The sequence below is a fragment of the Podarcis muralis genome, chromosome 4 (assembly GCF_964188315.1).
Source record: "Podarcis muralis chromosome 4, rPodMur119.hap1.1, whole genome shotgun sequence".
Lineage (NCBI taxonomy): Eukaryota > Metazoa > Chordata > Lepidosauria > Squamata > Lacertidae > Podarcis > Podarcis muralis.
The window spans coordinates 91,471,208-91,543,296 of NC_135658.1; positions in this window are offsets into that span (position 1 = coordinate 91,471,208).

Consider the following 72,089-nt stretch of genomic DNA (forward strand, 5'->3'; position numbering starts at 1 on the left):
AACCACATCGATGCAGATATCTTCTAAAGGTTGTATAGCTACTTGTCACCTAGGCTCAGGGGGTCACATAACTCCAACATTTTGGAGATGAAAACAGGAATGTCCTAAGGAAAAGCTCAACGTTCTGGGTTCAGATCAGAAACCGGGTTGGCTTCTGTAAATCTGGGACTGTCCCTGGAAACTAGGGACACTTGGAGGGTCTGTAAGTGCATTAACTGGGCCCAAGTCTCTTTGGTACTGCTTAGAATAACAGTATGTAGTTGCAACAGCATGGCAGCACTTTTTCCCCTGGCGCCGTTGCGCCTGCCCTCACTTAAATATAGTGCACCCACCTCACAGAACAGCCATTCCACGGATTCCTACAAACTACCCCAGTTTAACTTGTGGGGGACTTGTGTGAGGGAAAACTTAATAATTTGGAGTCTCAGGCAGGATTTGATCAAATAAACAAGAATGATGTTATTAAATAAAGGAAGGTTATGACACAAAGTGGGTAAAACATAAGATACTTCAGATTATAATGTTATTTCACTTCAGTTCTTTCTCAGTTGTTGCCGCTTAATACTTTGGTTCTTAAACAAGGTGGTACTTCCTGTCAGTTACACACCCTTAGACCAGCGGCGTAGCGTGGGTTGTCAGCACCCGGGGCAAGGCAAGTAATTTGCGCTCCCTAACCCGTGGATTTGCGCCCCCTAACCTGTGGATTTGTGCCCCCTAACCCATGGATTTGCCCTAACCCCAGATGTTGCGCCCGGTGCGGCCGGCCCCCCCCCCTGCACCCCTCATGCTACGCCACTGCCTTAGACAACCCTACTCCTGAGGTACTCCAAGTAACAGACCCAAGGGATCTCCACACCCCTCTTAACTGGTTTGGGAGTCTTCTCTTTTTGTAGAAGAATCTCTCCCCTCCTGACTGGAATGAGTCCTAAGTAGACAGTATTCTCACAGCTTCTACTTCTCCTGGCTCAGCCTCAGCCTCCCAGTTAATTCCTGGCCTATTACTCTCACAGGACACCACACACTGCCCTTCACACTAAGCTCAGAGACTCCTTTCTCTAGCTTGTGACATATTCTTCAGAGTGGATGTTTCTACCCAGAACCAACTCTCTCTCCTCTTATTCCCTATCTCCCTTCCTGTCTCCCAACCTATTCTCCCAACATCTATCCCATCCTAAACAACTGTTTCTCCAAATCCTCTCCTTTTCAACTCCCCCTCCTGAAACCCCAGCCAATCATAAGCTGCTGTTCATTAACCATTTGCTGGCAGGGAAAAAGAAAAAGAAAGCACTTGTAGTCCCAACCTGCCCAGCAAAAGCAAACTTTTCTGTCACAGTAGTCTACTTTCCTTTGGACCACATCAACGAGGCCAAGAGGGGGTCTTGACATCTGAACAGTAGCCCAGGGTCTCCATACACACTGCCCAGGCTTGTGGCCTGGGGAGGTTATCAATGCTGATAACGTAGTGGTTTGACTTCACCTCTAGAGGTGCAGTTGATTGTCTCCTCAAGACAGACATGCAAGCAACGTGTTTGCCTTCAAGCACACTCTGAAGCACACATTACAAGTCCCTCATTGGGACAAGGAATGGATACATTAGACTTTTCCCAGTTTCAGCTCTTCTACAGATGCTCATTCATCAGTTTCTTCTATCCCCTTTTGGTTGTACAGTGGTACCTCAGGTTAAGTACCGTATTTTTTGCTCTATAAGACTCACTTTTTCCCTCCTAAAAAGTAAGGGGAAATGTGTGTGCTTCTTATGGAGTGAATGCAGGCTGCACAGCTATCCCAGAAGCCAGAACAGCAGAGGGATCGCTGCTTTTGCTGTGCAGCGATCTCTCTTGCTGTTCTGGCTTCTGGGATTCAGAATATTTTTTTCCTTGTTTTCCTCCTCCAAAAACTAGGTGCGTCTTATGGTCTGGTGCGTCTTATAGAGCGAAAAATACGGTACTTAATTCGTTCCGGAGGTTCGTACTTAACCTGAAACTGTTCTTAACCTGAAGCACCACTTTAGCTAATGGGGCCTCCTGCTGCTGCCGCATTGCCACCACATGATTTCTGTTCTCATCCTGAAGCAAAGTTCTTAACCCGAGGTAATATTTCTGGGTTAGCGGAGTCTGTAACCTGAAGCGTATGTAACCTGAAGCGTATGTAACCCGAGGTACCACTGTAATTTTCTTTAAAATAATTGGATAGATTTCTCATTCAAATATGTAATTAGATAAGTAACTATAAACATAATTTCAAGATACATATTTATCCATGTAGTTTCTTGAAATTTGTATTCCTTCTAAACACATTTTGATTTTTTTTATTTGATTTTTTGGAGTTGAAAACAGCATCGCAACATTTGGAGAAGGCACAGTCTGATAGATAGTTATGGCTCACACGTTTTAGTCCAAAAAGTGCAGAGCAAGATTGGGTCAGAAATGCACACAGATCAATTTTCTAAAGCATCCATAGCGAATCCTCAGAGGAGATAGCTTACAACTGTGTTATTCATAGCAAGGTGTAATGCAAACAGTGCATTCTTTTAGGCTTTAAAAACAATCCTGTTAGCTCCAATAGTTATTCTTCTGGGATATTTGTGAGATGTAGTAGATAAACAAGGCAACAGGGAACTAGTGCCTAATGTAATTATAACTGCAGTAGCAGAAGTTGTTAACCAACAGAGAAAAACAGATTTCCCTTTAATCAATGAATAGGGAAAGAAAGAGCCTCAATTCTCTGGTTTGCCGGAAGCGGCTTAGTCTTGCTGGCCACATGACCTGGAAGCTGTACTCGGCCAATAAAACGAGATGAGCACCGCAACCCCAGAGTCGTCCACGACTGGACCTAACGGTCAGGGGTCCCTTTACCTTTACCTTTCTTTTTCAAGTAAACAGAATTAATTTATTCACTATTTAGGTAAAGGTAAAGGTACCCCTGCCCGTACGGGCCAGTCTTGACAGACTCTGGGGTTGTGCGCCCATCTCACTCAAGAGGCCGGGGGCCAGCGCTGTCCGCAGACACTTCCGGGTCACGTGGCCAGCGTGACAAAGCTGCATCTGGCGAGCCAGCACAGCACACGGAAGGCCGTTTACCTTCCCACTGGTAAGCGGTCCCTATTTATCTACTTGCACCCAGGAGTGCTTTCGAACTGCTAGGTTGGCAGGCGCTGGGACCGAGCAACGGGAGCGCACCCCGCCGCGGGGATTCGAACCGCCGACCTTTCGATCAGCAAGCCCTAGGCGCTGAGGCTTTTACCCACAGCGCCACCTGCGTCCCATATTCACTATTTAGAAATCATCAAAACTCAAAAATATATATAATTTTAGTTAAATTGTTGAGTGTTACTATGTGTCTTTTTTTTTTTTTTTGCTTTCATTCTTTTTCACATGTTACAAATAATCCTTCTTATTTTTCCTTTGCTTTTCTTCACCCAACTGTAAGCCATTTATATTACCCCAAAGTAGCTACATCAAACGTATGATGGGTTTCAGTTAAGTCAGAATTCTTCAAAACACTCGCTCCTTCAAAACCAACACATACGCTGGGTTTGCTTGTTCCACCGCTGAGCCATGTGTATTATTATCTGGCACATCTGATTTATCTCCAGGTTGCTTTTCATGCTTGGATATTTGCAGACTGGGTTTAGTGATCATGCTGTATATATCAGGAGATCATTTTCTCCGCCGTGAACAACAGACCTAGCAAATCTGGTTTCTGCAGTACAGGATTCCTTGGGAAAGAAAGAATAAGTTCAACCCAAACATAATTCAAGAGCTAACCGTTATCTTTGGCTAAACTTTATTCCTTAAGTCATAAAGAACAGTTGTTAACCTGCTTGCCATGGGCATTCATTTTGTTCTGTTTAATGTTTTCATTTATTTTTGCAAGGAAACCATTATTATCAGTGAAGACGACAGGTCAGACTAAAAGACAGCCGCACTCTGCAGTTTAATTCTCATCGTTAAAATGAAAAGTCAGCTATACAGGGCATCACAAATGAGGTACCAATAAAGACATTCTGCCAAACAACATCCTTTTAACTGTCACACATCCTAAAGAAACGTAATCGTTCACATTCCTTTGTAGTAAGTGTGGGAGTCTATTAATACCTCATTTTTCATAGCTATTTCTCCGTGGAACCAAGGACCATAAGTATAACTGAACATTTCAGAAAGGAAAAACCAACCATATTGGCAATATTACAGTACCTTGCACAACTTCTAATGGAGGAACCAGCGTCCAACCAAAAGGTGGAGCAGCTCTAGCTGGGGCTGCAAATGCCACTGCTCTATCATGTTTGTCGCAAGCAAAGCCATAGTTCATAGAATCATAGAACCATAGAATCATAGAATCATAGAGTTGGAATAGACCACAAGGGCCATTGAGTCCAACCCCCTGCCAAGCAGGAAACACCATCAGAGCACTCCTGACATATGGTTGTCAAGCCTCTGCTTAAAGACCTCCAAAGACGGAGACTCCACCACACTCCTTGGCAGCAAATTCCACTGTCGAACAGCTCTTGCTGTCAGGAAGTTCTTCCTAATGTTTAGGTGGAATCTTCTTTCTTGTAGTTTGGATCCCTTGCTCCATGTCCGCTTCTCTGGAGCAGCAGAAAACAACCTTTCTCCCTCCTCTATATGACATCCTTTTATATATTTGAACATGGCTATCATATCACCCCTTAACCTCCTCTTCTCCAGGCTAAACATGCCCAGCTCCCTTAGCCGTTCCTCATAAGGCATCGTTTCCAGGCCTTTGACCATTTTGGTTGCCCTCCTCTGGACACGTTCCAGTTTGTCAGTGTCCTTCTTGAACTGTGGTGCCCAGAACTGGACACAGTACTCCAGGTGAGGTCTGACCAGAGCAGAATACAGTGGCACTATTACTTCCCTTGATCTAGATGCTATACTCCTATTGATGCAGCCCAGAATTGCATTGGCTTTTTTAGCTGCCGCGTCACACTGTTGGCTCATGTCAAGTTTGTGGTCAACCAAACTTGTTCATAATAGCCAATCTATGGCAAGCTCATAATAGCCAATCTATTTGGAACCTGAGATGTGAGACCACCCCAAAGGGCTTCTCCCTGGGAGTAAAATATAAATTAGTTTATTTATAAAAGTACTTCTGTACCACCATATCATAAAATATTAGAGCAGCTTACCATGCTAAACTGCAAAACGCTGTTTTATTAATGCAAATAGAAATACAGATCAACATTGAGGAGACTGGCTAATGTAAAAAATAAATAAATGCATTGCTGTCTTCCTACTGAATCTCTGCTAGAGATTCACAGTATGGAACATTCCACCGTATGGAACTGGCAAGACTAAATGCATACCCTCCAACATTCCTCAGATGAAAATAGGGACATTTCTCACTCCCCTCCAACTGACCTTCCTCAACCCCCCATTTTTTTGTCCAGACCTCCTCATCTGCTCTCTAGCAGCCACTACAAGCTGTCCAAGGCCAGCAGCAGCAGCAGCCATGGAGAGGTAATGGGATGCTCAACTTCTAGTTGAGGCAAGTTGGAGATCCCCAGGGTCCCTTCCAACTCTATGATTCTATGTCAGGACAATAACCTTGAACCTGGCCTGGTAGCATATGGGCTGTCAGCACATAAATATTACTTTGCTGCCCTTCTTTCATGAGAAACAAAACCAGCTGCTTGAGGCAGCCACCTCACTATGCCTAATGTAAGGGTTAGATGTTAGAAAGGTGGGGGGACTGCATAACAGTGGATTTTACTTATGTCCAAATCTCATTACTGGCTGTTATCCATTCTGGTAATCAAATGTACATGCATATCACTGGATTGACAGTTACACTATCACAAAGGAGTATTGATCCAGATTACATCTCTTGCAGAAAACACATCAAAACCCTTTAGTGATCTCTGCTGTGTCCTGGAGGTCAATATACCTACTATGAATTGATCGTTGTCATTAACACTGAGGGTGCACTGGTGCTTAGTATATTTTAATGGATTTATGCACACTTTCCTGTGATTTGTCTAAAAAAGCATATTCCACCTTCATAATGTGAATTTTCAGTTGTTTGGCAAGAGAAAGGTTTTACACAGGCCCTCTTCAGGGCATGCAGGGCAAATGGATAATGTCTTAAAGAGGCACACAGGCCCCCCCCCCCCAAATTCCTGTGCAGACCTTCCTGAATAGGGAATGCCTATTGAAGTCACCTATTGTGGAGCGTGATGACATCCTACATTTTTATGTATATAGGAAGATTAGGAGAAATTCACACTGATGCTACATTCAGACTACCTCTTTCCTTTCTTTTCTTGTTAACTCACAAACCTATTTGTATAGTATTTATTTTGTATATTTGTATCGCATTTGTCCTTTAAAACAAAGTCCACATTTTATGTGATCTTTCACATAGTTTTGGAAATCTAGCAGAATCCAGCAGAATTATGTGATCTGTCACATAATTTTGGAAATCTAGCAGAATCCAGAAATGAGCCTAGAGCTCATTTCTGTGCCGTTTCCAGAATTTTTATTAGGAACCCTGGAAATTTGCAGGAGCCTGATGCTACAGGTTTCTCATGATTTTAATGGATCATGCCTCCACCCTCACATAATGAAATTTGGGTCAGTATTTCAGCATATTGCATGGGGAATCATGGGTTAACTGAAGTGCACATGCATGGAAAGGGGGGAGGTATAGTGACATGCCCAATGATATTTCTTGTTGTAGCACACCATGCCCATTGACATGAATGAGAGTGAGATACACAGCAGGTACTGATACATAAAAGGAACATTAGACACGAGGACAGAAGCATTAGCATTATAACCAGTAAAACGAAAAATGCTGGTTAACTTTCCTGTGAACTTTTTATATACAGTGGTACCTCTGGATGCGAATGGGATCTGTTCTGGAGCCCTGTTCGCATCCTGAGCAGAACGCAACCCACGTCTGCACGTCTGCGCATGCGAGTGCTGTCATTTTGAGAGTCTGCGCATGTGCAAGCGGTAAAACCCGGAAGTAACCCATTCCGTTACTTCCGGGTTGCCGCGGGACGCAACCTGAAAAGATTTAACTCGAAGCTACTTTAACCCGAGGAATGACTGTATGTGTGTGTGTGTGTGTGTGTGTGTGTGTGTGTGTATATATATATATATATATATATATATATATATATATATATATGCTTTCGTAGATTTTCACGGGTACAGGAATGCAGGTTTTGGTGTCCTCGGGTATCTTCCCGTGTAAAAGTTGGGGTGTCTAGGCGACGTTTCGACGAGGTCTCACTCGTCATCTTCAGGCTGGTGCTTTCGGCTTCTTGTTACTGGAACAGAGCAGGATCTCAGTGTTTGAGTTCCTATAAATACTGTTGAGGAGGTGTGGCCTCCAATGTTCTGGGCAGAGAGGAAGTTCCCAGGCTAGTGTGCCTTTTCTTCTTTTGTTCCTTAATTGCTTGAGGGATATCTTGAGTGATTTCTTGAGTGATATCCTGAGTACCACTTAGGTGGGTCATTAGGTGTGGATTAGTTGCTAAAGCCTTTGTGTCTTGACCTCTTGAACTTTGTGAAGAGTTTTTCTGAGAAGATGGGTGTACTACATTTAGTTGTGCTCTGGCTTGGCTTCGTGTATAGGGGCGAGCTGTGGTTTTGTGGCCTGTGCCAGCCAGATCTGTGTAGGGATTGCAGGGGGGTGCAGCATCCGGAGGTGCCACCATGGTTTGGCTACTGGATGGTGTCTGTAATTTATCTGTGGAGAGGGTCTGGGTTTGGGTCTGGTGTGGTTGATTGGTGATGGCGTAAACCATAGCCAAACCATGGTGGCACCTCCGGATGCTGCACCCCCCTGCAATCCCTACACAGATCTGGCTGGCACAGGCCACAAAACCACAGCTCGCCCCTATACACGAAGCCAAGCCAGAGCACAACTAAATGTAGTACACCCATCTTCTCAGAAAAACTCTTCACAAAGTTCAAGAGGTCAAGACACAAAGGCTTTAGCAACTAATCCACACCTAATGACCCACCTAAGTGGTACTCAGGATATCACTCAAGAAATCACTCAAGATATCCCTCAAGCAATTAAGGAACAAAAGAAGAAAAGGCACACTAGCCTGGGAACTTCCTCTCTGCCCAGAACATTGGAGGCCACACCTCCTCAACAGTATTTATAGGAACTCAAACACTGAGATCCTGCTCTGTTCCAGTAACAAGAAGCCGAAAGCACCAGCCTGAAGATGACGAGTGAGACCTCGTCGAAACGTCGCCTAGACACCCCAACTTTTACACGGGAAGATACCCGAGGACACCAAAACCTGCATATATATATATATATATATATATATATATATATATATATATACAAACTGATGTGTAAATCTGCAGAACTTAAATAGTGGAGAAATGAGAAATACAGAAACAGAAATTGACAGATTTACCCATCTCTACAGCAGCAAATCCATAAAGAAGGCTGATCGCCGAAGAATTGATGCTTTTGAATTATGGTGCTGGAGGAGACTCTTGAGAGTCCCGTGGACTGCAAGAAGATCAAACGTATCCATTCTGAAGGAAATCAGCCCTGAGTGCTCACTGGAAGGACAGATCCTGAAGCTGAGGCTCCAATACTTTGGCCACCTCATGAGAAGAGAAGACTCCCTGGAAAAGACCCTGATGTTGGGAAAGATGGAGGGCACAAGAAGAAGGGGACGACAGAGGACGAGATGGTTGGATAGTGTTCTCAACTTGAGTTTGACCAAACTGCGGGAGGCAGTGGAAGACAGAAGTGCCTGGCGTGCTCTTGTCAATGGGGTCACGAAGAGTTGGACACGACTAAACGACTAAACAACAACAACACAGCAGCAAATCTGGGCAATGGAGATGTTTTTATATTTAAAGCACTATTATACCTCTTTTTCCATCATGGCTTCTTCCAAAGAGTTCCTTCTTTGGAGAACAACGATTTCCAGAGTGGTTTAATAATCTCACTTTCATGGCACTGGTCCAAGACAGAATGGTCTGCATCAGTGGTTTTCAACCAGTGTGCTGTGGCACCCTGGGTTTCCTTGAGTAATGGTCAGGGGTGTCGCAGGCAACACTGGCCTCTGTCCCTCTTTCCTTCCCTCTCTCCTCTGATGCCCTCTCATGCCTCTGCCTCTCAAAGGCTTGTGCACCTGTTTATTGCAGCAGCCCTGGCTATAAGCTCTGCAGGCAAATGGTGCTGCTGGGAGGCACTTTGGGGCAGTTGTGGGGGGCAGCTCAGAGACCAGGGTCAGCAGCAGCAGCTGCCTGGAGGACTCCCAAAGAGAGAGGAGAGGAGGCTGAGGGAATACTCCACAAGGGGATGGCATTCGAAAAAGGAAGAGAGGCTGCCAGCTCTGCAGGTAAGGGGTGACATAACTGGGCTCCTGAGCCTCACAGGGGTGTCACAGAAAGAATGTAGTTGGTTAAGGGAGCTATGGACTCAAAAAAGGTTGAAAACCTCCGGTCTACATGATATGCATAACAGACTGCATTATATTATTTCAGTTAACAGTCATTTAGAATTATTTTCATATTCTTCCTTGACAAGTGTCCAACATCCAAAGTCACGACGTAAATTCCACACAGAATATATTGTTTTGTTTTATCTCACTTGTTTGATAAACTCAGATGCTGTGAAAAGTAATGAGGATTAACATCGGAAAGATTTATGGGAACTATTGCTAAAATTATGAAAGCAGTAGAAGTATGAGGTGATCAGAGACCCCCCGAGCTCAGAACATGGGAAGATACCTCCATTTTTTAAATAATTTGGCATAATATTTGTACTGCTTGATTATTGAATAATACGTATAATTTGGAATATTTAATATGGTTTGATTGGATTGTTAAAGTGGAAAATTTAATAAATAGTATTTTTAAAAAAACAAAAAACAAAAACCTTCCATGTCACATAGGACGTATTATTTAATACCTACTAACTTTTTAGTCAAGGGAGTTCTGTTCATAGAGAGATACAGTACGGTCAATAACAGAATATAAGCTTGCATCTAAACATATTTTAATTTAACATAACAAAACCCACTCCTGTACACTTGTACAGATTCTCATTTTCCACTATGTTTCTTGTTGACTAGACCAATGAACTTTGGTTTCCCCCTCTCTGACAAGTTTTCAAACAAAGGAATCTCCAAGGAGAGTCACAAATAATTCCAAATACTGTTTCAGTTTTATTTCAAAGCAAGCTCAGATTGTGGTTTTCCTTTAGGTCACGCATGAAAGATTTAGACAAAGAGAGCTCTTGAGCCTCGTGTAGCATTATTGAAACCAAGGGTTATTCTCCAAAGTCTGCCATGAATTTGATAGGTCACCTTGGGTTGATCACTGTCTCTCAGCCTGATATCCTGATCTGCTGATCTGCAACACAGAGCTATTAAGACTGACCTACCTTTTAGGGTTGCTGTAAGGATAATAAATAATAAAAATAATTTAATTTAATTTAATTTAATTTAATTTAATTTAATTTAATTTAATTTAATTTAATTTAATTTAATTATTTAATTTAATTTAATTTAATTTAATTTAATTTAATTATTTAATTTAATTTAATTTAATTTAATATAGTTTTATTTGTACCCCACCCATCTGACTGGGTTGAGACAATGAATGTGATGCAATATATATATATATATATATGGTAAAGGTACCCCTGCCCGTACAGGCTAGTCTTGACAGACTCTAGGGTTGTGCGCCCATCTCACTTAAGAGGCCGGCCAGCGCTGTCCGGAGACACTTTCCGGGTCACGTGGCCAGCGTGACAAAGCTGCATCTGGCGAGCCAGCTCAGCACACAGAAACGCCGTTTACCTTCCCGCCAGTAAGCGGTCCCTATTTATCTACTTGCACCTGGGGGTGCTTTCGAACTGCTAGGTTGGCAGGCGCTGGGACTGAACAACGGGAGCGCACCCCGCCGCAGGGATTCGAACCGCCGACCTTCTGATCAGCAAGCCCTAGGCGCTGAGGCTTTTACCCACAGCGCCACCCGCGTCCCATATATATATATATATATATATATATATATATATATATATATGCAGGTTTTGGTGTCCTCGGGTGTCTTCCCGTGTAAAAGTTGGGGTGTCTAGGCGACGTTTCGACGAGGTCTCACTCGTCATCTTCAGGCTGGTGCTTTCGGCTTCTTGTTACTGGAACAGAGCAGGATCTCAGTGTTTGAGTTCCTATAAATACTGTTGAGGGGTGTGGTGTATAGCCTCCAATGTTCTGGGCCGAGAGGAAGTTCCCAGGCTAGTGTGCCTTTTCTTCTTTTGTTCCTTAGTTGCTTGAGGGATATCTTGAGTGATTTCTTGAGTGATATCCTGAGTACCACTTAGGTGGGTCATTAGGTGTGGATTAGTTGCTAAAGCCTTTGTGTCTTGACCTCTTGAACTTTGTGAAGAGTTTTTCTGAGAAGATGGCTGTAGTTGTGCTCTGGCTTGGCTTCGTGTATAGGGGCGAGCTGTGGTTTTGTGGCCTGTGCCAGCCAGATCTGTGTAGGGATTGCAGGGGGGTGCAGCATCCGGAGGTGCCATCATGGTTTGGCTACTGGATGGTGTCTGTAATTTATCTGTGGAGAGGGTCTGGGTTTGGGTCTGGTGTGGTTGATTGGTGATGGCGTTCTGTGTGCCACCTAATGACCCACCTAAGTGGTACTCAGGATATCACTCAAGAAATCACTCAAGATATCCCTCAAGCAACTAAGGAACAAAAGAAGAAAAGGCACACTAGCCTGGGAACTTCCTCTCGGCCCAGAACATTGGAGGCTATACACCACACCCCTCAACAGTATTTATAGGAACTCAAACACTGAGATCCTGCTCTGTTCCAGTAACAAGAAGCCGAAAGCACCAGCCTGAAGATGACGAGTGAGACCTCGTCGAAACGTCGCCTAGACACCCCAACTTTTACACGGGAAGACACCCGAGGACACCAAAACCTGCATACCTATACCCGTGAAAATCTACGAAAGCATATATATATATATATATATATATATATATATATATATATATTCTGTTCATTCCTTTTTTAAATACCACCTTTTCTGAGGTTCCTTTTTTTGCAAGTATTTTGAACATAAGGTGATATTCAGTGCTACTCAGAATAGATCCATAGAAATCACGTAACTTAAATCCATCGCTTTCACTGGGTCTGAAAGGACGTAATTGGTTATCATCCTTAGCAAATATTAGTCACATTTATGGTACATTACGAGCATGATATTAAGAAATAAAGCACTATCAAAACAAATCAATGTCAGGGAGGGGGTTAAGCATGTACTTATAGACCTCTCACTGAATACAATGAGACTTAACAATGTTTAATTGTGGCTGGATTGTGCCCTAATTTATTTATTTGGATTGCAACCCATAAATCCACTCCATAGCATTGCCAGAATAAACCTACACTCTAATAGTTGTTGTTGTTGTTGTTGTTGTTTTTTAAAAAAGGAATAACTGCATCAGAATGTTCAGGAAATGCAACTCTCAGTAGTACAGTGTTATGCATTTCTGCTTATAAGAAAGTCTCACTGAATGCAATGAGTTTTACTCCCAGGTAAGTATGAATAGGATTGCAGCCTAAATTCTCATCTGCACCTTAGTCTGGGAGTTGCATTGCAAGTGTGTTCTTGCTGGCACTAAAAAAGACCTAATTCCTCAAGTATCCCTCGAACACTCACATTTGATGTCCAGAAGATGACCAGAATGGCAGCTAAGTCTTACTTTTAACACTGCAGATGGGACAGCATTTCTTCACTGGACATGAGGCCAAAATGCTAGCTCAGGGAGGCACAGATCTGACCGTGTGACATATATCACTGTTTGCTTCCTGCCCATAGCACCTGCCACCTCACTCTACCCAATGCTAGGGCTAACCCTGGGACCTCTTTGCACCCGGTGTTAGGCAAACATACTGACTTCTGTGATCCAAAATCTCTTTGGTCCTGCAATAGAGATTTCTGATTTTTTTTGTATACAGTATTCCATGATGTCGATTTTGAGCAGAAGATAGCCCTCACAGAGGGGAAAGGGTTGCCATTTTGCCGTTGCCATTTCTCCATTCAGATTCTCAAGTTCTGAAGTTGTTGTTTTTGTTTGTTTTCTTTAAAAGTGTGCTGTGTAACACCTGCAGAGCAATCCAAACTAGAAGAAGCCAGTGCAATTTGCTGGTGTAAATTATGCTGGTGTAACTTGTCCCTATTCCAAAATCCACTCAGGAGTGCATCTAATTCCAGCTAAGCCTATCCAAGCCTGGATAATGGAAAACAAGCCTTTAAAATAGAGTTTGATTCATGCCACCCTTTTCACCAATGTAGCTTTTGCTGGGTTGCTGGAAGACATGGCCAAGCTTAATAGAGATTAGAATAGGAGTAATTCTCCACCTGCCCTGCCCTGCCCCCGCCCAACATCACCACCCTGGAACACCCCTTTTTGAGACTTGCCTGGCTAAGTCAGAATAGATGACTTCCTTAGCATAACTGTCAGGATGCTGTCAGCGGCTCCCGGCTGGTTGCCCAGGAGATTATAAAGACAAGGAAAAGTTTCTTACCATCCTTTTTTTATTTCACACTTTACAGAGAGAGGCTATAGAACCCAGCTTCTTGGATAATGGCATTGTCCCGAGTGAATCTCCACCCCTCATCTCCCCCACTTCCTCATTCATGACTTCTACAGGTGCTGCTACCTGCCCTCTGTCTTTGAGGTCTTTGCTCTCCTACTTTCAAGGCTCTCCGGGTTCTGGGAGATGGTGGGTCTGGAATGCTTTCTAATGACACTGTGTCGTCAGCTGGATGTTGCTGTGGCTCTGCCTATTCCTCCTCTCCCATTATTTCCCAACTTTTCCCCTCATCTGCCTCTGAGCTGTGACCTCCCTCAAACCCCTGTTGTCAATCTATACACTGGTACCTCAGGTTACAAACACCTCAGGTTACAAACACTTCAGGTTACAGACTCCGCTAACCCAGAAGTAGTACCTCAGGTAAAGAACTTTACCTCAGGATGAGAACAGAAATCACGGTGCGGTGGCAGCGGGAGGCTCCATTAGCTAAAGTGGTACCTCAGGTTAAGAACGGTTTCAGGTTAAGAACGGACCTCTAGAATGAATTAAGTTCATAACCAGAGGTACCCTTCCTGGAGGGGTCAGGATGGGGAGGCAGTCTCCACCATTACTCCTCTGCCCAGTCCCTGATATTAACTCTGGGCTGCATCTACACAGTTATTAAAAAAAATGCCCTAAAAGGCTCTGAAAAAATAGTTTTAAAGCTCACAATGGAAAATTTCATAGATTTCTGCAGCTCCATCTGGTGTCACAGTGTTATAACGCATTTAAAGCATTTTGTTTTTATTAATGTAGCTGAGTCGCAGGATGAGCGACTGCAGCCAGCATAGACCTGACTGAGCCAGCTCAGCCAGAGATCTGCTTATGCCAAATGTCGTTCATTCCAGTGGATATTGGGTTTGGATTGCTCCCTTAGTTTGGTCCTTGTTTTTCCTTTTTAAAAGTAATTTAAATATTTCACATATAGGATGTTGACAATTATTCCATGCCATGAAATATATTTCATATGAAATCTCAAGGGGAGGTGATGGTGGGACTCCAATCCAAAAGTTATCTGTACAGATATATTTTAAATTGCTGGTTTAAAATCTACATTTTCTTCCAAAGTACTGTATATTTTGAAACTTCCAGCACCAAATGACAGAGCGTATTCTTTTTATTTGTTCTTGTGTATTTTTACTGATAATGTATGAAATGCCTGTGGCATTTTCTCTTACAGTGAAAAAGAAAACAAAATGGCTGTTTGTGTTCATTAAAACTGGTACATACAGCCGGGAGCAAGTTAGACAGATCATGCTTTATCTATTACATATGGAGGACAAATAATGCTTCAGAATGTGCTGTCCTTTCTTAAAAGGGGGCAATGGTGCAAACTGTGCTTTTTAAGCAAATAGTTCTGAGACTTGTCACGAGCAACAGCTTGCAGTGGGTAGGCAAAGATGTTGCGAATTGGCTCATTTATTCACATCCTAACTGCACTCCAAAATAATAGGGAGGGAGGGAGAGAAGTCTGGATATTTTAGAAACAAGTACTGAAGAACCTCTTACCAACAGTATAAATATTATTCATACATTTTATTTTTTCACCCAAAGGCCATAACAACAAGAGCTGAAAACAAACAGAACCATTTGCAAACCCCATAGAGCCGGTGCTCATTTAGGGCTGCATCTAACTAAAGCACACTCAGAGAAATCCATCGAAATCAATAGCCTTAGGTTAGTTAAACCAAGGAAGAAATTGGGTAGCAGAGTTGCTGCAGTGAATGGGCCCAGATCACATCAGAGCAGTGGGAGCAGGGAGATCCAATGGACCCTGTCCCAGCTAAGCCATGTAATTCCCTTCCCCTGGAACCCTATACAACTGATTCATATACAGTGGTACCTCGGGTTACAGACGCTTCAGGTTACAGACTCCGCTAACCCAGAAATAGTACCACGGTTAAGAACTTTGCTTCAGGATGAGAACAAAAATCGCACGGCGGTGGCGCAGTGGCAGTAGGAGGCCCCATTAGCTAAAGTGGTACCTCAGGTTAAGAACAGTTTCAGGTTAAGAACGGACCTCCAGAATGAATTAAATTCTTAACCTGAGGTACCACTATATTTGTGTGTGAAGACCCCCAAGAACTCTCAAAAAAAGACACAGTTGACACCAATATTAGTTTAAGGTTATTCACATAATTTTGGCCACAACTTTATTGATTACAGAATGTGAGTGGTTTGCTTAGGCACTGGTTTGAGTAGCTGCACCTACACATCCAGCAGGGTAGTACTGACAACTGGACACCAGCAGAAGTCAGTAAGTGTAAACATACTGGGGGAGCATTGGTCCAACCACAGACGCAACCCCAAAACGCTCCCAGGTGCTCTGGCGTTGCCCTCACCCGTGGAAGGGGAATGGACAAAAGCATGGTGAGCCGAGCACCTGGATTCCTTTAACAGAATACCCTATCACACATTGGGAGGGGCAGGTGTGACAACCTCCCCTCCACCACACCTTGAACTAATGCCTAACCGCCAAATCTTACAAAGTTGTGTTACTTTGCTATGCGGCAGGTGAAACCCAAGTGGCACCAGCCAATCAGCCAAATGGGAAAATTCCTACCGGGCCCCTGCCCCCAAAGCAAATGACCCACGACAACATAGCAAGGTCATAGGTAAAGGTAAAGGGACCCCTGACCATTAGGTCCAGTCGTGGCCGACTCTGGGGTTGTGGCGCTCATCTCGCTTTATTGGCCGAGGGAGCCGGGTACAGCTTCCAGGTCATGTGGCCAGCATGACTAAGCCGCTTCTGGCAAACCAGAGCAGCACATGGAAACACTGTTTACCTTCCCACCAAAGCGGTACCTATTTATCTACTTGCACTTTGTGCTTTGGAACTGCTAGGTTGGCAGGAGCAGGGACCGAGCAACGGGAGCTCACCCCGTCACAGGGATTCAGACTGTCGACCTTCTGATTGGCAAGTCCTAGGCTCTGTGGTTTAACCCACAGCGCCACCCGTGTTCCAGCAAGGTCATAGCAAGATCCTAAATATAGGGAGTGTGGGTGGGTGATGTGATGCACGAGGCACTAAGAGGAATCTCGATGCAACATACAGCAGTATAAATAGGTCCCCTGGCTGCAAACTCTCTCAACCCCGTTGGCCAGAATTACCCCAGCAACATAGGGACCCAATCAGGTTGTTGTGGCTATCCAAATGCTCCCACCCACACAAACGGCGAGGGCAGTCTTAGTGATCTCACCGCAACACGTGCCCTCCATGATGAGGACACAATTTGGTGGGTGGGCTTTGCACCAGTGACACAACAGTCAACAAGAGGGCAGCTGGGCTGGGCCAAGAGAGATCTCTGCTGAATTAAATCCCCCCTCAAGTCTGCCATAAAGGGTATGAATTGTTCTGTTAATGCATTCACATTCCTGCTTTCTTCCACAGAACTCAACGTCACGTGCATTGGTTTCCAGGTAGACAGCGATATTTTTCTAGAAAAAAGGTGCTGTAACTCATCATGAATGCCTCCCTCGTTCTCTTAGAATGGCAATGGCACCCACCTGAGAGGTGCAGGAACTGAGTTCCAGTGAGTTCTGGCTGGGCGGGAAAAACCCTGGACCCAGAATTTCCTAGCTTTTCTCTTGTGCCATCAGACCATGCCTTCAGACCATACACTCGGATACGAATGGCCATCTAACAAAATGGAACAGGACTGGGAAGCCTAATCAAAAAGGAATCCAAAGGAGAAATGCTCAAATATTTAAAGACACGAAAGCATCTCTATGACAACACACAGCATTCATTTTGACAACATTGTATGTGGTATTGTCCCTATCACAGCAAATCAGGCCACTAATGAGTACGGACAACAGAGGAAATTATTTCACATTTTAATGCACACCCACAAAATGATTTGCACCTCTACAAGCCACGGGGTTCCTGCTAATTTGCTGATGCCTCCCTCTCATGTATGGTGTTGTGCTGTTTGGGCTATATACTGAGGTAGCTCTAACAAAGGAATGAGGAAAATGATAATGTAAAATTACTATAGAAACTCAAATGATACAACTAAGGAAGTAGTTAGGACATACATTGGTGACAGCCTAAGAAAACAGAAGAAATTCCTCCCCCAATAGAAAACTGGACATTTGCCAGTATCAGAGATTAATTATAGGGACTGGATAAAAGTAATTAGGAAGTATAATTAGGAAATAACTCCCAAGTGTTAATTAAATGATACACTAAAAGGCTTCTAGTCACTTTATTTAAATAGAAAACAGAATCAAAACATTGGCGTCTCAAACCCCATTCGGCATAACTAGCTGCAATATCACCGAGAAATGCTGATTATGAAACAATTCTGTTATTTAAAAGAAGTTCCCACTCAGATTCATGACCACAAAGTAAGGACACTTCTTGGAAACAGCCGATTTCAGGGACTGGGTTTGCTGTTTTAAGTCCACAGTAACATACAGTAACTTTGATTGCTTCACCTGGTTTACTACATAGCAAAAGTCTCCTACGAGCACAGGTGTTTTCCACAGACTAGCACAAAAATAGATGGTAATTTTGCAACCCACAAGCTAGCTACTGCAAAGTCCTGGAAAGGTGATGAGGAACAAAGGGAAATCTACTAGCCTTTCCCCAGGATACCAACAATGGAGCCACCAACCTACTAGTCTGCAAAAATTAAAAAATCCACATCTTTCCATCTTAATAATAATATCAGGACTAATGGTTGTATTCACAGTAAGTAACTTGTTCCATCAACATAAGGATTCAGGCCTGTGCAATAGGATTTTCCTCCCTCTTTTCCCTCTCCCTTAATCTGTTCTGGGGGTTCCCCAAACCTTGTGGAACAGATTTGGGGAGTATGTAAAGGAAATTTCATCATTCAAGTGTAAGTCCTTGTGCTGACAGAACATGTTACAATTTGTTACTAACATTACCACTCAGCCTGTTGCGCCCCATAGCAGTGTGGCAAAACCTTCAGATATCCTGCCCAAGATGGATCCCACTCTTTCTTCCTCTTCCCAGAACACCTTGCTCATAAATTCTCATTTCCTGTCATCTCAAAACCAAATGACAGCACCTTGGCAACATCCTTCTCCCCAGATCAAAGGACATCTCAGATGGTCTATCAACACCTTTTGTCATGTTTACAGATTGGCCCTTCGCTAGGCCAGCCAGGCTGGTTTGCATAAGCCAGGCCAGGGATTCCCTGTCCAGCACAGCTCTACAGGTTGTACTTTCATTCATATCCCAATTAACCAAAATCCTACCACTTATTAATTTCTATGGGGTTTTTGGGGGGGTGTCCATACGTCCACAATTCCAAGGACGGATTTAACATCCAGGGGGCAATTTGGGTTGTCTGGGAAGTTGTTGAGCCCCACAACTTTTTGTGTCCGGATTTTTACTTCTTGAAATATGGCAACCCTACTTGATTGAGCCTTTGTTCCTGCCACTCCAAGCTTTGCTCATTGTGATAGATTCTGCACTGCTGGGGGTCATGTCATATCCTGCTTACAGACTCATCTGTCACGGGTTTTATTAGCTGGTGTCCATATGATGTCTCTCTCTTTATGGCTGTCAAAGTTCTGCAGGTCAAAAATTTACTGTCTACTTCAAGGGGACTTGATTTATTAATCATAGAACAGTTAAGTCTGTACTGCCTCCATCTCTTCAGTCATTACAGATGCCTGCAGATGTAGCACAGAGGTGAAGTGTTGCTGCTCGCTCAAGTAGGTCCAATGAATTTAGCTGAAGCGTGTTAGCGGTAGCCTGAAACACTTGGCTGTTGCACAGCAAACATTATGGAACAGCTGTTCCTTGGGTACAAACAGATCTAAGGATGAAGATGGTTCAGGATGTCCAAAAGAAATGTATTAGCAGTAGGAATGATTGAGAAATGTGATCTTCGCCAATTCTGATAAACTGACTTGATCCGCACCTCCCCGATTAATTACATGTACATGTTAAGTTATTTATGTTTACTCAGTTTTACCCTTTCCAGATGTTCCAACACAGGTCTTGACTTAAAACTCTACTAAAAATGCATGTTTTGAGATATTTAGAAGTATGTATTTGATTAATGCAGAAACCAGAGCTGTTCGACAGTGGAATTTGCTGCCAAGGAGTGTGGTGGAGTCTCCTTCTTTGGAGGTCTTTAAGCAGAGGCTTGACAACCATATGTCAGGAGTGCTCTGATGGTGTTTCCTGCTTGGCAGGGGGTTGGACTCGATGGCCCTTGTGGTCTCTTCCAACTCTATGATTCTATGATTCTATGGATCAAACTTCTGGGTGGACATGTAAGAGGCCCAAATAGGCTGATTCACCCATCCTCAGTCTTGTTACTTGATGAGATAAAGACTGGCAAATAATGAACAAGCTTCCTGAAGAGTTTCACCGATCAGCTTGCATCCAATAAACTATGGGTGGAAGAAGAGAAAGCATTAGCGTTATATTTATGGCATGTCATTTTAGGGGGTTAAAATTAATTTTTGCAAATTTCTTCAGGGAGGGGTCTTAAAAATATGTTTTTGGGTATGAAGATAATAAAAACAATATTGATATACATTATAACTTGGCAATCATTTTTAATAATTTTAATGCAAATTTACTCACTTTTTTTTTTAAAAGCAGTAGTTACTTTTATTGAGATCTCTTCCCCAACCATATAGTCTAGGAACAAACTCCCAACTCCCTCAACCCCTCCAAAAAAAAAAAAAAACCAAAAAAAAAAAAAAACACCCACCCTGAAGCATTTCATGAAAAATAAGTTATGGAAAATCCACAGCAGTCAAAATAACATATTGCCAGTTCACCACATAGTGTTCCCATCATTCACAAGTTGGATGCAAAAGAAAAGAAAAAGTTCACAGCCTCAATCCAGTGACCCTCCATGCAAAGAGCTTATGCACCTTATCAGTACAAAGAGTTCATGCAAGGAAGCAACGCATCCTGCCACTCTAGGATGAACGACCGTTTTCACCAGTTGACCTTAACCATTAAGTTACACAAGGTTCTCTGCTTGGGTTCAATCATCCTAAGGAAGGAACAACATTCAACAAAAACTGTCCTAGCCAACACTCAATGGAGATGCCCCCCCCCCAGATGCTTTTGGACTTCCATCTGTACCAGCCAACATGTCCAACAGTCAGGAATGATTGGAAACGACCATTAACTTCTGGCTCTCCATCCAGACATTTGGGAAAGGCTCTCCAAATTTGCCATGGAGCTCTCCTACTTTCCAGAGAATTCTACTCGGGCTCAAAGGAAAGTGACCAAAGCAATGGACAACTGAGAGAGAGAGAGAGAAGAATCTCACCAACACACCCCTCGCCTGCACCTCCTTGCGTTATCAGAGCAGGTGCATAAGCAAACAAAGATGGCCACCACTGTTGGGTGGCCACAAGTGTACTCACTTTTTTTTTATTAAGACAAGTTTAAATGTATTGGAAATTCCACAAAAATGTTCATTTTTTAAAATGCAGTTATTTAACAAGTAAAATTACCGGTAAATCATATTGATTTAACCAAAATATATTTTGAATTCCTAAGTCATGTTACAACTTGTTAGCCCCACTTGTTGAAATTTGAAAGCTGAAAAATTCAACACACCTGACTATATCCTAGCTTAGTTGTTAGAGCATGAGACGCTTAATCTAAGGGTTGTGCCTTCGAGGAACATGTTCGGCAAAAGATTCCTGCACTGCAAGGGGTTGGACTAGATCAGGGGTCTGCAACCCGCGGCTCCGGAGCCGCATGTGGCTCTTTTACGCCTTTGCCGCAGCTCCGGGGCAGATACTAGTGAGTGGAGGAGGCGCATTGTGTGCCCCTACACTCCCCACTGTGGCGGGCACTGTACTGGCTGTGACGTTGCATGGGGGCAGTGTGTGCGTTAGTCACGCACCGTCCCGACGTCACCTTCCCGCCCGCCTGCCCGCTACCTTGTAAGGCGCATGTACGCTGGTCACTGCATTGAAAGGGGGCATGTACGTTGGTCACTGTTTTGAAGGGGAGCGAAGAACACACACACAAAAAGGTAACTTGTTAATTTAACGTTTATTTCTATGAGGAGAAGTAATTCTGAGGGGTCAAACAAAGAAATAATAAAAAAGTGACAAAAAAGTTATTTTTATAATGACGAGTTTTACGGCTCCCAGTTTTGTTTTTCTTCGGAAACCGGTCCAAGAGGCTCTTTTTGTCTTAAAGGTTGCAGACCCCTGGACTAGATGATCCTCAGGGACCCTTCTGAATCTATCATTCTATGCTTCCCTTGGCTGGTACCTTCCAGATGTTGCTGCATTGCAACAAATATCACCCAACAACATCTACAGGGCACCAGCCTGGGGAAAGCTATACTGTCCTGTGCACTCTTGTGTGAGAGCCATCAGAAAAGCAGTGTCACAATGTATTAGGAAATACATTTCAGCTTAATAAAAAAGTGTGAATATGGGTCTTCTAATCTCCATCTCCCACCTAAACAAAACTTGCCTTTTTTTTTTTTTTTTGAGAAATGCTCTTGTGTGTCGAGGTCCCCAGGGCCACCCCAATAACTCACACATCACACCAAAATTTTTGCTTAAGGTTTTTGGCATAATTTTGGCCACAACTTTATTAAAATACAAACATGTGAGTGGTTGCTTAGGCATTGGTTGCGACTAGCTGCCCCCACTGTGGGGGACAGTCTGACATTCCGCACGCCTGCGAAAGTCAGAAAAGGGGAATACACTTGGGGGTAGCGACGGAGCAGGGAACCTGCCCTCAGCCCACCCCAAATGCAGCCAGGAGCTCTTGCAGTGGCCCGAGCCCCCTTGACAGGGTTGACAAGCAATAGTTAGCCCCCAATTCCTTTAACGGAATCCCTTGCAGCAGCATTCAATCCATGCCCCTCAACCAACCAAACCATAAACCAATGCCTAACTGCAACCTTACAAGTTGTGACGATTTGCTATGCAGTAGGCAAAAACTAAATGGCCCCAGCCAATCAGCCAGATGGACAAAATTCCTACCGGGCCCCTGCCTCAAGAGCAGACGACCCCATGACAGGCATAGCAAGGGTCAAAGCGAACAACCCTAATTCTAGGGGGGGGGGCAATCCGATGCATGGGCGAAAAGAGGAAGCCCTAGCCTCGTGCAAGGAGTTTTAGCATTTCTGGCTGTCAATCAACAAATGGCAACATTAACTTCTTCCCAACAACAAGGGAAGCCCAATCGCATCAGTGGCCAATGGTCAATTAGCCTGCCCCACAACTTTGGAGTGTCCTGGCGGCCCCCACCACAACACGTGCTCTCCATGAAGGAGAACACGCTTTACATAAACAATAATAATTGCAGTCACATTGCCAACATTAAATGATTGCTTTCTCCTGCTCTTGCTTCAAGTTACTAGAAAGGAGAATTCCAACGAAACATCAGGAAGAACTTTCTGATAGTTAATGCTGTCTGACAGTGGAATGGTCTCCCTTGGGTGGTGGTGGACTCGCCTTCCTTGGAGGTTTGTAAGCAGAGGTTGGACAACCATCTGACATGGATGCTTTAGCTGAGATCCCTGGACTCAATGGCCCTTGGGGTCCCTTCCAACTCTACAATTCTATGATATAAGAGACACTTTCTGCACTGTACATTTAAAGCAGTATCATGCAACTTTAAGCAGTCACAGTTTCCCCCCAAAGAATCCTGGGAACTGTAGTTTGTTAATGGTGCTTAGAGTTGTTCGGAATCTCCTATTTGCCGCACAGAGCTACGATTCAGAGAGTTCCCTGGGAAGAAGGTGCTCTGGTCCTCTTATTCCCACCAGGCCCAGTCAGAATGGCCTGGTGCCAGTGATGATGAGATAGTCCAACAACATATTGAGAGCCACTGATTCCCTGCTTCTGCTCTTGCAAGTACAATGCAAAGGGTTCCCAATTCTACGAGGTGACATTTTTGAACTCTACCATTTTTCAGATGGTAGGCACACAGTATGTTAAAATATTTGCCGGAGGAATTAAATAATAGGGGACGTGCCTGGCATGCAGCCAAGGTATTCTTGTAGGGTATCAACATTATCACTCAAACCAAGGTGTTACTTTTGTGTTTTTGATCTTTTCAAGTACTTGGCACCAGCAGCAGTGTTGATTGCAAAAATGAACTGGCTGGCACAGCTAACCTATAACTGTGTTCTCTTTTCATTTGACAGAAAAGGCACTTAGAATGTTTATCCTGTGCTGTACAGGATGCAGAAAAATTGATGGGTTTCTTTTTTCCCCAGAAAAAAAGAACTTGATTTCATGCCAGAAAAGTAGAGAATCAGAATTTACACTGCTGCTCTGAAAGGAAAGAAGAGAGGCTAGAGGACTGTACATTATTTATCACAGATGGAATAGAAATGCGTATTGCCATAAAAGAAAAGACAAAAATAATGGGGCGTTTTTTGCCTGAAATCATGTCCACTCTAAATACTGCGAATTAAACATGTGGCTGCAGTACAATGGTTAAGAGCACGAGTTATGATCCACCAAGTTCTTTCCTCACAGCTCAGCTTAGCTGTCAGCTTGCTCATCTTTTAGGGTTGCCAGCCATCTGGCCAGTTTTTTAGTGGTCTGCCAAGATTTTCTCATTCCCCACTGGCTCCTGGTCCCAGCAATACAAAAGCCAGTTAAAGGACATCCCTTTCCACCCCACTGACAGATTGTGAATGCCTGAAGAACACTATCCATTAGATTGCAGAAATCAGTGCTTTCTGAGTGCTAATTATGTGTCATGCAGGGTGGGAGGTGACCTGGGCAACGTCCAAACACACCCTTTTGTTGATGAGAACAGGAATCATATGGGCCTGAGTCTGAGAACAGGCAGAAAGAAAGGCAGAGGTAGGTGATTTTGCAAGTCTCATCAATCTTGCTGTTGCTTTCTGCAGACATTCTACCAGAACATTCACCTTGAAATCTCAGCCCAGGTGAAATCAGTGTCCGTCCCAAACCTGATGTCCCTTGCAGCCTTGCTCAACCTGTGGGTCCCCAGATGTTGTTGAACTACAACTCCCATCACCACTAGCTAGCAAGGGCACAGCTCAGGGATGATGGGAGTTGTAGTCCAACAACATCTGGGGACCCACAGGTTGAGAACCGCTGCAAGGGATGCTGACTCTCTGGACAAGATGCTGTTTCCATGTTGATAGCTGGTTATATTTCATTCCACTTTCAATTTGTAGACCGCCTTTCTATATTTCTATACACAAGGCAGTTTACAGCAGCAGCAGCAACAACAAAAACATACACCTTATAATAATCTGATCTAATACAAAGCATCATAATAAAACATAACTTTAAAATAATCTTCTTATATCGAATAAAGTAATATTCAATAATATATTACACAATGCAATTAACTCTCAAGATACCAGCAAATAATAATTAAACAGAAATTCACTCTTAACAATGGCAATAAATAATGACTAAACTATGATCAATAAAAATAGCTGCAAGTAACAATTAGAAGAGGGGATCCAGTCATGTTATAGTGAAACCAAATATGCAACCCAGGAGAGCTCTTCAAGAGTTTATATTCTTTTCCTTGTAATATACACTCAGAGCTACAGCCTAATTCATAGTAACGTTTTGTGACATGGGTGCTGCCAAGGAGTCAGGGCCGCATTACCGATATAGCATGCACAAAAGCTGCTCATCTAGATCTCCTAAGTCCATCACTTAAATCCATCTCTTCCACTATTGCCAATCAACAATTGCAATAAAGGGTCAGAGCTGGCATTAGAAGTAACACAGGAATAATTATGACATTACTCACATACATTCTCACAGTGATGCTAGCCTAGGGTAGGATCTGAAGGCACAGGAGGTCTCTGCCTTGCTGAAACTCAGTAGGTCTATATCTTGTCCATGCCTGGATCAGTAAAAGGGAGGTCATACTTACCAGCTACTCATTTTCTTTTCTTTTCTTTTCTTTTCTTTTCTTTTCATTAATTTTCTTTTTTCTCATTACAAATATACTTATATCCATAATATACAATTCACATAACATTCCCCCCTCCCTCCCTTTGGACTTCCCTCCACTCCCATTTCTGATTTATCTTCATTATTGTATTCTGCTGTTTTTTTTACAATGTATCATATCTTCCCTTTATTGCATTATTTGCTCCCTATCAATAAGATTGTGAATGTTTATTTAAATCCTGCCATCGAGTTAATATTCTTTCTTTGTTTCTGCAAATATAATATAAAAGATCCCCACTCTTTTCCAAAGTCACTATTGTCTTTTTCCCGAAGTCTGTCTGTCAGCTTTGCCAGCTCTGCATAGTTCATCAATTTTTCTTGCTGTTGTTCTTTTGTTGGAATTTCTCTAGTCTTCCAATTTTGTGCTATCAGTATTCTCGCTGCCGTAGTAGCATACATAAATAATGTCATTTTCTCTTTCGGCAGATATTGACCTATAATGCCCAACAGTAAGGCTTCTGGTTGCTTAACAAATGTTATTTTGTTCAATTCATTATATATCATTTCCCAATAAGTTTTAACAACTTTACAATCCCACCACATATGGTAAAAGGTACCTTCAACTTCTTTGCACCTCCAACATTCCCTCTTTTCATTTTTATATATTTTTGCCAATTTAACTGGTGAAATATACCATTTATACATCATCTTCATATAATTCTCTTTTAGCAATATACAATCCGTAAATTTCAAATTTACTTTCCAAAGTTTTATCCAATCTTCAAATTGTATATTGTGGCCTATATCCTGTGCCCATTTAATCGTAACTGACTTTACTACATCATCCTTCGTTTCCCATTCCAAAAGGATGTTGTATGCTGTTTTTAATAATTTTGAATTCTCTTCTATAACTTCCTTTTAAAATTTGGAAACCGTGTATGAAAAACCTTTCTTGTTGTACTCTTAAAAATATATATTTTAGCTGCCTGTGGTGCAACCAACTTTGAAGATGTTCCTTTATTTCGTCATATTCTTTCAGTTCTAATTTCTCTTCTTGTTCTACTAGCAACTCTCTATATGTCGGCCAGTCTCCATTTCCCCCCAATACTTTAATGATAATGCCGCAATAGGCGATAGCCACCAGGGTGTCTTGGGTTCTAATAATTATTTATATTTGTCCCATACCTTATTATATGATTATGGAATCCTTTATGGATTTTCGCTTTTCCATACCATAAATAGGCATGCCATCCAAACCTATTATCATGTCATTCCAAGTCTGTTATCTCTTCTTTGTCAAGCTTGATCCAATCTCGGATCCATGTTAGGGATGCCGCTTCATAATACAATTTTAAATCTGGAAGTGAGAAACCACCTCTTTCACATCTGTGAGTATCTTGCTTTTTATCTTCAGTTTTTCCCCATTCCAGATAAATCTTGAAATTTCTCTTTGCCATTCTTTGAAGCATGCATTCCCTAGTATTATTGGACCGGCTACTCATTTTCAAGGTGTCACATTCTTAACATGCAAAATCACTCAGCTTCAGTCTCTGACACCAGCTTCTTGGGCATTTATGGAACTCATGACAGTGTATGTAGTTTCACACACTCCCAATTTATCCCCACCACCCTTTCAAGTAAGGTAAAGCTAAAGGACCCCTGGACGGTTACATCCAGTCAAAGGCGACTATGGGGTAGCGGGGCTCATTTCGCTTTCAGGCCAAAGGAGCTGGCGTTTGTCCACTTTCCGGGTCAAGTGGGCAGCATGACTTAACGGCTTATGGCACAACGGAACACCGTGATGGAAACCAGAGTGCACGGAAACACCATTTACCTTCCCGCCACAACGGTACCTATTTATCTACTTGCACTGGTATGCTTTCAAACTGCTAGGTTGGCAGGAGCTGAAACAGAGCAACGGGAGCTCACTGCGTCACATAGATTTGAACCGCCAACCTTCCAATCGGCAAGCCCAAGCAGCTGAGTGGTGTAGACCCCAGAACCATCTGTTCCCCTTTCTAGTAGGTTAGGCTGAGGAGAGGTGATTGTTTTAGGCAGCAGCAGGCTGGTAGGGCAATGCGGGTGAGCTTGTTTGCTCTCCTGGTTTCCCAACGAAGCCTTTCACTGGTGCTTACTGAGAGAAAGATAAGAGGGGCAAGGTGTGGAAAGCTTGACAAATGCAGATCCTCCAAGTGTCTCTGGTTTCCAGTGACATTCCTGGATTTACAAAAGCCGTCCCGGTTTCTGATTTTATCCTGGAATGTCCTACTTTTCCTTAGGACATCTCTATTTTCATTGGAGAAATAAAAGTTGGAGGGTATGGAGTTATGTGTCCCCTGAGCCAAGGAGATAAGTAACTATACAATCTTTAGAAGACATCCGAAAGCAGCCCTGTATAGGGAAGTTTTTTTTAAAATGTTTAATGTTTTATTATGTTTTTATATATGTTGGAAGCCACCCAGAGTGGCTGGGGCAACCCAGTCAGATGGACTGTGTATAAGTAATAAATTTATTATTACTATTATTATTGAACAGGACACCCCTATTTTCCAAGTGAAATCTTCGGAGGTTATGCACAGTTTCCCCATCCCTGTAACAGATATTCCTGGGCCAAATATACAACTAACTAACTAGGCCTGACCCAGCATTGGAAGGCGATGTAATGACTCAGCTGGGTGCTTCATCCCACACCACCTGACAGAGAGCAAGTATTCTGATATTGCTCCCCGGGGCTATAATTAGAGGGCTGATCATACACAATGGATGTTCAGTGATTTGTCAGCAGTGCCTCAAGGCTTCTTTGCAGCCTCGGGACCAAACCCATGGCAAACACATTAGGGAGAGACAATTAAAAATACAAAAGACAGTGATCTACTTACAGGCTGAAAGAACAAGATGCTGTAACTGCTTTGCTGAATCCAGACCTCCAGCTCTTCATTATCCTTCTGTAAAATGCAGGCCTGTATGAAATATCCGCTGACTGATGAGTCCTCCCGTGACACTCTCAGCACCTGAAGCTCTCTTTGAAGTAAGAGGCAATGAAGTTGCTGAAGGCCAGCCAGGATTTAGATTTGAACATTCTCTTGAAGCAGCAAAGGTTCCAAAAAATATACATAAATTTCTCCGAATTCTTTGCTCCTTACTGCAGCACACTGCAATACAACTATTCAGCAGTTTTTGAAACTGTTGGTTAGGGGAACGAAAATCCAGTAAACAATATCACCTTCAGAACAACGTGGAGCATTTGGCATGTTAGACCTTGAATGTTTTCAAAAATGAAATAGCTAAATGCTTCCTGAGACAGTTTTGAAATGTCTTATTAACTCTGGTGCTTGCAAAATCTTTTTAAAGTATTACAATGGAATATTGCAGTAGTTTGCTTAAAATGAATAAATCTTCAGCTTCCCATGCAGTAAAGCATACTAAAACTTCCATCTGCTAAAAGGGCAGACGATATAGTAGTAACATCATTTGAAATGCAAAATGTATTTGATGCATCCAAACAAACACATGTTAAAGGTCCATTCTGTGTGGGTGTCTTTCTTTCTTTCTTTCTTTCTTTCTTTCTTTCTTTCTTTCTTTCTTTCTTTCTTTCTTTCTAACTGAAAGAAAAATATTGCAAGAGATTAAAGTTGAAATATAAGAAAAAAAGAAAGCTAATATGATGTCAGTATCTGACCAAATCTTCACTGGCTGAAGGAATAAGTTGGCAGAATATTGAAAAGTCTGTTTTTGCAATAGGGGATAACATATTTCTTGCAAAAGAATTTTCTGATATGGTTTTGAAAAATTTCTATTTCAGGCTCCTAATACTCTGGAAGCTCGATTCAATTAGTGTACCATTAAGATGCATATTCAAGTCTAAAAGAAATTCATTTACTCCCTCCTGTGTTCTTTTAAATGAAAGGGTTATAAAGTTGCACTGGCTTTTTCTATTGCAGGTTTTTTATGATACTCCTTAACATTTCTCATGCAGAAATTATTAACAAAAGGCATACTTGTGCTACAATTAGGCTCAAAGAATGTAAATTTTATCCTGATTTTCTGCTGTCAGCTGAAAAGTAGGCACTCTGGCAATTTTATCTGGACCAACTTCGAGCTAAAGGCAGGGAACGTGAGCATTTCAAGCCCTCTAGGATGCCTCTTTATATAGGAAAAACCTCTATTTCTCTTTTGCTCATACTTATCCCGATTCCACCCCCCCAATAAAATCTCACATTTCAAAATAGCCTTTTCAGCTTCTGTTTCTGGGAACAGTCCTTTCTTTGCACATTAGCTGTGAATTGTAGAAGTAACACAAGTTTCTACATAGGCTAGAGGGCACTGATAAATGAATTGGCTTTGTCCTTGTGATTTCCCAGAATAAGACATATTTCTTTTTCTTTTTTTTTCCTGAGGGGTGGGGTTTCAGATTGTACTAACAGATTGGCCTGCACATTCAGCTGATTTCCTAATTACTTACATGACATGAAATCACTGTAAAAATAAAAAAAAATCAGGCTCCAAAGCCACCTACTATGTGAAGACTGCATGATGCAGATCTCTTTTCCTTTGTGGCATTACAACTGCTTTGATGTGGTCTGGTGCTGTTCCAGAAATGCAATACAAGCATTTGCATGGCCAGGTCATTAATTTCTCCAGTACTGCCAGCATGCTCATGTAGCATGGGAATAGATCACAACAAACAGGTCCCAGGCTGCAAATAACATATTTGAACTGGCTATTTCCAATTGGAGAACAGCCTTTACCAAAGGTGTCATGGGCTTTGAAGACGCTCAAACTCAGGACGAAAGGTAGAAATGTGCTAAGAGGAAGGCACGCTTGGCAAACCCTCACTGTGATCAACTGCCACCTGGAAACCTATGTCCCCACTGTGGAAGGACATGTGGATCCAGAATTGGCCTCCACAGTCACTTGTGGACTCACTGTTAAGACCGTGTTCATGGAAGACAATCTTACTCAGCTACGAGTGGAGGAAGAAGAGGAGGAGGAGGAGGAGGAGGAGGAGGAGGAGGAGGAGAAGAAGAAGAAGAAGAAGAAGAAGAAGAAGAAGAAGAAGAAGAAGAAGAAGAAGAAGAAGAATTGGCCTCCAGAAGGATGATAGGATCAAGATCTCATGACAATAATCAGCAGAACCTCCTGTCATTCAGAAATCACTCCTCTAGTTTCCATTTTGTAAAGGTTCTTGGTAGGTTAGAGCCAGACAAGACCAAGCGGCCTCAGGTGAGTTCTCACTCTGGCCTTGGAATACAGATTTACCTGATGCCACTACTCAGCTTCCCTGCTTCCAGCCTATTAATAGTCTTTATAAGAAGGAAAACTGGAAGCTGTTGTTCACCAGCTCTCATTTGCCATTTCTGGCTGTGTCACAACCCTGCTGGTCTTTCTGCTGCTCCTTGCTTTGTTCTGCTTTAACCCTCCCTGAACCTACAACTATCCTTTGTACAACCTCTTCCAGTTCTCTGCATGTTTACCGGATGCTTCCTCCTTTATCTTGGTAAGGTGCTGACATCCTGCTTTGCTCAGGACAACTCGGTCTTGCCACTAGCCAAGTCTTTTCTCAGTTGCACCATAGACATAAGGCTTTGCTGTGCATGCCAGAGTTCACAGTTACAGATATCAAGATTAAAGGATTGCTGGAATAATGTATGACTGTATGTGTTTCTGGACATCTCCCCCTGAACTCCCAGAAACCTGGCTGTGTAGTAGGCATTTGGAGTGATTTCTCACTGTATGTTCTGAGAGTGGAAATGTGACAGTAGCCATTATTTGTTGTGGAGGAAAAACCAGAGGTATTAATTACTGCTGCTCCTGCACATGATGAAGTCTAAATGGGTTTGTTAGGGACTGGAGAGGGCCAGGAATTTGGGAATGAAATTGGTTGGGGTTTAATGTAATTGGAAGAGACTAGGTGTAATAAAAGGAAGGCAGGCCGAACTGAAGGGAAACGACAGTAGTCAAGAGTTCCTTTATAAGAGCATTTCATAGAATAGAATCAAAGAGTTGAAAGGGATCTTGAGGGTCATCTAGTCCAGCTCCCTGCAAAGCATCCATGACAACTTCTGCTTAAAAACCTCCAAGGAAGGAGAGTCCACAACCACCCGAGGGAGAGTGTTCCATTGTCGAACAGCTCTTACTGTCAGAAAGTTTTTCCTGATGTTTAGTAGAATCTCCTTTCTTGTTACTTGAAGCCATTGGTTCAAGTCCTATCCTCCAGAGCAGGAGAAAACAAGCTTCCACATGACAGCCCTTCAGATATTTGAAGATGGCTGTCATATCTCCTCTCAGTTCCCTCTTTTCCAGGCTAAACATACCCAGCTCCTTCAACTGTTCCTCATAAGACTTGGCTTCTAGACCTTTGATCATCTTAGTTGCCCTCCCCTGCACATGTTTTTAAATTCTGGTGCATTCTCATGGGTTGAATCCAACAAAGTCATTCCATGAGTGGAGCAATTTCATGACCATGCAATGGAATTTCAGTCCCTCCTACCCCTGCACAATCCCTATATCATCTCCAAATCTGGAACAACCAGAGAAGCTTTGGAAAGTTGCATGAGATTGGAATTAAGAGAGAGCGAGACTAAGCTCTGTTACATGACCAGACTTGGCTTCCCTAGCTTCCCTGAAAAATTATCAGATGTTTCATTGCTGGTAGAACCTCCAAATTCACTTTGGACATCACTTTAGTTGAAATCCAGTAACCACCTTGGCATTTGTGCAGCACAGTGTTCCAAACTGATAGAATAGTGTGTGTGTAGCAAATATTTACTAGTTTTGTTTTAAGCTTTCTGATTTCAGCATTTACATTTTCCGATTCCCGAATGCCAAACAAACATTTATCATTGAACAGATATGCGGCCTTTTACAGAGCAGTACAAATGTGTGACTTCTTTGATTACTTGGCAAGATTCAACTGCCATTTCTCAGGTCACATATGAATAACAGCAAAATAAGTTCCCACTCACCCTTTTGCTTGTTAGAGATGCAAAATGTTTCCTTCTTTGCATAAGTCTTGTTTACAGACAAAAGAATTATGTTTCTCGCTGCCCTGAAATTATTGGGTTTTAAGCAGGTAATGAATTCTCTCAAACCACTTTTTGCAGGTAATTAACAAGCTGGATAATCTGCCAGAAACAGGCTTTAGTACCTCTGGGTGCCAGTAAATAGCAGGCATTTCTAATCCTGTGCTAGAACTGCAAATAATGAATACAAAAATTAGTATGCAGATCTCACCACGATGCATTTAATGATTTGCGAACAACAAGTCACTATACAAGGGCAAAGGATTATGCATTTACTTATGGGCAAAATTGAGTTTTAAGAGGTAGTGATGGAAACACAATAAGAGACAAACTATCTTTCGAAACTAGATAACTTTGGGTGGGTGGGTTAAGATGGATCAAATCAGCAGGTCACTAGACACACATGCCCTATCCAGAGATTAACAGGTACTTCAAAGTGTGCAAGCAGCTCCCACATGAGGATATTTTCCAAACCATCGTCTCTTCTCCCAATCAGTCTCCCCCAAATGCAGTACAGTCATACCTTGGGTTACAGACGCTTCAGGTTGCGTTTTTTCGGGTTATGGACCGCCGAAACCTGGAAGTACTGGAACGGGTTACTTCCGGATTTCGGCGGTCACGCATACGCAGAAGCACTAAATCGCACTTTGTGCATGCACAGAAGCGCCGAATCGCAACCCGCGCATGTGCAGACATGCCGCTGCGGGATGCAGATGCTGCGGGTTGCGAACATGCATCCCACACGGATCACGTTCACAATCCGAGCATCCTCTGTAGTAGTTTTTAAACTTCTAGAAAAAAGCAGCACATATTTTGGACTCCGTGATCTCTTGTGGATCATGTGACTTGTGCAGGAGCACAGGTGGGAAGATGCACATCCCAGTTATGGAACTCAAGATACTGGAGGGTATGACACATTTCAGCAATAACAACTATGGGGAAGGGCGAGAACTGTAACTAGAAAAAGGGTAGAGGATTGTACAGTTGAACCTCACAGTTTGAGGCAACGGACTAGTCCAGTGAGCTGCCTGGGATGACATGCTCCCAGGACTCACAATCCCGTTCAAGGTAGAAAAAGGAAAATGCAAAGTGGAAATATGGCTACATTGCGTCTGTGGGATGAAAAGTGAAGAGTGAGCTGTCTCTGCACTATAGAGCTGAAGCATTATATGTTGTTCTTGCTGTGACATTTTTCATTATACGCAAATAAATCAACAAATAACATTTAGGAAAGGGGCTATTTAGATAACAAGGGCTGTGTTCATTTTCATGGGGATGATATATAGAAAATGCAAAGGGAAATACTATTAAAAACTAAAAGATGTAAACTTGGGCTGGATCTGCACGGACCTTTTAGGCATTATTAGAATGTCAAATCAGGAAATGTTCTCTTTTGCTTTCTCCCTACTTCCTCCCTGGTTTCCAGTTGCTCTGCAACAGCCTCTGGTGTCACATTTTAATAACGTTAAGAGCAGAACGCCATGTGGCTATACGGTTATCAGAACCATTCCTTAACTCTTTCTTAGCGTTAAAAACCACGAGTGTAGATCCGCCCCTGGAGACACTGGATCAGCTGCAATACAATTGGGCAACACCTGCAGAAGGTGCAGTGCTAAGCCAAATATTCCCTCTTCAATTTTGTGGGATCATTGGTACCCCACAAACATGTGTGGGAAGCAGTTCTGCAACTTTCAGGGAAAGGCAAATTCTAATAATTTTTTGTGGGTGCTTAACAATAAAGAAAAGGCAGCAGAGTTTTGTCTTTATATAAAGTGGAAACTGAGGCCACTATTCTTCCTAATATGCCCCAGTGGGGATGACACCCAGAGATGGGGTGGGGTGGGGGAGGATAGGTTGCCTGCTTTGCCAGTGGAGGCAGCCATCGTTTTCCCCAAGCATATCCCTAGGAATCACACTGACATGAATTAGGGCAATTCCTTCTCTTCACAAAACAGCGGAAAAGTTTGGAATGGCACTTATAGTTATATAACTTCCTTCTAGATACTGCATCCAATATAAATGCATGGAAGCATCAAGATGGGTGGAGACACTTTCTTCGACTATATAAAAAGATATGATAAAACAGTTTTCTCAAGTTTGAATATGTGTAACTTCCAGATCCAAATTCGTAAAACGTTGGATTCTGGAAAGTTCATCCCATGCTGTGAAATTAAACCCTAGGCACATCAAAACCTGCCAAATTCGCCAAATGATTCTGTTAAGTTTTCAGCTCAATCTCTAGGAATTCATCAAAATTTTGTTACCACCAGATTTTTGGCAGCCCCTCTTCAAAAAGATGAGATTTTAAAACAGCAATTGTGGTGATTTAATATGCAACATCAATCTTTCTTACCTGATAGCACTTAATTACCCTTGTATGATTATCTGTCCTCTTCTTTTTAATTATCATACTCTCACAAACACTGCTGTGTTATTTTCCCTCTAATTAGTTTTATTTGAAAAAAGCTAATGACGTGCTCCTTGTTTTCTTACTCTGAGCATGCAATTACTACTGATCCACAGAGAACTGAGACAGATACGAGAGTGGCTAATGATTGTGTCAGAAAAATATCTGGTCTGTGCATTCTAAATGATCATGCAAATTATTGGGTGGCCTGCCATTGAGTTTCTTTTGCAAGTCTTTGACTATAATGAAACCGACACCCCTCAGACCTTTGTGGAGTCTTTAAGCCATAAGCTCAGGGGTGATTTAGCAAAATGGCCCTTTTCTTGTTCGCTCTGCTTCCTTTCTCTTCACTTGTGTATCTCATCATGAGATCATTCCTGTGGACTGCCCTGCTATAATTAGAACCGGAACAAGTTTCAATTAACCCTTTAACTACATGACATGTTTATTCTTCATTATCATTGTGCCCAAACTCTCAAATGGCTTTCCATTTTATTATGGTATGCATTATATCATCTAAAAGGAACTGAATCAAAATGTCACTGCACACAGGCATAGATTTACATGAAATGTTGGTAGCAAATGGACTCCCCTCTCATGTGCAATTAATAAAAAGCATGTGTTAAAAGAGAATGCTCACTGGACATCTTTTTCTTCACCCTTAACACTTCACTGATAAAGTGTTTCACTTGGAGAACACTGGTTTTAGCCATACACACAGATATGCAAAAAATCCCGTCTAGATCAGGCTGGAGCAGGGTCTCGGGTACAGAAGTTCTCAAGATCTTTGGGTGCACTGCTCATGGCATTAATGGCATTTGAAAGGCACCCAGCTGCCTGCGATGGTCTTGCCAGTGGTTGGCCCTCCCTGTTGCCACCTAACAACCCTTACTCAATGTAAATGCAGATTTCAAAACAACACTGGAAAAACACCTGGACACTCCTCCTAGAAGCTGGTGGGTTCCAGACCTGGCCTCAGACCACTATAATGTGAATGGGCATCCAGTTGGACAATGAAGCTGCATTGCAATTTCTCAGCAGTTTTCTGGTTTTGTGCAAATCTGAGGGAATACACAAATACAAACACACATTCTTCCATTCAGGAGTGAGCTGGAAATGTTAAGAGCAGTACCAGAAAATATATTAAAAGCACAACCTTTTCAGATTGCTCAGTAATATCTGGTGTAGAAATTTTTACTGTGGTTTGCTTGTGCAGTTTTCTGATTTTGTGCAAATCTAAGGGATTAAAATTTAGCATATATATATATATATATATGCAGGTTTTGGTGTCCTCGGGTGTCTTCCCGTGTAAAAGTTGGGGTGTCTAGGCGACGTTTCGACGAGGTCTCACTCGTCATCTTCAGGCTGGTGCTTTCGGCTTCTTGTTACTGGAACAGAGCAGGATCTCAGTGTTTGAGTTCCTATAAATACTGTTGAGGGGTGTGGTGTATAGCCTCCAATGTTCTGGGCAGAGAGGAAGTTCCCAGGCTAGTGTGCCTTTTCTTCTTTTGTTCCTTAATTGCTTGAGGGATATCTTGAGTGATTTCTTGAGTGATATCCTGAGTACCACTTGGGTGGGTCATTAGGTGTGGATTAGTTGCTAAAGCCTTTGTGTCTTGACCTCTTGAACTTTGTGAAGAGTTTTTCTGAGAAGATGGCTGTACTGCATTTAGTTGTGCTCTGGCTTGGCTTCGTGTATAGGGGCGAGCTGTGGTTTTGTGGCCTGTGCCAGCCAGATCTGTGTAGGGATTGCAGGGGGGTGCAGCATCCGGAGGTGCCACCATGGTTTGGCTACTGGATGGTGTCTGTAATTTATCTGTGGAGAGGGTCTGGGTTTGGGTCTGGTGTGGTTGATTGGTGATGGCGTTCTGTGTGCCTCTGGATCTGGTGTCAGTTTTTGTGGGGAGGGCTAATTTCCAGATGTCTGGCAAGCGGGATGTGTCATCACGCTTGTTCATGTTGTGAGGGTGTTTCTCTATCTCGATGGCTTCCATGATTATTCTCTTGTGGTGATGTTCCATGTTAGAGAGCAATTTGGAATCTGCAAAATTAATTTCGTGTCCTGTTTCTTTCATGTGTTGGAAAAGAGAGGAAGTTTTTTCTTCTTTTTTGACGGCATTCTTGTGTTCTGCGATACGTGCATTTATTCGTCTGTTTGTTTGTCCAATGTACGTGGCTGGGCAGACTTTGCAGGGTATTTCATAGACCCCTTGGTTTTCCAACTGGATTTTGAGATGTGTGAGGAAGCTGTCCAGTTTTTCCTTCCCGTGTGGCCAAATTACAAAAAAATAGCCAATATCCTCAGGAACCCCAAGGATAAAATCCAGTTGACACCCCAACTTTTACACGGGAAGACACCCGAGGACACCAAAACCTGCATTCCTGTACCCGTGAAAATCTACGAAAGCATATATATATATATATATATATATATATATATATATATATATGCATGCTAATCTGTTCAGGAGCATCCTGGAAATAGTTTTAAGCATGGCAGGAAAAGGAATGAAAGCACTGTAGTGAGGGTGGAAAGTGGTAGCAGAAAGTAAGGCTTGATCCACCTATGCAAAAACTCCAAAGCAAATTGTTTGCAACCCTGAGTATATATCTCTATATAAGGTAAACCCAAATTTACATTGAGAATGGCATTTGAAGGGAATATAATGTGGACTGTGCAAATCAAATGGGAATGCAAACAACTGCAAACACTCACTAAACTCTGCTGTAAACTACACATCTATACATAATGCAAATAATCTATTCCTAAAATTAATTTTGATACATTTCCCCCTTTATTTCCTGCAGAGTGAGAGAATTCAAGAGTGAGTGTGTGATCATCTCTGCAGACACATTAGCCATCTATACATAATGCAAGCAATCCCTTCTAAACTTTAATTTTCTTTCTTTCTTTTTGAAAAATCAGGACACTGATTGACTGACTGATACACTCTTAATTTCCATACAAAAATCTGAGACTTTGATGGATACTTTCATTATACAGCCGAAAAGAGAGCTTGCTTGCTTGCTTGCTGATGTAGCACAACCAGTGCTGTAATTTGCAAATCCTTTTTATAAAGGATGTCAAGGCATCATGGTTGGGAGGGAGGTATTTCCAGGTAGATTCTGCCATTTATTCCAATGCAGTATCTATACGCAGTGTGTGTGTGTGTGGGGGGGGGGGAGTATATTAAACAACCAGATAGGTCACAAATAAACTGTGATCCAGTTTGAACATTTACCAGAGGGTAATTGAATTCCTGGGGTAGAGGGGATCCCACTTCTAACCCAAGGAACTGGCACCTGCTGTAACCATCCAGCACCCAACAGAACTTACCTTCTCATGGTGGTCAAAGGTATCAGAAGCTGGTGCAAGGTCCAACAGATCAATGATACCCTGCACCATCTAGTTCTCCAGTCATAGATGTTTATGTCCATGAAGAAAGGACTACCAATGAATGTCATCTAAACCATTTTACTGTTTACAGGGCTGGCTCACGACATTTTTCTTCCTGAGACAAAATACAAGATGGCCCCCCTCCCATGATAGGTACAGAAGCCAACTTGACTGGGAGTTGAATCTAAATTCCACACTGATGATGAGGCAGCATCCACCACACAAATGAAGGAGAACAGTGCTATTTTTATAGAAAAAGAGGTGTCAGAACTCACCATGAAGGCCTCCCATGTTCTCTTATAATGGCAACGGTGCCCACCAGAGAGGTGCCGGAAATGAGTTCCAGCTGAAGAAAAAGCTTCGAAGGGCAGCAGGATAGCAGTGAGGAGAGTGGGAGAGCTAAATGGAACACAACATCTTGCCACCACCCTCTCAACACTTTTTTGCCCTCCACCCTCCTGCAGCACAGTGGTATAGCATGGTGGGGCACAGGGGCAGTTGACCTGGGTGCAAAATTATGAGGGCTGCAAAATTTCAACATCTGGTCTTGTCTCAGTATCTGTCAGGGACTGGGCAGAGGAGGAATGGTGGAGACTGTCTTCTCATCCTGACCCCTCCAGGGAGGAGGAGGAGGAAGACAGCATAGATTGACAATAGAGGTTTGAGGAAGGTCACAGCTTAGAGACAGATGAGGGGGAAAGTTGGGAAATAATGGGAGAGGAGGAGGCAGGACTGGAACGGCAGCTGGCTGACACAGTGTCTTTAGAAAGTATTCCAGACCCTCCATCTCCCAGAACCCGGCGAGCCTTAAAAGTAGGAGAGCAAAGAGCTCAAAGACAGAGGACACATAGCAGGACCCATAGAAGTGACAAATGAGAAGTGGGAGAGACAGGAGGTGGAGGTTTACTCGGGACGCCATTATCAAAGCGGCTGGATTCTATAGCCTCTCTCTGTAATATTGAAATAAAAAAGGACAGTAAGAAACTTTTCCTTGTCTTTATATTTTCCTGGGCAACTAGCCAGGAGCCGCTGACAGCATCCTGACAGTACCACTGTGCACTTCCAGTTGTGGACTCCATTGAAAATAGCTTCTCTATGCGAACCATAGGAATGACTCTTCTTATCTCTGCCGCTGCGCTCTTCTGGGTGATGAGGATACCATTAGGCAGTTGAATGCACATGCGTAATCCATCCATTTCCCTCCCGCACCCCCCTCTACCTTGCCATGGGCGCTGGCAACTCACGCTGCGCCATTGCTGCAACCATCCTTGAAGTAGCTGCCTCAATCTGCTTGCCTTTCTTTCTTTCCTTCCTATTTGACACAGATCGCTTTCATTCCCTTACCAGCTTCTGTTTAGCACACACAGATTTCAGCTAATCACCCAATATGAGTAAGGCAGAAAGGAGGCTCACTTTTCAAGTTAAAAGCATGAATGACTTTTTTTTTTTGGTAAGTACAGCTGTTAACTAAGGACCTGTTTTGGCTTCAACAAAATACATTGAATAACCTTTGTCTACTCTGCAAGTCACTTTGGAACTGCAGGTGTAAGAAACAAAGCAGCCGAATCTGGGCTGAATTCAGCAGCTGGGTCCCATCAAAAGCAGCAGATATCACCTTTTCCATTCAAATATTTCTAGCCAAGAAGTTACACCTGGCCAGCTACATCCTTGTTTGCTTCCAGCTGAGTACTAGCAGTGGAAGAGGGTGGGAAAGAGGTTTCTTGAGCCCTAGAGCTATCATCTCCTCTGGCACACACACAGCTGTGCATGTGGGAGGATGCATCATGCACAATGACAGCTCATCTTCAGACATATTTCATCATGAGCCAGGGAAATTGATTTTAATGGCCTCCAGGAAGCATGTGCATGCTTATATATATATTTAATGACAAAGTACTTCTGTTTACTGCCTTTGTAATGTCCGTGTTCTTTGGGGGAGGGAGGTGACATGAATGGCAGTGCATTTGCCGTTCTGAAAGATTCAAGATGTTCCGATTACTTGAATTTTTTTGCTAGTAATTAGGAAGCAATTTCCCTCTGAAAAGTGTTTTCTGTTAATCCAAGTAGCAGCAGGTAGTGCATAATTGGGACCGTGGTGCAGCTTTACTCATACAAAGCCATACTGGGACAGCAGTTGAGGGATACAGAAAAGAAGGGGAAGCACACTGATATTGCTATTGAACATCCCTCCCTGTTTATCTATTATTTTTCTTTCCTTTAAAAAATAGAATAAATATGTTGCTATAGCTGTACTAACCACAAACATCTTTTTGAAAGCTATATATGCTTCATTGGCTCATGCCTTCTCATATAACACACTGATTTTTCTCCAATATACCCATGAAAGCAAAGCAGATTCTCCGAAGTTGCTAACTTTAATGGAATCGCTCAGAAGAGAAGCTGCAAGGAAGTGGATCAAACAATTTTGAGATGAATTTTGCTGTTGTGGAAGATTCTTACTAGCTTTATGTTACTTTGGCTGAATGTATTTTAAAAAAACCAAAAAAAGCAAACAAACAAACAAATAAAAATTAAGCAATGTAACTATAGGGCATGAGCCAACTAAAGATAATCATCTTAGTTGGATTGCTCCCATAGACATAAATATACTAAAAGATGTACAGATACTTATGAAATGAAGTAAGAACATGACAGATGAATCTGCATTATTATGTTGATAATGTCAAATAAAGGCCAAGTCTCAATAAAGTTGTTGTTGTTTTGTCTACTTTAATACACATGTGTCCAACAGAGTCTTGTCTCCTGACCACTTTCTGTGTCACTCACACTGTGGTAGGGTAGCCATACATGCTAAAATCTACACTTTCGACATGGGTTGCCATACATTCAAGACACTGTTTCCAACTTTCGGATCCTGGCAATATCTGGGAAAATTTGGCTGTATGGCAACCCTACACATGTCCTCAGAGAGTTCTCTGTTTCTGACCTGCTGCAAGTTTCTTGGGCTTTTCACACAGAGACGTTGATATGAGTCCTCTTGCTTGCATCTTTTCAGCCAGTTCTTCCCACATTTACCAGAATCAAGAATAATAATAAGAAGAAGAGTTTGGATTTGATACCCCGCCTTTCACTCCCCTTCAGGAGTCTCAAAGCGGCTAACATTCTCCTTTCCCTTCCTCCCCCACAACAAACACTCTGTGAGGTGAGTGGGGCTGAGAGACTCCAAGGAAGTTTGTGTAGGATTGCAGCCCTACCCATTGCTGCAGTATTCCATATCCTTGGCAACCCAGTTACATGCATCGGGCGTTGATCTCCTTCCCCCACACCCCAGCAGTTCACAATACTTCATTTAGCAGAGATATAAGAAGGGAACAATATTCAGTTCAGTATTTCTCACACTTTTCATCAAGATAATCTGATTATTCATATTATTTTAGAATAATGGTGTCACCGAGAGTGCTATAGCCTGGCATGCCCCTTCATTTCTTCTTATAACCTTTTCTCTAGCAGCTGCAGATTTGCAGCTTGTGGGTGCAGCATGAATGATTCACGCTGGACAAAAGTGTTGGGTGAAATTAGGTCACAATTTCATTGATTATACAGCAGATGTGGTTGGCAGAGCAGTAGAGTGAGGATCAGATCATCATTCCAATCTGCCTTTGCTCAATGGTTGGGAGGCACTCTTGGCGGTTTCTCCGCACTGGACCCCATCTACCTCTGTAAGCAAACGGAGGCCAGAACATAGGTTGCCAAGCCAGGCATCACTGGCCATTTTAAACCAGTGCATACTATCTGGGCAAAAGAGGTCCACACAGCCATACCTGATCCAGGGGGCAATGGATCACCCGGCTACCCTGGGAAACCACAAAGCATGCCACGGCTTTGCTAAGTTGGATCCTCCTAACCGAGGGTCCATGTTGTGCTTGGCCCTGAAACTCTTCCCTAACCGGCTTGTGGGCAGGCCTTGCCCCCCTCCAAGCCGGTGGTGCCACAGTTATGCCAATGGCCTTCAGCCAATCACAAGCGTGGCAAGGTTGGTATTTATTTGGCAGCACAACGTAAGGAACTCCCTTTGCTTCACGCTGCCGAACACCCGCCCACTCACCTGTTAATTAGGTCATGTTTGGCCTTGCTTTGGACTTCGGTTGGTCGCCTGTTTTTGGAATGGGGGCCAGGTAGGAATTTTTTCCAGTGTGGCAGATTGGCTGTGGCCACTTGGTTTTTGCCTACCTCTTAGCAATCGTCACAACTTTGTAAGGTTTGGCGGTTAGGTACTGGTTTAGGGGAATGTGGGGAGAGGAGGTGCGGCCATCATCTGCCCCTCCAATGAATAGGGTATTCCGTTAAAGGAATCCGGGGGTCTGGATCTCTTCCGAAGCCCGGAGAGGGGCTAGGGCCATGCCAGGACCCGTGGGAACCCCAGGGGTGAGCATACATTGATGGAGCTCCCCCTGCTGGTTGTTTACCCTTCCAGGCTTCCTGCAGGGTGGGGCAGGTGCCAGATATAGTTTGATACCAATGCCTAAACCAATACCAGTCACATTTGTGTATTTTAATAAAGTTGTGGCCAAAATTTGCCCATTAACATTTAAACTAAATTCTGTCTCCACTGTGTCTTTATTTCCACGGGGGATGGGTTTGGGGGCTCGAAGCACAATTCTCCACCAAGCTGCATCCACTTTGCAGGTGTCTGGATAGAACTGTTGAGAGGAGAATTCTCTTCAGCTAAGCTTGTGGGGCAAAATGGTCCCGATTCACCATACAACCGAGACTGTTACCCACTCGACCGCCTGACTCATGAGATCCTGTGAGATATTCTGAGGTGGGAAATGAGAAGCAGGAAGGGCAAAATATCTACCCACTCCACAGTCCCAGAGCTGTTGTGCTGCTCTGCTTTGTGGAGCAGCTGCTGTTCAGTATCTTCACATCGATTCAAAGAAACCTTTGCTAAGCATTTCTTTTCTGAAGGAATGTGAAAGTGAATGTGTTCATTTATTAGCTATGCACGCATACAGTTCCTTTTCAGTCTTGCCTTTTCTCCATTCTGGGTGACATCTGTCCTTCAGGAGAACGAGCCACTGAAACCAGATGCTGAAAAGGCCTCCTGGTGTACGACTAATGCATCTCTTGCAGACATGATGAAAGAAGAGTCCCTAGGAGCTATTATCGAGCAAAGTTATGCCAGTTTTCTGTTGCTTCCATGCGCACACTTCCTATTGGCTGCTTTCATGTAGAAGAGGAAGGATGGAACCTCTCCCCTGTTCTGCCTCAAGTGTTTTTATATCACTTTCTTCCCTTTGTAGATGTCCCAGCGGAAACAGGAAGACTGAGAGGAGGCTGACAGAACCACACAGAGCAAAAGGTGACAGGGTTAGAGATGAAAAGAATACCACTGCAGTAAAGAAGTTTAAGGGATGGGGGAAAAAGGAAAGCAACATACATTGGCCAAGTGATCCTCCACTAACATTTTGCAGTCTGCAGCTACAATAAACTAGCAGTCCAGGAAATGGTGGCATGCTGCTACTATATTATTAATATCAATTAATTTATTTCATTTATGAATTACTTCCCACAAGGCACCCCAAAGCAATTTGCAATATAATATGATAACATACAGAGGGACACAGGTGGCAGTGTGGTCTAAATCACGGAGAATAGGGCTTGCCGATCAGAAGGTCGTGGTTTGAATCCCCACAACAGGGTGAGCTCCCGTTGCTCGGTCCCAGCTCCTGCCAACCTAGCAGTTCGAAAGCACGTCAAAGTGCAAGTAGATAAATAGGTACCAGTCCGGCGGGAAGGTAAACACCACCAGTGTGGTGTAGTGGTTAAGAAGGGTAGTCTCGTAATCTGGGGAACTGGGGTTCGCGTCTCTGCTCCTCCACATGCAGCTGCTGGGTGACCTTGGGCTAGTCACACTTCTCTGAAGTCTCTCAGCCCCACTCACCTCACAGAGTGTTTGTTGTGGGGGAGGAAGGGAAAGGCGAATGTTAGCCACTTTGAGACTCCTTTGGGTAGTGATAAAGCGGGATATCAAATCCAAACTACTACTACTACTACTACTACTACTCTTCTTCTTCTTCTTCTTCTTCTTCTTCTTCTTCTTCTTCTTCTTCTTCTTCTTCTTCTTCTTCTTCTTCTTCTTCTTTACACTACTCTGGTTCACCAGAAGCGGCTTAGTCATGCTGGCCACATGACCCGGAAGTTGTCTATGAACAAATGGGCTTGGCTAGTAAAGCGAGATGAGCACGCAACCCCAGAGTCGTCCGCGACTGGACCTAACGGTCAGGGGGTACCTTTACCTTTTTATCATAACATACATAAAGCAGCTGCCCTGTCTCACACCCAGGGAAGGCCAGTTTTTTGCCAACTTCAGGCTGTCAGATTCAGGGTACCTGGCAACTTTCATTGGGCTCACCTGGGCAGGAAAACCACCCAGACTCCTTCTCCATAGAAGGTAGTAGCACCCTAAAGACTCCCAAAGGATTTCCCCAAAGGGAAATTTATTTGGTGGCAACCTCACCAATGGCAACCCTGCCATCAATATATGCCAGGGGTTTTTGTCTTCTGACGCAGTCAGTCAGTGATGCAAAAAGCTTCAAAACATGATGTATTTTTGAAAATCATTGTCCCTCTGGTCTCTTTGTTGGGGGGAAAGGCGTTTCTTCCAGCACTTAGGGAAAGGCCTTGGTTGTCTCAGGAGCAGCGTCCAAGGAGAACACAAAAAGTACACAGGTGGTCAGGTACTCACTGCCAGGGCAGATCTTCTCTAGCCCTGTGCTGTAGTGGCACTTTATAGCTATCCCATTTTGTGGTGAGCATCATAAACTATCTAGGGAAGAGTTGAGACACGCTATTACTCCATCACTGTTCTATTTGTGAAATTTCACTGGCCCTTAGCTGGGATTCTCAGGTTTCCAAAGTCGACATCAATTAACAGATTCAAACTCACAGAACTGTAGAAAATAAAAGTAAAATATCTAGGCATGAAGGAGGGGGACAGAACCCACAGATGTGTAATAGCACACATTTTCTTCCTCTTTATTGGTTCTCAGGCATCGGCTTGCTGCAGATTTCTAAAGCTGCACATTATACGGTGGTATGTAATACTGTCTGTCTCCAGAAAGGCAGTTTTAGGAATGTGAAGATAGATTTATATGAGGTTGGAACAGTATCTTGTTCTTTCTTTATTATAGTGGTTTCCTAGTCAAGATGCCCAGATGGTGCATTTACCCATTGCAGCCTCTTTGTTGTTTTCTTTTCTTATTTCCATCCTTTTAAAACTAAGAGATGAAGGTAGAATTGGTAAGCAAAAGAAGCATAATGGAAGGAAGATATCTTATACAACCAGTTTTCACAAGAACAACAAAAGTATCTTCTCCAGAACTGGGGTGGGGAACATCAGATATACACAGTCTGGTGGACTGCAAGCCTGCAGGCTGAATTTGTCTTCACTTTTGGCTATGTGTGGACTCAGCTACACAGCTGCAATTATAACGTTATGCATATGTTATAAAAATGTGACACCAAATGGTGTCTATAGCAAATTGCATGTATATTTTAATAACTTTTTTCCATAGCATTTTCATTGTGTTGTTTTTATATATATCTGTGTAGATGCAGCCTATATTTCACCTTGCAAATGATGGGCACCCATTCAGCTACCTTACAAAATCACTCAGCAGTCAAACAGCTGCTCATTCTACACCAGGGGTCAGCAAACTTTTTCATTAGGGGACCAGTCCACTATCCCTCAGACCTTGTGGGGGGCTAGATTTTATTTTGAAAAATATAAATATCCTGCAAGCTGGTCCTGCAGCTGCCTCCAGACCTAGAAGAGGAACGCACTCTGCATGCGCTCAGGAGCATGTCTTGGCGCTGCCCGCTCACTGGCATTGTTGATGAGCAGCAGCCGCTCCATCGGCCTGTCCCCGTAGAGCACCCAGGTGACATGCACCATGCGCTGCGGCCCATCGTCTGAGGGCAGGTCGGCAGGAAGGCCACGCATGTGGTGCGCCGGGCAGGTGGTGCGCAGCTCGCCCTCCAGCTGCTCCAGCGCAGCTGCTGAGCACGCCACCAGCAGCAGTGGGGGGCCAGCAGGCACGCCAAGCTCCGACTTAAGCTCCATGACACACCCATCATGATGCCCATGGCGTGGCCCAGACCCGCCGCCTGCCCACCTGCGATCCATGGTCCTGCCGGGTTTACCTCAGCCTTGGGCAGCGAGGCTTCAGATTGGCTGCAGGAACTTCCTGCAGCTAATCCAAGGCCGGACCAGTGTCACCTCCTGCCCAGAAGCTCTGCCAGCGTTATGGAAGTCAGTCCCCATGCATCTGCAGTGTGCGGGGACTGACTGAGTGGGCGGCAGGGTCCGCGGAGCGGATTTATGAGCCTGGGGGGCTGCATCCAGCCCCTGGGCCTTAGTTTGCTGACCCCTGTTCTACACCATCTGCAGGAAGAGCAGGCTGCAAGAACAACAGATTGGGAGGTTGGTATCTACACCATGGATGAGGAACCTTGGGATTTCCAGTTGGCTGTCCATCCTGGAAGAAGGGCTCCCTGCCTTTGAGGTCTTTTCCCACGTAGCCTGGAAAGTGGAGCCTGGGAGAGGCTGATCCAGTCCAGGACCCACTGAATCCTGATCTGGTTTCATTGCCCTGACTTAATGGAATCCTAGCCCAATCCGGACCTGATCACTGTACCAACCCTCCTTTCCAAATTCCGAGTATTTAAGTAGCTTCTTCCCTATGTGAATCCATTCCATGCAAAATAAGACCTGCACTGTGATTGAAACTACTTCCACACTCTGAACATTTAACTATGCACTCCTAACATGTCTACTCAAAATAGGCCCTGCTGACTTCAGTTGAAGTTATCCACCAGTATGTGGTAATAGGATAGCAGCATAATTAGGAAATAAGTGGAAATAGAATTGCAACCTAAATTGTTGTCCCGTGTGGATTTTTTGGTGTGATCTTCTGGATGAAACTCTTTCCCGAACCCAGACATGTATATGTTTCTCCCCTGATAGCAGTCTGTGATGTCTAATTAGATCTGCACACTGACATAAGTGTTTTCCATGCTAACTATATCTAGGGCAAGGTAAATTGGGGTAGTCTCAAAATGGATATCTTTTAATTGTACTGTGATTTATATCTTTTTATTTGTAAGGTGCCTTGAGTTTGATTTTAATCCAGAGAAGGAGGAAAGAAATGTTGTTGTGGTGGTCTCTAAAATAAACATGCAGAGGTACCAAAACTCAACAACCTCTCTATCAGCAATTGCGCATAGTAATTCTGTCTCAGGGATGCAGGACCTGTGGTCTCCCAGATGTTGTTGGACTCCAAATCCTATCAGCCACAGCCAGCAGGGCTAGTTTCGGGAATGATGGGACTTGTAGTCCAACAACACCCAGAGAGCCACAGGTTCCAACCCCTGTTCTATCTGATCAGAAGTTGGCTTTTGTGGAGTTATAATTACAAATTATTTCCCTAGATGATATCCAAGACCTAATGTAAATATGATGCTAGACGAGCAAAGAATAGCATACATATGGACAAATGCTCACTTAAACCTGATTGCTGCACTTGCTTGTGAACAGGATCTACGTTGCTGGGCTTTGCACACCAAATAGTTAAAGGTTCAAATGAGATGCTGAGTATATGCAACATGACATGGGGAAATTGTTCAGGCTAGGGCTAGGGAAACCAAATTCCCACAGGGCCATAAAGGTTACTGTGGCGATCACACAGGGTCCCCGGATGTTTCACCATCTATTGATCCCTGTGCCACCACTTTATTTCTCACTACCACCACCCAGGCCCTACTGGTACAATACTGAGTCCAGTCAGGTTTTAAATTGGAACATAAACTAAAGGTAAAGGTACCCCTGCCCGTACGGGCCAGTCTTGACAGACTCTAGGGTTGTGCGTCCATCTCACTTAAGAGGCCGGGGGCCAGCGCTGTCCGGAGACACTTCCGGGTCATGTGGCCAGCGTGACAAAGCTGCATCTGGCGAGCCAGCGCAGCACACGGAACGCCGTTTACCTTCCCGCTGGTAAGCGGTCCCTATTTATCTACTTGCACCCGGGGGTGCTTTCGAACTGCTAGGTTGGCAGGTGCTGGGACCGAGCAGCGGGAGCGCACCCCGCCGCGGGGATTCGAACCGCCGACCTTTCGATCGGCAAGCCCTAGGCGCTGAGGCTTTTACCCACAGTACTGTTTATTTATGGCAGTTTAACAAGCATGTGGTTTCATAAACGGTATTGGTCAGTTACAATCATGGGGTGCCTATCCAGACCTATAACTTCCGCTACCTACTCTCACTCACTAAACCACCTCTCAGATATTTACTTGTTTTCCTAACTCCTAACTGTTCCTGACTCAGCTTATTTCTCTACACTAACTCAACCTCCCCACAGACTCTATCCCAATTCACTCCCACTCCAACCAACCACCCAACTCCCAACGAACTCCTCTCTTTGCCCCTCCCAGAGCTGGTATTATAGTCCCTCTGACTCCACTCCCTGGCTTCTGATTGGGTAACCTGTTTAACTATTTCACCTCCAGCACTCTCATATGTTAACATCACAGTTACCTACTTTTGTGTGTGTGTAGTTGGGTCACCCTCACCTATTACACAGAGGTTAACATCTGGGAGGGGGCACCATGTACTCCACTGAAGAAAAAGCAAGCTATTAAATAAAAACAATAAATAGGGCAACAACAATGGTTGCCAACAGGCCACAAAAAGCATGCTGCTCAGTCAAGTAGACAAGCGTGACCCACAAAAGTCACCCAATGAACCTTTTCATGGCATGGAAATCAGCGTTAGAATATCATAGTTGGGGTAAGGAACCTGAGGGTTTTCAAGAGTTCTTGGATGTGTCAGTCCCATGCAGCATGGCCAATGGCCAGTGATAGGGATGGATGGGCTGTTGTCTGCCAATATCTGCAAGAAAACAGGTTGTCTTACCCTGATCTGTGCACCCCCGGCACAACAAATAAGGTCTGGTAAAATAGTTGGCAACTCTGCTCAATATTCCACAGTTGCAATGCTAGGCCAAAAGATATCCTCTAAAGAGAAGACCATGATTATCAATATCACCACTGTTCTCTATGCCTGCTGATTTGCTCTAGCAGGGCAAGGCTGGGAGAAGATGGAAATTTAGCTGGCAACATCCCCGCTTCAGCGGAGAGCACCACAACATATTGGTTATAAAATAAAAACACATATGAAAGCTGTAGTTCATGTTTTATAATCTTGTAAAATAAAAATTTTAAAAAATGATGAGGCAAGGAAATAGCTTGAGAGATAGTGTATCAGTAGTTTAAGATTTTCATATCATTTTAATGGCAGGCTCCTTCTAAGTTACACAGCATGCCAAGTTATTTTACATTCAGAAGCACTATCATTTACAGTTTAGTGCAAGTACCCATGGGGGCAGAGCTAACATTTCAATATTCACTGAATAATTAGCCAAAATTGCCTTTTGATGCAATTCAGGGGGATAAACGATTCCCTTAAAAGTAGACAATAGATTGCCAGGCTGCTTGAGTTTAAGTAGCCTCATTAATTTACTAATATTAGGGAGCATATCGGCTGTTCCTCTGAACGGAACACGGGACTATATTATACAAGTGGTTTGGGGCATATTTCGGGATATTGGCGAAAGAAAAAGAGAGAGGTAGAAATCGAAAGCGAGGTTTGATGAACTTTTCCTTAATTTCAAACTATCTGGAATTGGGCTTTCTTGTTGCTACATTGCAAAATAACTATAAAATGGCTAAGCACATTAGGAAATATGCAGCTTGGATCCATTAGGCAAAATTCATTTTTATTTGTATGATATGTATGCCTATATAAAATTGCCTCTTAAACTTGAACTTGGAGTTATAATGTACTCAAGAGAGAGATGGTATAGTCTAAGGTCCACATAAGAGCTGGGACATGTGCTGTGGAATTTCTGAGTGCTTCTTTATATAACAATTCCATCACAATCTTGAATCGCTTCCAAATTACCTTTTTTTTTAAAAAAAGCATTCATCTAGATTTGTTTGCACAAACTTTGTAAGTCCTTAGTCAACGTTGCCTGTTTATTAATTTGCGACGAACTGGGCTTCACCATCCAAGACCTCCAAATCATCTTTAATTGCACCACCTGAATTTGCCATTTTGTGAATGCTGCTATTTTGGGGTGGGATTCAATCTGGAAGTGCTCTTGGCCTGAAAAGTGGTCTGTGGCGATTGCCCTCCTAGGTGACATCATGCTGAGTCATAAGGAAAGGGTTAAATGAGTGTGAAGTGATTGGCAAGTGGGAACCCAAGGGGATGAATCATAGAATCATAGAGTTGGAAGAGACCACAAGGGCCATCGAGTCCAACCCCCTGCCAAGCAGGAAACACCATCAGAGCACTCTTGACATATGGTTGTCAAGCCTCTGCTTAAAGACCTCCAAAGACGGAGACTCCACCACACTCCTTGGCAGCAAATTCCACTGTCAAACAGCTCTTACTGTCAGGAAGTTCTTCCTAATGTTTAGGTGGAATCTTCTTTCTTGTAGTTTGGATCCATTGCTCCGTGTCCGCTTCTCTGGAGCAGCAGAAAACAACCTTTCTCCCTCCTCTATATGACATCCTTTTATATATTTGAACATGGCTATCATATCACCCCTTAACCTCCTCTTCTCCAGGCTAAACATGCCCAGCTCCCTTAGCCGTTCCTCATAAGGCATCGTTTCCAGGCATTTGACCATTTTGGTTGCTCTCCTCTGGACACGTTCCAGTTTGTCAGTGTCCTTCTTGAACTGTGGTGCCCAGAACTGGACACAGTACTCCAGGTGAGGTCTGACCAGAGCAGAATACAGTGGCACTATTACTTCCCTTGATCTAGATGCTATACTCCTATTGATGCAGCCCAGAATTGCATCGGCTTTTTTAGCTGCCGCGTCACACTGTTGGCTCATGTCAAGTTTGTGGTCAACCAAGACTCCTAGATCCTTTTCACATGTACTGCTCTCAAGCCAGGTGTCACCCATCTTGTATTTGTGCCTCTCATTTTTTTTGCCCAAGTGCAATACTTTACATTTCTCCCTGTTAAAGTTCATCTTGTTTGTTTTGGCCGAGTTCTCTAATCTGTCAAGGTCGTTTTGAAGTGTGATCCTGTCCTCTGGGGTGTTAGCCACCCCTCCCAGTTTGGTGTCATTTGCGAATTTGACCAGGATGCCCTTGAGTCCATCATCCAAGTCGTTGATAAAGATGTTGAATAAGACCAGGCCCAAGACAGAGCCCTGTGGCACCCCACTAGTCACTCTTCTAGTGAGGAGTTAGAGTTGGTGTTGTTAAGGAGTCAGTCGGGTGTTAGAGAAGAGAGAGGGAGGATAAGTATGTGGGTTGGGATAGTTTGATGTGAGAGAGTGAGAGAATCTGTTAAGAGGAGTCAGATAGACAGTTGGGATAACCAGTTAGAAGTTATTAGGAAGGTATAGGCCGGTAAAGTAACTAAGATTAAGAAACTGACAAGAAAAATTATCTGAAACCATAAACTTGTTAAAGCTTATAAAATAAACTTGTGTATTTGATTTAATGTTAACAACTGTCTGGACTCCGTGTGTACCCAAGAGAAACGGGTTGGTGGCAGTGGGGAAGCAATCACAGTGGTGGCACAGGGATCAATAGACTGTTTAACGTCCCGGGACCCTGTGTGATCGCCACATGGTCTTCCTTTTGGCATTGGAAAGGAGTTCAGTTTGAGGCGGCGGGGGGGGGGGGGAGCCCATAGCACCACTTGACTGCAGAGTACTAATTAATTAACACAGCTTGTTCCCATGCCTGTTCAAGACATGGATTGCTATATGCCTAAAACCTTTTTCTCCATGTTCATGAACATGAATGACTATTGGCATTACTTTAGAACTAGGGGAAATTCTTTCCACTGCAGGCTTCTTCTAGAAGACATGTTGCTGTCAGTCTACCAGAAATGGCCCAGAAACTAGCACATTTTATCAAAAGACAATGTGGGTCATGTTAGGGACTTTGGCTTAGGACTAGGTCACGGAGTACCCTTGTAATGTACTCAGAAGGGAGCAACAGAGATGAGGCCAGAGCTTTTCTGTTTTGGGGGATGAAATATACTCGGAGTCGAGTGTGGATTTCATGCTCTTTATTCAGCTCATAGTAGTGAGGAATGAAAGTTTCCCCAAAATATGTACTTTATATACATTATTTACACAATGGGCTGCACGTGATTGGCTAATTCTGGGATTCTCCTGTAGGAAAATCAGGTTGTGGATTCACTTCCACCTGGAGCTGGATTTGGTGGCTCCTGCGGACCAATCATACTGCTGCATTGTTCTACGACCAATCAGACTGCTGCATTCTGAATCCTATTGTTCTAGGACCAATCAGACTGCTGCATTTTGGATCCTATTGTTCTAGGACCAATCAGACTGCTGCATTTTGGGTCCTATTCAACTCAGTACACAACAGGGGGAAAACAGGTTTTATTGATAAAGAAAAATAATATACAAATTGTAATGAAGTGACCAATAACAATGAGAAGTGAGTTTAAAATTAGAAACTGCATATGCTCAGGGTGTTTTCTTTTTATGAAGGTTTGCTTGCTGAGAGTTGCGAACCTGCACATACTCAGAATAGTTTTGGTGCCCCATGAAGTAATACAGTTGCCAATCTTTAAGATACCTCAAGATGTATTTTCTGGTGCCTTATTTCATATATTCTTTTGGGGGAGCAGGTTTTTTTGGTGGAACTACACCAGAGCGCCTGACAACGTTCATCTGACCTTAATAAATAGTGATAACTAGTCCTGCAATCAGGTCACTCATCCTCTCCTGATTAGCCATAATCTACCAATTAACCTTTCCAGAAAAGATGAGCAGTATGAGGGCAACATGGAGGCATGCTGGTGTTTCCTGGTAACAGGCTGCAGTTCTATGCACAAGTGTAAACACACTGAATTTAGCTGGATTTTTGAGCAGACACACATAAGATTAGGCTCTTTAGATCCTGGCTGAAAACTTCTGTATCTTGAATCACACAAAGGATTCTCTACACAATCATGGCCTGGGTATAATGCCAATGGAGAATTCATGTGTGCACCTGCGATGCTCAACAACTTGTATGGCTCAGCCCTTCACAGTATGTGACAATATTTTCAGGAGAGCAAAACTCCTGAATTTGTTCAGATGCTAAATTAAATGGCACAGAACCTTGGCAATGAAGTATTTCCTCCATTGGCATTTGTGACTCTGCAATTTACTATTAGCTATCCCCCGTTATATTCAGCATTCCAGCATTCACACATCATTCTGATAAGAACTACATGGACAAATTGACATGAGTAATACAACTTGTGTTGTTGCTGGCATTTCAGGAGTTGATTTGTTCACTGCTTCCTGTAATCTGAATAGACTCACATGAAATCTCTCTCTCTCTCTCTCTCACACACACACACACACAGAGAGAGAGAGGATGGAGGAGTGGGCAGAAGGTGTGTATAGTCCAGAGCAGAATGAGATTTCGATGATACATTTGCAGTCGTAAGTACTATCTAAAATTGGAAATAAATTGTTGACTGTACTTGATTTCTGCAGAAAAACAAAGACGAGAGCTACCAAAGTTCCACGGCTGTTTGGTGTAATGTCACTGTAAGTAGCCAAGAGAGTTTACGTCAGAAAAAGTTAAGCATAAAGGAAACAGCAATTATGTCTGATAAGCTGTAGCTAAAATTGGAAATAAATTACTGACAGGCATAAATCCAAATGGAAGTACACCACAGGGAACAGAAAGCAGGCTAAAACCTGTACAGGAACAAAGTCTACTAGTATCATTTGACAATGTCTTTCTTAACAAATCAAAAATGAGGTGAGGATAAACTCGAGTAAGCGCACATTAAGCAATTAAAGCGGTGACTTAACAACTGTTGCCGGGATCTTGCAACTTCCTTGGAAGTTTTAAAACTTGTCATTCTACACACACAATAAATGGCTACCATTTTGTTCGTTGTCCCCCCTCTGAGTGCCACAAAGACAAATGTATTGGTCACTCATGGCGGAGGTATGTGTGTCTGTTGCTTTGAATCACTTACATTCAAGGTAAAGTGTAGCTTGCAAAAAGTTATTGGTTCAGTTGTTTCCTACACGACTACAGAGAATTGTGAGAATCCAGAGGTCTGGAGGGTGGCAACACACAAACAGGCCTTTTCTGCAGTGGCTCCCCATTTGTGGAATGCTCTCCCCAGGAAGGCTTGCCTGTCACCTCATTATACACCTTTAGGTGCCAGGCAAAAACATTCCTCTTCAACCGGGCCTTTGGTTGACTAATATATCCTTTTTGATGTGCTTGTGTGATGGGGTGGGGTGGGGGGCAGGGTTATTGTCTTATTTTGTTTTTGTTATGTACTTTGTTTATTTATCTTGTAATTTTATGCTGTGAACTATGCTGAGATCTATGGATGAAGGGCAGTACAGTACAAATTCAATTAATTAAGAATAAGAACAATCTCCAATGTTGCTGTCCCTGTGTTCTTCATAATTAGGAAATGTTACCTAACTTGGCAAGGGCCACCATGTCTCAGATAGATGCCTACCAGTACACTTCCAGTAATGCTGAAGGAATTTGTGTTTCATAAATGACATTCTTAATTTACTAAATGTACACAAAAACAAAGACATATGCAGTCATCAGACAGGCACTGTCTGAAAAAATGAAAGAGTGGAACTGAAAGAGGGAGTTAGGAGTAGCTTTGCCATATCTCACTTGGGTACAAAGTGGCTACAACCCCATTAACCAGGCAGAAAGCCTTAAAAACAAAAGAGTGACCTACCATGTGGCTTAGGCCTATGGCAAAGATTATCCTTCTTCCTCCCCCAAGCTAATGTTCAACCACACATATGCCTTCTATGAGCCACTAGGTCTGAAGCTCTTTAGTTGAAGTCACTAGGCCAGGCATTCCCAAATGTGGCCCTCCAGATGTTTTGGGACTACAATTCCCATCATCCTTGACCACTGGTCCTGTTAGCTAGGGATGATGGGAGTTGTAGTCCCAAAACATCTGGAGGGCCGAGTTTGGGGATGCCTGCACTAGGCTGTGCTTCTAGAGCAGGAATGGGGAACTGGTGACTCTCCAAGTTGTTACTGGGCTCCAACTGCCACCAGCTGGAGCTGCCGTGGTCAACAGTCAGGGATGATAAGAACTGTAGTCCAACAACATCTGAGGCACAGGTTCCTCATCTCTGTTCTAGAGTAAACTTGCTATGGGTTAAGAGATGGTGAAGCTCAGTGTTCAAAGCTGAGATATGAAAGGTAGGAGCTAAATGGCACCTTAAACCTAGGTTATGGGAGCAACATTGGAATGTCTAGGCACACTTCTTTTAATAACAAGAATACAAAACTGAAAATGAATGGACTGCAGCTAAAGTATTATGTTCATTTTTCACATGGTCTAGTCCTTCTCCTGGCCACCCCTCTAATATTCTTAAGAGGGTATCTTCTCCAGTCTTCAGAGAGTAGCTGGAAATGGGGAGGCAGAAAAAGGTCCTCCTTTCCTTCCACTCTGCAGATTTAATCTGAAATCTTAGGCGCAGTACTGCACCCAGAGCTCAGAAACTGCTCTCGCTAATGAAATTCCCTGTCACAAAATGCACCTAGAACAATGGGACCAACACACAGTGACAAAGGGAGGCCAAGTGCATGCCATATCATCAACCTGTTAGCCGCTTTGAGTATTTGAGCAAAAAGCACCCTGCAGATGTGCAGAGATTTTCAGCCTGACCAGAGTGACTTTGATCTTCAATACAAAATAGGAAATAGGGACCAGAAGTCCCTCAAACTCAACAATCTCAAAACTGCCCATGTTGTAGAGTGCAATCCAAAGCCCTTGCCATTGGTGGGAAGGCTTGATGGGTAGAGGGCAGAAGGTAGGGAGAGGGCAGGAAAATTTGCCAACCTTGCCTGTGCCCCATTCCCCCAAACACCCCATTTTAAGGTTTTCTGCTGGTTACCACCATTTGGGTAGGAACATTGAGGTATTTCTTGCTGGCAGGAATCTCCCGCTGGCAGAGTAAACAGAGATATCTCTGCCTCATCCAATTCTCTCTGTCTAGCCAAGCCTCCTCTAGTGGATTGGGAATTTGACTTACTCTGCCTTTAATAATTTTATTTATTAAAATGCTATCCTGCTGCAAAGTGCATGGAAACATTTACTCCTATGTGTGTTCAACTAGGGGACTGGCCTAACCCTTTGAACACGTCTGTTTCTTTTCCCATTTTTTTTAAAAAATAAAATGCATCATGAGCCACAAGACATACTGTGTTTACCTAGGAGCAAATGCACTTGTATTGCTTCCAAGTAAACATGGCAATTCTGAATCTCTGCAGTCATTTGTTTGCCAACCTGGCTGCCTTGGAGTGCATTGCAATTTGCAAACTTGTCTCCTTGGTCTCCTGCAGACAGGAGCAGCTACAGGGAACACAGTCACACTGTATTGCCTAGGCAACCAGACAAAGCTAGGTTTCCCACTCATCCTTCTTTCCCAAGCTGTTAGCCACACCCCAAGCAATCCTTGTTTGCTAGGGTTAAATTAGTGAAGCAGTCCATAAATTAATGCAGGGAACAATGGTAAGTGTTCACTGAAATGTTTCTTCTCAAAGTACTGGGTTAATTTAATTCACATTGGCTGAATTGTCATTTCTCACCAGCTCAACCTTCTAGGGTAGCAGATTTCAACAGTTTCAGACCTGAGACCCACCTTTAATGCAATCCAGTGGAAGGCGGACACTTCCTCTTGTCCCACCACTTCCCCCCAGGAAAGTTTGCTCCTTCCTTTTCCCGGAACTGTTCCTTCAACTTTTCCCTCTCTCATTGTTGGGTTTCTGGACAGCTAAAGCCTCCTAATTCTCAGCCATGGACTGTCAACAGTTTGTCCTGGTGATAGACTTTATCAGCACCCCCTGACTGCGTGCTCTGCAGGTGATTCTCCTTTAGTGGCTGATCAATTAAGGCTCTGACTTTCACCGTTGCTTTATTTCTCCCTGCAAATCACTGCTGTGATTTCCAGCTTTCTGTGTTAGGATGTTCTGATTGATTACGTGACTGCCTTTATTTGCTCCCTCTTGGCTCAATCACACCAGCTCATAGGCGACATGATCTGTTTCCCAAGACCTATTTTACATGCACCCCACTCCCCTAGGTCACGAGACATTCTTGGGGCAGTGCAGCACAATTGCTATGTATGGCATTGTGCTAGTTTCCTTTGGATGAGAGAGCATTGGATACTTGTACTGCCTTTGTAATAGTGCCTTTATTTCAAATAATTCAAGACAACATATTGGAAGCAGATAGGCACTTGTTCAGCAGGTTCCCAGAGGACAGCTGGAACACAGCTAGCACCAAGGGTCAGCATGGCTGAGCATATGCTGATGGCACACACCCTAGTAGGGAACCCATTGCTCTCCACTAATGCAGCCTGTGGTCTTCTGGGTACCTGTTCCAGTGTACCACTATAGGCAGGACTGAGGTTTTGGGTACCAGCCAAGGTGCCCAAAGGCTAGGATAAAAGAAGGAAGATAGAACAAGTAGCCAGCCTGTGCATCATTTCTCTGTGGTTATCTCAGCAAATATTGTTGTTGTTTAGTCGTGTCCGATTCTTTGTGACCCCATGGACCAGAGCACACCAGGCACTCCTGTCTTCCACTGCCTCCTGCAGTTTGGTCAGACTCATGTTGGTAGCTTCGAGAACACTATCCAACCATCTCGTCCTCTGTCGTCCCCTTCTCCTTGTGCCCTCAATCTTTCCCAGCATCAGGGTCTTTTCCAGGGAGTCTTCTCTTCTCATGAGGTGGCCAAAGTATTGGAGTCTCAGCTTCAGGATCTGTCATTCCAGTGAGCACTCAGGACTGATTTCCTTCAGAATGGATAGGTTTGATCTTCTTGCAGTCCATGGGACTCTCAAGAGTCTCCTCCAGCACCATAATTCAAAAGCATCAATTCTTCGGTGATCAGCCTTCTTTATGGCCCAGCTCTCACTTCCATACATCACTACTGGAAAAACCATAGCTTTAACTATACGGACCTTTGTCGGCAAGGTGATGTGTCTGCTTTTTAAGATGCTGTCTAGGTTTGTCATTGTTTTTCTCCCAAGAAGCAGGCGTCTTTTAATTTTGTGACTGCTGTCACCATCTGCAGTGATCATGGAACCCAAGAAAGTAAAATCTTCTTGTCCCACATAGAGATTTCTCAGGAGACAGATGAGGTGATCAGACACTCCCATTTCTTTAAGAACTTTCCATAGTTCAGCAAATATTACAGAGATGTAGAGCAGAAAGTATGGCAGAAAGAACAGCGTGAAGAGACCTCCCTGCCAAAAGGGCAGGGAAGACAGCACAAATGTACAGATCCAGTTCTCCTGCCATTCAAAGTGGTTTTTTCACCTAGGTGAGTGCATGCATCAACCCCATATTGTACAGAATCCAAATAGTGCCATTGAATCTTCGCAATATAATTTATTGACCATTATTAAAGGCCTCTCACTAAGTAAACTGTGTCTTTTTAAAAAAAATAAAGGGTGTATTAACGGGTGTGTAGCATTTACCCATCTTATTTATGTATGCAATGTGCGCATATATATATATATATATATATATATATATATATATATATATATATTTCACACACTCGTGGAATTTTTAAATATCCGTTTTTTCTTAAACTAAACCAAACTTTTTAAAAAATTACAGCCTTGTTCCTTTTCACCTGTAATTGCAGAGCTTGTGCAACATGGTTTAGCCCCAAGCAAAATTTTATGATCAGGTTATAAACCTGGAAAACTAGAGATTTATAAGGGAAATTGCAATTCAATGTTACTTTTGTGACTGCATGGCCATAATTTAGGATCCTGTTCTTTCACGTTGTAATAACTATTTATCCCTTAGGGGAAGGGGTTATGTTTTTTAAACCTCTTCTCCAGACAATTAATGCCAGTGAATTATAATACCCTTTCTCTGCTCTTTCATAGGCTGCTGCTGCTGGAAGCTTTCAAATTCCAAAATTTGGAGTGACTAAATAATAAAATGCTCTGGAAACTACTAGATGGCAGAGTGAAGTGGTGTCATGTTGCTCACCTAACCACGAATCTGGACTCTTATACTAGAGAAGTCTATCTAGATGCTAGGCTGGACCTCAAACAAAAGTGATAATCCTTTGACAGAAAGGCGCATCTCTGCTTACCATATCCATGTGATCATTCCTGTTTCTATAAGGAGAGATAGTGCTAATAGCTACTGAAATATGAAAAATCCATCTGCCTGCATTGGTGTGTGATTTCCTTGGATTCCTACAGAGATAATCTAGTAGGCATCAATGGCTACTACAGTGGTACCTCAGGTTAAGTACTTAATTTGTTCCGAAGGTCGGTACTTAACCTGAAACTGTTCTTAACCTGAAGCACCACTTTAGCTAATGGGGCCTCCTGCTGCTGCCGCACCCCTGGAGCCCGATTTCTGTTCTCATCCTGAAGCAAAGTTCTTAACCTGAAGCACTATTTCTGGGTTAGCAGAGTCTGTAACCTGAAGCGTATGTAACCTGAAGCGTCTGTAACCCGAGGTACCATTGTACTCATAGCAGTTATATTATTTTTAGGATGAGAGGTAGTATTCTGGGGATCATGAGAAGAATAATTCTACTGCACTTCCACCTTGCTTGTGGGCTTCTTCTGGGCATCTGGTGAACCTCTGTGAGAACAATATCCTGGACTAGATAGAGGGCTGGTTTGTATTCCCAAGACCTATGTGGCTGAGAAGGGTGGAGTTGGCCTCAGCCAACCATTCCCACCTGGGTACTTGGTGCAGCACCAGAGCAGAATTGACAGGTGGGTGGGTTGAGGTTTGTTGTGGTTTATAGAAAGGCCATCCCTCTCTCCAGGCTTCCTATCCACTTGAGTTGAGATCTAGAGTGTCTGCACCTGATGTTCAGCAATTGAGACAGATTAGAAATTCTGCTGGTTTTCCACCCAGCTTGTGCCCGAAGCAAAACTTTTTCGGTGCTAAGCAAAATTTTTTCCTTTCTTATCCAGGCTTTTGGCCCATAATTGGAAGTGTGTTTTTTTTAAAAAAAATTGTAGTAGTAGTAGTAGTAGTAGTAGTAGTAGCAACAACAACAATTTTATTACATATGTGCCATCCATCTGGCCGGGTTGCCCCAACCCTTTTGGGTGGCTCCCAACAAAATATTAAAAACACAACAACGTAACACCCATTTAAAACTTCCTTGATGCCTTCAGATGTCTTCTGGAGTTCAAATAGTTGTTTATCTGTTTGGCATCTGATGGGAGGGCATTCCATTCCATAGGGCTGTATCTGTGGCCTCTTTTAAGGGGAGTGGATCTATGAAGACTTATCTTTTATTTATACAAGATGTAATGGGGGATGTGTGTGTGTTTAGTTTTTCATTTATTGTGATTCTTATAATTGGCTTTAGTATTTTTACTGTGTCTGTAAGTCACCTCGAGTCATTTCTATGAGTAATGCAACATTATAATATCATATCATATCATAAACGTAACATAACATAACATATAATAGGTGGGATTTTTCCAGGTGGCAATATGTAATGTGCACACAGGGCCGGATTTGGGTGGTGCTGTGGTCTAAACCACTAAGCCTCTTGGGTTTGCCGTTCAGAAGGTCGGCAGTTCAAGTCCCCGTGACGGGGTGAGCTCCCGTTGCTCTGTCCCAGCTCCTGCCAACCTAGCACACAAGTGCAAGTAGATAAATAGGTACTGCTGCGGTGGGAAGGCAAATGGCATTTCCTCGTGCTCTGGTTTCCGTCATGGTGTCCCGTTGCACCAGAAGTGGTTTATTCCTGCTGGCCGCGTGACCCGGAAAGCTGTCTGTGGACAAACGCTGGCTCCCCCGACCTGAAAGTGAGATGAGCGCTGCAACTCCATAGTTGTCTTTGACTGGACTTAGCCATCCAGGGGTCCTTTTTCCCTTTACTATACAGTGGTACCTCAGGTTAAGAACTTAATTCGTTCTGGAGGTCTGTTCTTAACCTGAAACTATTCTTAACCTGAAGCACCACTTTAGCTAATGGGGCCTCCTGCTGCTGCCGCCGCACCACCATCATGTGATTTCTGTTCTCATCCTGAAGCAAATTTTTTAACCCAAGGTACTATATCTGGGTTAGCGGAGTCTGTAACCTGAAGTGTCTGTAACCTGAAGCGTCTGTAACCCTAGGTACCACTGTATATATATGTGTGTGTGTGTGTGTAGTTCTACACTCACCTGATATTTTGTGAGAGGGTGGCATATAAATACTTTCATAAATAAATAAGAAATGGGCACAATGTGTCATTTGCTTCAAAGTCTAGTAAGAAGTAAAATCTTATAACTGGACCAGAAATGGCAGAGCAAGGCTAGAGGGTTGGTTAAGTTGGTTGATGTCCAGGAGAGCTATACTTTCTTTTTTTTACAAGGGACAAAAGGTAGATTGGGAATTAATGTTATAATACAGTTTTCCAGACAGCGATGAGTTTTATGGCGGGGGTTGGGGGTGGGAGAAGAAGAAGCAAGTGAACAATGATGTTTGCATATATATTTAGACTCTACCCGCAAGCTCTTGTCCTCTATGGTTTTCAGTGATATTCTGTCGAATGCTGGAGTTAAAGTGCTTTCTGAAGCAGCATAATAAGAACATATGTTTTCTATACAGAGAAAAACACATACACTCCAAATATATTTGGAAATACATTATTATCAGCCAACAGTGTTCTGACTTCTTATGCCATCAACTTAGCTTTTATGTGATGTTACCAAGCAACAGAAGTTATCTATTCTGCTGTTATTATACACAATACTTTGGTGTTTCAATGAAATCAGATATCAAATGAGTAGGATGAAATTTTCCCCATGAACCATGTATCACTGATGGATAAAAGCAGTAGAAATAAATCAGACGTATGCTAGACTCCCCTATAGGTTGTAAATTTCAATAACTACTGTTCTGCCTATGTTGTGTAAGGAACTGTTCTTTCCTCTTTCTCTTTTTGATACTGCAACAAACCTTATCAAGACTCTATCAGACAGTGGACATAATTAAAGCTATATTTGTGATATGCCTCTGAGGTTCGAAGGGAATTTATTGTGGTAAACCCCAAGTGTGTGTGTGTGTGTGTTTAAAAAAAATGTTCTGCTGTCAAGATCCAAGCAACCCACAAAAATTGCTCTTTCAAAAGTAATTTCTTTTTGTTATCTAATAATTTAAAATCTGAATCCCATAAGACACTGAACACTGCTTTTTAATTTTATCTCCCAACTTTTCCCTGAGGAAGTGTTGGACCCAAACTAGATAGGGTGAATTGGCAGATTATTGAAACATAATTTTGAGATGATGTACAGATGATTTAGTCAAACGGCATATCTCTATTCTGGAAATAAGGTGGTTTCAAGTGGTCAGTTGTTAACAAAAGAACATCAGATTCTTAAAAGTTTCAGCAAACTGCTTTTCAAAAAGAATGCTTTTCACTTTCCCTTCACATTAGTGATTTCACTACTGAAAGAACAATTTTGCTGTCAGGTTAGAATATGTCATCTCAGAGACGATAGCAACATCTCCTTTGATGTTGAAGAGTAAAATAAAAAGCAAATTCAGGTATAATTTGTACCCCATGACTGTTTTAGTAGCATAAAATACTGCCTTTAAATGGTCTGCTTTCAGATTATCTTTTTTTTCATTGACTTGTTTGCTGTGGAAGTCATGGGAAGTCTGGGAATGTTCTGGGGACACATCCTGGCTGCACTCTCATTTAATGCACAGAGTCTTAACATTAGGGAAAGGATGGCAGCTGAGTTGGCAGTTGCTAGAGGAAGTGAGCAAGTCTTGAGGCACTCCAGGACAGAGCTGTGCATGTCATGTGATAGCCCTGCCCCACCTAAACCAGGTGTGGGAAAACCTTGACCCTCCAGATGTTGATGAACTCCAACTCCCATCAACCCCAACAAGTATGACCAATGGCCAGAGATGATGGGAGCTCTAGCTCTGCAACATCTGGAGAGCATAGGGTTCTCCTCACCTTGTTCTAAGCCCATGTTTCGCAAACTTGGGTCTCCAGCTGTTTTAGGACTACGATTCACATCATCCCTTAAAACCAACTTTAATTTTTTAAGCATTTTGAAACATAGTTTCCTATGCTGGGAAGGTTACGGGCAGATAGGCTTATATTTTTTTAATGTATGGTGGAGTTGCACAATGGTATACTCCTTTAATGGTGTTTCACACTATTTCCAAAATTATGCAGCAATCTCTTCCATCCAATTCAGCTCTTGCCTAGTGATCATCAGACTCAAATTGAAACAATAACCTTAAATGCAGAGACTTAGATCCCCCCCCCCCCCTATTATCAGCAGCTCAATTAACAATAGCCCAAGACTGGAAACAACATATAGAAATCCCCATTGACATCTGTGTAAATAATATCTGAAATACCTTACTCACCACAGAAAGGTAATTAAAGGCACTTCAAAGGCAGACACTTTTGGCGAGACTTGGCTTCCAATCTTTTCCTTTATAAATGAGACAGAAAATACTTTTATTCCAACAACAACACAAGAATCTCTGTGGAGAGGATACTTGAACTGACAACGCATAAATAAACATATTGCTTGTGTACTGTGTACTACATATGAAGCTTAATGATAATGTACCACTGGATGGGTCACTGTAGTTATATGTCATTCTTGTATTTACATGAAAACCAATAAAATTATTGGTGAGGGAGAAACATAATTTCTAACTGCTACTGCAAAATGGCAACAGCACAACAATTCTCATGGGCTGCCTTGCCCACAAGGTCTCACTCTGGTACAATGCAATGCTCCTTCCAGGAGCGTAAAAAGGTAAAGGTAAAGGGACCCCTGACTGTTAGGTCCAGTCGTGGACGACTCCGGAGTTGCGGCACTCTTCCCGCTTTATTGGCCGAGGGAGCCGGCGTACAGCTTCTGGGTCATGTGGCCAGCATGACTAAGCCGCTTCTGGTGAACCAGAGCGGTGCACGCAAACACTGTTTACCTTCCCACCAGAGCGGTACCTATTTATCTACTTGCACTTCATGCTTTCAAACTGCTAGGTTGGCAAGAGCAGAGACCAAGCAACGGGAGCTCACCCCGTCATGGGGATTCGAACCGCCGACCTTCTGATCGGCAAGCCCTAGGCTCTGTGGTTTAACCCACAGCGCCACCCACTTTTTATCCGAGGAGGGTAGAGACTGGCAGTTCTGCCACCGCTAATGCAGCAAAACATTTTTTAAAAAGTAGAGGAAGGGAAAGGCAGGGGGAAGAGAGATGGAGAGTCTGCTAACAGAAACACTAATTAATATCACCTCCATCCTTTCCTTTCTTTGTTCAACATCTGTCTCGCTCATGGTTCTGCATGCATAAAAAGCAAGTATACTTACGAAACCTTGGGGAAAGTGAAACCTTTTCTTATTTAATAAGAAAATTCTCAGCTCTCATGAGGTAAATTTGACCCTCTCCAATGTAGTTGTAAGGGTAACAATGGATATGCATCGCTGAAAGGAATGGATACAGATGTGGTACACTATCTAAAATGGCCTCCTAATTTGTGACATTTTGTTTGTTTATTTAAAAAGAAAAAAAAGCAAACAAAGCAGAACTACCTAAATGGACACACTGGGCACAACATGAAGGAGATTACACTTGATTATTTGTTATGCATCTTATTAGAAGTTCCAAAAGAGATGAAATTGAAATGTCCCCCGTTTTGTTTCACATGCAGATTGTGGCATAGTTAATCATAGGATCAGATGGGTGTCCTTTCAAAGATGCGAGTGTAAGGGCAAATTGATTCATGGCTCATGTTATGCAATGTCAGCATCTATTGTTCTCTTTTTCCCTTTGTCCATGTCATTCCTATTAATAGCCTAAGTGGCACTCTGCGCTTGCAGCGTTCTCCTTCCTTGTCAGTCACTTCAGAAGTTGCTTTGCACAGGTAATTTCTCTACTGTGGATTTCAACATAATACATCTGTGATTAGTTGAAATTGGCAGCTCAAGCTCTCTCTCTCTCCCCTTAAATACTCACATTGATTAAATATTCTTTCAGCTTTGACATTGTCAGGTTGCATTGGCCAAATTCAGGAACATGGCAAAGAAGTTGTCCTTTTTGTGTGTGTTTCTTCTGTGTCGGCTTGTACATTTTATTTTAATTTCCATTCCAGCAATTCAGGCAATTGAGTAAGAAAGAAAATTCTGTTGCGGCATGCAGAAGGCAAGATTAAACATTGACTCACTCAGCTACTTAACAAAAAAGGGCGAAAGCACATAGTAATAGAAATACCATCTACGTTGATTTAGAGTGTTAGTCTCTCAGCTTTGTTCTCTCTAAAGTGCCTAGTGGATTACATCCTTGTGAATTACATTGCGGCTGACCCAGTGTCAATGATCAAAACAGCATTCCGACAAACAAATAGAGCTGATTTGATTTCCAGATGAAATCCATGTACTCCTTGACTTTGACAAATATACGAGCCGGAACACATATGCTGGTATGTAAATGTTAGAATCATACATTTCTGAATTACCTTGCTATGGTCCAGGATGTCAGAGGACTCCAAAGAAAATGGAAAAGGATAAAGAAATGACTGCAGTTCATGTGTTCTCCTGTGGTCAGAAATGGAAACCAGTCAAGCAAATGTGATCTGCATTCTTCACACTGTATTCTCCAGCTCCCTCTCCACAGGAGCAGACTCCTCCTTCCTGGACTAGGCCTTGGACACTGCTCCCACTGGCGCCCAGTTCTCCCCAGCTCTTGCTGCCTTCATCATTGCCACCTCACAGGCCAGGCGAGCCCTCACCTCCCAGCCAGCCCAGGGATTAAGCACAAGTGGGTGACCAAGGACACTGGCAGACGAAGGTGGCGGTGGGAGGTGTTAGTTTCTGTTTGCCACTGTGCAGCTGCTTTGGAGTCACAAGACTCTGTTTACATTCCACACATTCCATACTGTTGGAAGTCTCAAGGGAGACGGAGACGGATGTGACGTACTGGTTTCCTGTTCCTTTGTTCCTTTGTTTCAGTTGCTCTCTGCTTTCATAGAGAGAGGATGTATTTTTCTTTGCTGTCTGCGTAGCAAGAAATAAAACTCTTTAGCCATGTAGCCATAAATCTCATCACTTCCGTGTGCTGCTTTGATTCTCGGCTGAATGGGAATGTGCCTGAGGCCTCATCAAAGGCTCAGGTCGTTAATTATCGTCGGAGGGTGATTCTAGAAGATGAGCTTTATCAGCTCGGTCGTAACGGAGATGCCGACAGGAGGCGGCCCACCCCAGGTGCCTTCCGGGGGGAGAGACAACATGGCCGCCCCCCTGGGATGCTTGACACTCACCACGCACCACCAGGACGCTCGCCGCGCACACCCCGGGACGCGCGCCACTTGCTGTGCATCCCCGTGACATGCAGCCCCCCATGGTCAGCCCGCCCCCTGGGACATGTGCCAGCTACACCCCCAGATGTATGCCACTCCTGGTGCTCCACTGACCAAGGAGAAGGAGACACAACCCAGAAGGCACAGCCCAGGCGTAGCCTAATTCCTCATGGCTCCAGAAGGTGGCAGAAGTTCAGCAGTGAGCCTTTTTTAGGGGGGGATATCTTGTTTCACCCCTGTCATAATTTTGCTCCTGGGGCCACCATCCCCTGCCCCCTAAACCTATGGGCATATGGAATTATTGGGTCTGGAGAATGGGCCAAGTGCTGTTGCATTCCAGTACTAAGATAAGCCTAGGGTCCAATACATCAAACGGATTCTGGGCCAGCACAGCTCCATCCATTCCTCATCATTAGAATGCCTTGTTTTGAGGTCTTCTATGGGCTTCTGCTGCTGCTGGGGGTGTGGGTGATGCTGTGGTCTAAACCACTGAGCCTCTTGGGCTTGCCGATCAGAAAGTGGGCAGTTTGAATCCCTTGGTGGGGTGAGCTCCCATTGCTCTGTCCCAGATCCTGCCAACCTAGTAGTTCAAAAGCATGCCAGTGCAAGTAGATAAGTAAGTACTGCTGTGGCAGGAAGGTAAAAACAGCATTTCTGTGCACTCTGGCACTAGTCACAGTGTTCCATGTGGCAGAAGCGGTTTAGTCCTGCTGGCCACATGACCCGGAAAGCTGTCTGTTGACAAATGCTGGCTCCCTTGGCCTGAAACCAAGATGAGCACCACTACCCCATAATCACCTTTGACTGGACTTAACTGTGCAGGGATCCTTTACCTTTTCTCCATTTTTTTACCTTACTGAGTCTCACTCCTGTTCACATGTTTGGCAGCAGGTGGTTGTGAGGCATGGCCCGGAAAGCTGAGCAGATGGACACATGCCCCAGACCAGCATAAGGATGTTGATGTTGATGTTGTTGTTGTTGTTTTGCATTGTTCTGTATCGTCACCATAATCATCACCAGGGCTTTTCCCCCCCTGTCAGGGCTCACTAGAGGTCTGCTCTGGCACCTCCCAGGTGGGTGCCCTTGTCATTCTAAGAGAACAAGGGAAAACTTCATTGTGAGCTCTGGAACCTTTTTCTAGAAAAAAGCCCTTCTTCTTCTTCTTCTTCTTCTTCTTCTTCTTCTTCTTCTTCTTCTTCTTCTTTCTTTTCGATAGCTTTTGATACCGGTCAACATTCCAGTTCTTCCAAAATGAACAACAACAACAAACAGACCCTTAGCACAAAAAGCAACACTCAGGTTGAATAAATATTTACTCTCAAGACTTCCGTTACAATGGAGGACAAGGGAGATAATGCAGAGGCATTAGCATAATTGGAAATGAGGTGCTCAGGGGCACTGCGCAGAAATGCCGATCCGAGTATGCTATTTAAAAGAACAATTAATATAGCCAAATTTATTATTAATGGCTATTTTTTCAAGCTATTGTATCGTTAACCTTTTCCAATGTAATTGTTTTCTCAGTATCAAATTGAACTCAATTTGTGTTGAAGGGGATAATAAAATCTAAAAATAAAATAAAAATTAAGCAAATGAATGAGAGTCTGCTAATACATTGGGTCTATATTTAAAAAGATGTCTGAGGTTTCCAGGGTTTTAAGAGTCAGAAATATTTGTACTTGTACCTGATAATTTGGTCAAATTTACAATGGGGGTGATGCTTCAGGGAGGGGAATATTTATCACAACTGAAGTAGCCGTGAAGCAGGTTAAGTGGCTCCCTCAATTTGGGGAAATGTCTACTTAATTAACCTGAGCTGCTCCTATTAATTAGCGAAATTTTCTATGATCATTCCATTGCCACAAAGGGTAAGGAGATAATTCCTTGCTATCCATGGCAGAAAGAGCTGGTCTTAACTAAAATAAATGGCAGAGATGGTTTTAAGAACTTGCACCTAACCCAAAGGCAGCAAACCTATCAGTGTTCTTCAACCTTGGGTTCCCAAGAGATTGATTGATGATTGATTGATTGATTGATTGATTTTGCATTTTTTTGAACCACTGCCTAGCCTGAGGCTGTCAAAGTTGTGAATGATAAGATAAAAATAAAGCATTCTCTGGATGAAACACTATGAGTCTCATTACAGTTGTTTTCCGATGAGAAGAAGAAGAAAAAGAGTTTGGATTTGATATCCCGCTTTATCACTACCCGAAGGAGTCTCAAAGAGGCTAACATTCTCCTTTCCCTTCCTCCCCCACAACAAACACTCTGTGAGGTGAGTGGGGCTGAGAGACTTCAAAGAAGTGTGACTGGCCCAAGGTCACCCAGCAGCTGCATGTGGAGGAGTGAAGACGCGAACCCAGTTCCCCAGATTACGAGTCTATCATTCTTAACCACTACACCACACTGGCTAATCTTCTATGCCACAGTAGTCCCAGTATGTTAAGGTGGAACCCAGTGATCTCTTTGCCATCAGCAGCATCATAATACAGCTCAAAATAACTTGGGGTCAATTGATTTTGGGGAAATAGTAGCCAGAACATAGGACTGTATTTATGTAGGCTGCAATCCTGTACCCATTTACGTACCTGGAAGTAAGCCCCAATGAGCTCAGTAGGATTTACTCCTGAACAGAGATAAATTGGATTGCACTGATAGTGTTCCAGTGTTAAATTGTGATTTTATGAATGGATGCACCAACATTACACTGTGTGTGTGTGTTTTCTTCCTCCCAAGAAAGTCTTCACAGTCTCATTTCTGCAGAAGTTTACAAAGTAACTCCAAGAGCACCAATTGTTGCATTTGAGAAGAGTTGTTTTTGTAAAGCAATGCATCATGGTATTCATTGTGTTTGAAGACTGTGTTTGAAGCCACATGAACTTGATGAGTTGTTGTTGTTGTTGTTTTAAAAAAAATTAAGGTAGCAGTACGTAGGATACACTACACATCTTTTTGATTCCCCTATTAACAAAGAAGCCTTGCATTTGATGTGTACTTTAATCTTATGTTTTCAAAACTGTCATCTGCATACCACAAATAGCCTGTGAAGCTATTTGGAGTGTTTTGCAGCTGGCCTTCCACAGGAACTGGTGTCACTTTTCTAGAGAGAAATGATTCTCCATCTGGCTGTTCATATGTTCCTATAGGGTTTGTTCATTTGTTCTTGCAGGGGATAAAAGAGAGAGAGAGAAAGACTTTAAAATGCCGTTTTGGAATGATAGCAAGCAATATTTAATAAATGACAGTTGGGGAAAATGTATGTCTACAAACATTTTTATAATTGACTGTTGAGCCAAAAGATTTATAAATTACAATTTTGTAGTGAGTATTAGAATAGAGCACAACCATCTCTAACCAGAGTCCTAAACCTGTCTTACACACACACACACACACACACACACACACACACGATTTTAAAATACATATTTTAAATGTATTTCTCTCATGATACACAGGTGCAACGCATAGCAGAGAGGGCTCTAGGCAAGGTTGTATTAGCAGAATGATAAGTAAATAGAGGCCTTATCAATGTAGAAAAGGAGGTCCTATTCAGAATGGGATTAATATGATTGAGCCATACTTTCATACCTCCCTCCCTAGTCTTTTAGCGAGAAGGGCGGATTCATACCCAGCCCTCCCCAACCAGGTGGGCTCCAGATGTTTTGGATTCCAGCTCCCATCATCCCTTACCTTTAACCAAGCTGAATGGAGCTGAGGACACTTGTAGTCCAAAATATCCAGGAGGTTGGGGAAGGTTGTTATAGCTAAGCTCTGAGCCAGAAGGCTTGAGCAGACACAAAAACCAATGCTGGTCCTGCTCTGAAGCAGGGACAAAAGTGCCCCACCCTTGAGAAGAAGTCTTAAGAGTCTTCCACCCAAGAGAAGAAGTCTTCCACCCAAAAGGAGGAAGTGGAGTGAGACCTTGTAGGACCTTTGGGCCAATTATGGAGGGGCACCTTTCTCACTCTTTTCTTGCAGCATCTGCCCTCCCACCCTTGGCAGTGTAGGCCATGCTAATATACCGTGTCCATGTGTCTTTCTTATCCCCAAGAGGGTGGCGGGTCCTTGAATCACAATGATTTGTCCTTCTGCAACAGAATGTTCTCTACCTCTCTTCTTCCTGAACCTCTCCTAAATCTGTTCTGGTAATTTCCCCAAACTCCCAAAGCAGATTTGGGGATGGTTCAGAATGCATGTGAGGGAGGAGAGTGGGAAAGTCCCATAGAACTACTTATAATCCTTGAGCTAGGGCAGCTACTGGGATGAACACCACCCTATGAGAGTCCTTTTGATTCATGTCTACTTCAGTGTGCAAAAGGAAGCTCTCTGCCAACAATCGCAAGTGATGTCATTGCCATTTAAAAATTCCATAAGAGTTTTGCTGTCTCACTGAAGGTGGTATGTCTAGATAAAGTTCGGTCATTCCGACTGATAATGTGCTGCACCTGATTGTGAATTATCTTTTATTCCTACAGAGATTTGCATTCATTATAATTGCAGAATGCCAAAAGATTAAATTCTGAATCTCTTCCAGTGACATGTACATTTGATAGCATTATGCATTTGTGATTTAATGGTCTTGGGAAGCTTAAATTGTATTAAAGTTTTATTAACCAAGGATTTTCTCTGTGTAATTGAATAACTCCAAACACTCAAAGCTTACATGAATTAATGAAGATTAAAACCATACAATAAGTAACAAAGTGAGACTTAAATTTCACAGCAAGTATATGTAAGTTGAAATAAAGTTTGAAGAAAAGCAATGCTGACAGGTCACAGTTAGCTGTTTAAAAGTACTTTATGCATATATATATACACTACCATCAACTAAGTATTTCCATAATGGCTTTTGGAGGGAGAAATGACATTCTTACTATATAGTTATTCCAATCTATAAATGTTTATGTGTCCATTCCATGTAGTATGAGCAAGCATTATTTAATATAGAAGAAGGCTTATTTTCAGGCCATTACATGAATCCTAGTTCCACAGATTCTATTAAAGTCACATTATGGGCCTTGAACAATTACAAACTGAGCTTTTTACATTACGCCAGCCAGTTGTGAAGCTTTGGATAGCATTTGGAGTGTATTTTGTGAGGATGGTTTTGTGATACAAATTGGTGAGCTCTTGTAAAGAGAAAATGAGTATGCAGTTTGATTGCACAGTTTGGTAGAACGTAAAGTGCTAAACTTTTATTATTCCAGGTGAAGACTATACAATTTGGGGAATAAAAATTAAGGCTGCAACACAAACCCTCTTTGCACTAGGATGGGATGGGTGTGGATTCAGCTGATCCTCCACCCAGCCCTGCCAGCATCACTCTACTGGTCCCTGTTTTCCCCATCAAACAGGCAGGCAGAAATGTTGG